Here is a 72,089-nt window from a genome sequence, read left to right on the forward strand (position 1 = left end):
CCTTTTGGAGCTGCGGGATGTAGTCTCTGACCTTTTCCAAATTTTAGTATCTTCCTATGAAAAGAAATTCTTTCATCTGTGTGTGTCCCAAGAATCATCTTTTCTACCCTTAATTTTAAATTTCAGCTTTAAAAATATTCTAAAATGTAGTCTAACACATACACTCCATCATATACTATAGGTTCCAGGTCAGTACTTTTCAAATTTTAATGGGCGCATGGATGCCTGATAAAAGACTGAGTTTCACTAGATCTGAAGTGAGGCTTCAGATTCTGTATTTTTTAAATTTTCTGGTGAAGTGGATGCTGCTGGTCTGTGTACCTTACCTACCGAAAGGTATTAAGTGACTGTGTGGATGAAATAGGCCAGACCCAGAGGCTGGAGCATGCCATGAAATTTTAGGGCCGAATTCTTATTCCTCTATTTTTCCTCCATTCAGCTTGATAAAGTCTGAAATCAAACAATTTTTGAAAATTCTTTTTGTTAAAGGTAGAGAGGGAGTTCTTCATTTTAGGATCTCTGCTGGTACTCCCATTTTCAGCTACCTGTGTGTTCTGGACACTTTTGTTAAAAGAAACAAAGTCTTGGGATGCCTGGGTGGTTCAGCAGTTGAGCTTCTTCCTTCAGCCCAGGACGTGATCCTGGAGACCTGGGATTGAGTCCCGCACTGGGCTCCCTGCGTGGAGCCTGCTTCTCCCTTTGCCTGTGTCTCTGCCTCTCTCTCTGTATCTCTCAGGAATAAATAAATAAAATCTTAAAAAAAAAAAGTTTTGTCATTTTCGTAGAGTTTTGGGGTCTCTTTAATTGATAGATTACCTCAGCAATCACAGGAACTGCTGTATGTATGTCTCACACACCTCAAAAATGGTCACTCCAGAAAAGACTTATATAAGAAAGAGAACTATTCCTTCTTTCACTGAAGAGTTTCCAACCCCAATACATTGTATAAGAGACTGTGGTATGTTAACAGAGATGGTGGGAAGACATTTTTATGAAAAAGAAGGGAAATCAGCTTATCCCTTTGACTACCATTAAATGGAAAAAAAAAATTTCCTGGAGTACCTTTTTCTGTATACTTGTTGGAACTTACCAAATTTTTATGTTTATTCTGTATGGGGGATATTCCTCTATGTTCAGCATCAAGTGGAATAATATTCACAATTATATGGATTCCCTATGCCACTTGTCCAGTCAGCCATCAGAGTATTTATTGGATCCCAATTATATTCCAGGCAGCATGATAAACAACTGATACATTGGTGGGCAAAACAGATTCTATTCACTGGGTACTTAACAGTCCAGTTAGTGAGACAAACCTTTAAAAATCTTAGCATAAATATTTAACCACAATTGTGGTCAGTGCTTTATTTTCTCTCCTCTTACATTTACCATGACAACCTGTTAGGTGGGTTCCTTGTTGATAGCAAGAGGAAGAGAAGTCTCTTTAGTAAACTAACACAACTACTAGTAACTCAGTCTGACTCACTACACCTTTTTGAAAATGAACTCTATAATCATTGAGCCCTGGGTCTTTCTTTCATGAAACAATGTCTCAAATAGAATAGGTGGGGCTTTGGAGATACACGGACTGAGACAATATTAGTAACTCTAAGGAGCATTCTGTATCTTTTATTTATAGCCCAATCCATTCTTTTGTCAACTTGTGCTTTGTGCACTTGACAAACCCTTTCCAAATGCCCCTTCCAAGCTTCCTCCCAAGTAGAGGTGGCTGGTCCACCTGTTATTCTGCCTTTAGTTACTACTGACTTCATTTGTATGTTGCATCTTCTTAATAAATACTGCAGAGGGGGCCCTGGACAGGAGTGGTGCCTCACAGTTCAGTCTTGGCTGGATCCTATGCTCCACGGACTGCTTATCCTTGACCAACTTCTCTTTTAAGGTTTTGAAAATGTAAAAGAGTTCATGTTAGCGTGTCTGTTTTTCTCAATGGCTACCCTAACTTCACTGAACTCATTCTTTTTTTTTTTTTTTTGGATTCACTAAACCTAATACACTTAAATGTCCCAATTAGAATTTCCCATAACATCTTCCTATTAATTTTATTACCCCACTTACCAAAAGTTCAGTGTTCTTTGAGAGTGACAGTTCAATGGAGACTTGATCAATGACATACTCTGGCCAAGGCAATGGTAGGAAGAGGAAGGTGATTGAGACATTTCTCTCAAGGTGAGAGGGAGATTCCACTGAAGAATTCAGAAAAGGTGGGTGTGACTGGAGCACAGAGAACCAGGGCATTTGGGTTGAGATGAGCTGGAAAGGTAAGTGAGATCATGAGGTGTTGTTCAGGATTTTAAATGTTGTACACAAACAAAGGGAAGACATTGAATGCCTTTAAGCAGTGATATGGGGGGATTGCATGGTATATTTTTATGTATATACATTGTTGTGCTGTGTAGTGACTAATTCAAAACAGGGAAAAGCTGAGGTATTCTGAAACAAAGGAAGAACAGATTAGGAACTGTGGCTGTTTTATCACCGCTGTGGTCTTTTTCACATTGTCTAATCCCAGACATGATTTTCTGTGGCATAATCTTAGAGGTCTCCCCACAAATATTCATCTGATCTTACTGAAGCCATTCTGAAGGGAATTTCACTAATATTCAAGACCCTTACATCACACATGCTTTACCAAGGGGAAGTTTTTTTTTTTTTTTTTTTTTTATGATAGTCAGAGAGAGAGAGAGAGAGAGGGGCAGAGACACAGGCAGAGGGAGAAGCAGGCTCCATGCACCGGGAGCCCGACGTGGGATTCGATCCCGGGTCTCCAGGATCGCGCCCTGGGCCAAAGGCAGGCGCCAAACCGCTGTGCCACCCAGGGATCCCCCAAGGGGAAGCTTTGATCAGACATGTTGAGAAGTCACTTAAGTTGATAGCAGGAACCAAGTCAGAGAAAAGAAAGGGGCTCCATCCACTTCACAAATATTAAGGAGAACTAGCTAATCTACCCACCTTATTTGAAAAATTACATGAAAGGAATATCATAATTGCCCAGAAGCACTCATTAAGTATCTACCATGTGCAAAGCACACACATTATATGGGTTGGCATCACAGAGCATTTACATTTAGTTCACTGTAGTTTGGTGGATGAGACACATAAAAAGAAGCCCATTACCCCCTGAGAATTTGCTGTTTGGTAATAGTGAAGGGAGTGTCCATTTGTGGTTCCATCTCATGATTTATGGCTATTGGGTCTTGGCGATGTCCCAGAATTGAGACTAAGTGGTTGGCCCTTGATGATGTCCTTCATTTTTCATTCAAGTCACCTTATCCATTGGATTGCTAACCATAAATCTACTCCCTACTGTAGGGATATATATATCAGCTATATATTATATTCATGGATTTTTTGGATTTGTTTCTTTTCTAAAATCGACCCTATACTTCTTGTATTTTGTAAAGCAAAAAGGGAGATTTGTTTTAGCCTGACATGCTTTATGTGCTTGTATCCTGAGGAATCAATTACTTTGTTACTAATACTCATTTATTAGATAACTGGGTATAGGTCATAAGGTCTCTTGAAGAGCTCTCCCTCATTACCAGTGCTCTGATTGGGTCAGCAAGTAAGAACCCTATAGATGTGGCTTATGCCCTTCAGATGCCCAAGGGATATACAGTTAGGAAAAAGATTCTAAATATCAAAGATAATCTTGAATGCTTTTAAACTACTTTCTAAATGATAGAATGCTAAGCAGCCAGTAAAATTGCCACATTAAAAACAAAAAGGAGAGAAAAATTTTTTTTTTCTGAGACCACTATGCAAATAGCCTTATTGATCTCTGATTTCAAGGAGGATAAGGCCTGGTTTATTTCTAAAGATGAAGACTATAAACTTCCAGTTAAGACTGTCAGAGGAATCTTCTCCAAGACTGCAGCTAAGGAACGAAGAATCTACAACCATAGTACTGTTCCATGAGTTCAGCATTACTGCAGTGGTTTGTGAAGTCAGGCAAATGAAACCTGAGAATGATCAAATCAACAAGACACACTCATGCACGTGTGTGTGCACTTGTGGCATTTGTCATACAGACTTTAAAATAGAGCAGCAAGGCTGCTTTTCATCCTAGAACCAGTGTGTCTTTGTAACCAGGAAAAATGCTTCCATTTCTTAGGCTAAAGAGAAATTGGACAGATGTCTCAGACAAAGAGGGGCAGAGTGTATTGCTCCCTTGAAATCTTTTGTTTTTGATGATACTGTAATCTTTGTCTTATGACTTATGTTTTACTACCACTTGTGAGAGTCATCACACTGCACTGGTTGGAATATCAGAACTTCCCTGTTTCCTAATGACTTACTGCACCTAATGACGTCCCTTCTTTTCTTACCGGTAATTGAATGAACAATTATGTTACTTGAGCAATGAATAATCAATAGATGTGAAAGTCCCCTGCACCCTCCCACCCCCCAAAACTGGTTGAAATTATTGTTGTCAGGGATTGGAGAACCGTGGCCTCTGAATTCCCATTTTTAGCTGTGCTCTAGGTAGATTGATTTTGAATTGTTGACAACTGTGCAGCATTGACAAAAAGGGGAGAGCTCAGTAAGACCTTGATAATCTGCTAAGCCTACCTAAACTGGGCTCTACTTTGCTAAGTATTTTAGTCCTTTTGTAGTCAGCACCTTTTTAGTTGCATGCAGTAACCCTATAATAAATGACATGTGGTCGGAATTAATTCCTTTGTGAAAAATCAATAAAGAGGAGAAGTTAACTTTGGGTGGGAGGGATAGATAATGGGGGAAAAATAAAGCCTAGAACACCAAAAGAAAGCAAGCCTGGGTTGCATTTAATATTTGTAAGTCATATTACATATGGAGACTGTTTATTATAGCTCTCTTTGATTCCTAGTGTTTATCACATCCATTTGTGTATGTCATGATTAATACATTAGTGTTCTGGCGGATGTTCATTTGAATAGCAGTGAACCTTGACTATAAAAAAAACAACTAAAAAATGCATAATGAGATCTAAAAAAATTGCATGAAAAGAAGACTATTACTAACAACTTCATTAACTTTGTTTTCTTTTTTAAACCTAAAGATGAAAATAAAAGCAATATGGAAATCATACAACATCTCTCAGGAATACTTTTTGTTCCCTAGAAAATTAATTTGCAACCGATTGAATTAAAATGGAGAGGCCCCATGCAAATAGGCTCTTGTGGCAAAATAAGATATGAAAAGCTTACAGGGAGAAAATAAATATCTATTAATGCCTTTTTATTCTTGATTTCCAAAGTGCACTGTAAGTGTCAGTTAATAACAAGCCCAAAATTGCTCTTATATTTTAAAAGAAAATCACTTAATTCTTTAGTTTATATTTTAGCTACTGACAAATAATATGTTGGTAGACAGTATTTATCTATTCGTCTTTTTATTCATCTATCAAATCAATGAATGGTATTTCCATAAATTTCCTTGAGCATCTCCTTATGGCTTTTTCTGTGGTTTATGCTTTTGTACCATACAGAATGTGAGGCTATTTTACATCATATTTCTCTCCCCTTCAACTTGCCAGCTAGAAAGTAAGATGAAAAATATAATATCAAATAATATAAATGAGTTAATGAAGTGAACTGAGTAAAAGAGAAGCAAAATTGATGATATTGAATTAACTAACTTCAAGTTTTGAAACTAGAATATTTTTATGAGTGAACCCCTTTAAATTCTGTTCATGACAGCGATGGTGGAACAGAAGACTAGCTGAGGACAAAGCACAAAGCCTGGGGCAGCATATTGACAAGTCCTTGAAGTAGGGAGAGGGACATTTCTCTACGGAGTCAGCTGCCTCTGTGTTAATACTTTGCTAAGGGCAAAAGACAATCTTAGCTCGACCATCAGGATCCTGTAAGTCTACTTTAACATATAGAAATTCCTTTAGAAATTTCCTTTATCTCTACTCCTTCAAGATATGTGTTGGCAATCATCCCCCAAGCACATGGCCCACCGATAAACATCTGAAGGGTCTCATGACTAAGATTTTAGTAGATGGTAATAAATGAGCTTTCCCCAATAATAGTTAGCCCCCTCAAGGTCCTGGAAACCTTGCTTCAAACATTCCTTGGAGAGTATGCTATCCCCAAACCCCTGCCAACTCCCAGGTATATAATCAGCCACTCCTTACAAGCCCAGGGCAGCAGCTCTTCCTGCCCATGGGTCCTGTCCGTGTGCTTTAGTAAAACCACCATTTTGCACCAAAGACGTCTGAAGAATTCTTTCTTGGTCATTGCCTCCAATCCTCACCCCACCACACCTCACCTATATTCCAAAACATCAATGGCTTTTCAAAGGCATGGATGGAGCTAAAGAGTATTATGCTAAGCAAAGTAAGTCAGTCAGTCAGTCAGAAAAAGACAAATACCATATGATTTTATTCATATGTAGAGTTTAAGAAATTAATAAACAAAAACATGTAAAGGGGAAAAAAGAGAGAGAGAGGCAAACCAAGAAACAGACTCCTAACTATAGAGAACAAACTGATGGTCACCAAGGGGGCAGTGGGTGGGGGGATGGGGAAAATAGGTAGTGGGAATGAAGGAGTGCACGTATTGTGATGAGCACTGGGTGTCCTGTGGAAGTGCTGAATCACTATATTGTACAGCTGAGACTAATATTGCATGGTATGTTAACTATACTGGAATCGAACAAGACTTTAAAAAATTCTATCATTCATAGTGAAAATACTATACTCCCTTAAGAAAATGGGCAGAATGAATTGGCAATTTGCAACAGAGGTTATATTATCGATTGAAAAAACACAAATTAATGTTAAGATTCACCGATAATCTATAGAAGGAAAATTTTGAAAAATCTATGTCGGCTTATTACTTTTAGATTAAAATATCCGAAGCTGAAAAACCTGGAACATGGGCACCTCTTGTATACTAGTAGCTTGAGTTCAAGTTGGAACAACTATTTGAGGGCAATTTATCATATGGTTAAAATATTTTAGCCCAGTAATTCTAGTTCAAAGAATATAAACTAAAGAAATAATCCTAAATACCTGTTTTAAGAATATGTGCAGAGTATTTTTAATAGAGGAAAATTGGTAAGAATATAAAAATGCAACAATGAAAAGTTACATTAAATGGAATATTGTGGTGGGCAGGGTGATACAATGTCCACATATCCCTGCAAGGAAGAACTTGTTGCCCTCGCTGCTGGGAGAGTTGTGAGCAGACAATGTCAAGTGGCAGTGCTTCTGTTAGGTGGACTCCAGATGGCTGCAGAAAGCTACCTTGCTGGATGTCATACACCCTTCTCAAGACAGCCCATGTACCATGATATAAAATTTGGGGGTATTAAAGTGAAACATGGGGCAAATTTTAGCACCAGAGCTCCCTGTGGGGTTGCCCAAGCTGGCTATGCGGCCAGCATTATAGCCTGACTTCTCTCTGCCCAGTCCTGCCTTTTTCACCCTCCCTACGATGTTTATTCCAAGGGCACTCATTCCTGAATCTTTGCACCCTAAGCTGAGTGGGAGTGTGCTTCCCAGGGAAGCCAACCTACCACAGATATGTATATAACCTGTGACAAATATATAATTAATGGACTTTAATGTAGAAATTAAAATGATTTTATGGGAAAGTTTATAAAGAGACACCTAACTCTGGGAAACAAACAAGGGGTAGTGGAAAGGGAGGAGGGCAGGGGGTTGGGGTGACTGAGTGATGGGCACTGAGGGGGGCACTTGGCGGAATGAGCACTGGGTGTTATGCTAAATGTTGGCAAATTGAACTCCAATAAAAAAAATTTAAAAAAAGAAAGTTTATAGTAAAATAGGAAATATCTGGCCTAGTCAAAAAAAAAAACAAACTATGCACATGTATAATTTCTCATCTATCCATCCATTTAAATTCTGTATATGAATATAAAAAAGAATATAAACAATAACATGAGCAACACAAAAATTGTACCAGTGGAAATATTTTGTCTTTCTCCCTTTCTCCTTCCCTAACTGCCTTTCCATCTCCCTTCTCCCTTCCTTTTCTCTTTTCTTTTTTTTTTTTTCTCACTGATTACTAATAAGCATGTATTGCTTTAGTCATGGGCAAAACAAAAGTTTCAATAAAAAATAATCATATTCAAGTTTTTAAAAAAGTGTTTTAAAAAACACTATTTCTGGTGAAGCAGAGAGGTCTTGTGTCTCTTACTCTTACTGTATTTATTTAAATACAGTCCTAACAACATTTTGTGTACTATCCTAGATGTTTTGTGATATATAATAATTTTATAAGTAAGTAGTGAAAATTATAATATATTAAAAAAAACTAGCAATCTTAGGAGAGAGATATAGCCATATGGTATAGCATATAGCATATTGAAGTAATGCCAGTGATATATAAGCTTAGAAAATTATTCGCCAAGGGCCCTTGAGATCTTGGATAGTGTTCCACCCTTTGAAACCTGAGATCTCTAGTAGCAAAATAATCTTCTCTGCCCTAGGTTAACACATTGGAAATATGTGCACATTGACCCCTAAAGACAACTGTGAGCATCTAGTATCCGGTAGTGTGCATAGAAAACACTGGAGAATCTTGTAGCCCGGTTCCATTTCCTATCAGCTCTTGATCTTATCTCTGTAGATTCTCTGATTTATAGTTTATCCCATGCCTCTTAGTCTTTGTATCAGGCTTGGTCTGTTTTTCAGTTCTGGCTTTACTAAACTTACCTGGCCTTGCTAGCTCTCTGCCTCTAGGCAACAGTCTTGCCGAAGTATTAATTCCACATTCTCTTACTGGCCCCAGGAAAATCTAACCCTGGCCATGTGGATGCCAGTGAGTGACATATAAAACTCTATAATTTTTTTCTCTTCCCCCAGTCTGAGCTGACCAAACGCCTGTCACTTCAGTCTTTACTAGCCTGAAGACAAATGGCCAGAAATTACTCTCTGAAATTAAAAAGTAAATTCACAATTTGTACATGCCCAAGTATCACAAATTAATTATTTTGGCAAATGTTCTTGAAAAGATAAAACTAAAAACACATTCTTTTTCAGGTGAATGAATGCCCAGAATGGTATAATTTCTTGAGAAACACTGAATATGATCAAGTCCCAATATTTTTTAAGTGCTTGGTTAAAAAAATTAAAATAGACTATAGATTCACATTTTAAAATTCAATAGGTATGAAAAGATATCCATGAAGTTTCCCTCCTGTACCTGTCCCTCCATCTACCTTATGTGCCTCCTAAGCAACAGTGTTACCAATTTTCGGTATATCCTTCTAGACATAGTCTACATATATAAAATCTGCTCCCTATTAATAATAAGATCTTGCTTCAGGAGTGCAAGGCCATGGTCTATTTTATTCAGTTTCTTCCCTAGTATCTAGCACAGTCCCAGGCATAGTATATGCTCAATAAATGTTTATAAAATGCAATAGTAATCAATACAGATATTATTTTTGTCTCTGTCATTTCTCTTTTCCTTGCCTTCAATCTACCCAGCAAGTTTGATTGATTCACCCACAGGAATATTTTTCACCTCATCCCTTTTATTTTATTATTTTTTAAAATTTTACTTATTTATTCATGGGAGAAACAGAGACAGAGGCAGAGACATAGGCAGAGGGAGAAGCAGGCTCCCTATGGGGAGCCTGATGTGGGACTCAATCCCAGGACCCTGGGATCATGACCTGAGCCAAAGGCAGATGCTCAATCACTGAGCCACCCAGGTGCCCCTCACCTCATCCTTTCTTCACAATTTCTGCAATCACAGTCCAAACTCAGAATCTCCCATGTATGTCTTAGAGAGTTAAATCCTCCTAAAAGTTATTCTTGCTTTTTTACATAAGATAACTAGCTATGCATAGAGAGAGGCAATGTAGTAGCATGACTAAGAATACCAGGTTGGTTAGTTGGCTTGAGTTCATACTCTAGCTCTGCTATTTATAAGCTAATTGATGGTCCTAATTGATTTCAAGTAGAGGATTATTTTTTTTTGATGCATTGGCTGTAGAGAGAAGGGAAAATCACATTTACCCAAATGTGAACTGATTCTAAATTTTCAAAATTGATCTCTATAACTAATGTTACAAAGTCTAAATTCGAGCCAAGGATTAGATAAAGCAAGATGACATTAGTCATCAACAGCTGGTTGATGTTCAATCTTTCAAAGAGCCAACAGAATGTTGGTTTATTAGCAGGGCTTAGGGATATGTGTCTTTTCCTTTAAGTGCTAACAACACCTGATTTTTCAAAGTATTAATTAGAGGGAATGGGATAAAAGGTTTCTGTTAGTTTCTTCAAGTCATTTGAATTCTCATTGGTGTATGAGGTGATAAAAGTAGCTTGATGCTTTTGGAGTTTGGACCTTAGCCATAACTTAGGCATGCCTACATAACCCTACTAGCTTCCCTAAATGTGGGAATGTTGATAAGACTTGAAGATATTTGCATGACTTACAAAATTAAAACTTGAACAACTACCAGAGTATGAGCTATTCTTTTTTTTTTTTTTTTTTAATTTATGATAGTCACAGAGAGAGAGAGAGAGGCAGAGACACAGGCAGAGGGAGAAGCAGGCTCCATGCACCGGGAGCCCGATGTGGGATTCGATCCCGGGTCTCCAGGATCGCGCCCTGGGCCAAAGGCAGGCGCCAAACTGCTGTGCCACCCAGGGATCCCCAGAGTATGAGCTATTCTTTCTGCAAATCCTGAGTATGTGAACCAAGATGGAATTTCGATTGGAACTCCGTAGTCTAAGTTTCTTATTAGTGCAACAAAGGTATTAGACAAGTGATAAATAGGTTTATTCATTTTGCAAGTGAATTATTATTATTCCTATTATTATTAATCCATGATTTGATGAGTAGGAGTTAACCAGGTAACCATTTAAGGAAATCATTTCCCAATAAGCATGGCATGGCTCATGATCTCTCAGCAAGGCTGGCAAGCTTATGAGCAAGATTCAGATGTTTTTACACTGACAAAAAATATGGACAAAGAGCCACTGAAAGTTACTTTTGCCATAATCAATATTGATTGCCGGTTGTACTAGGCTCTTCCTGAATTGACTGCTTTCTTTCTGAAGAAGGAAAAGTTAAAGTTTTAGTTTAGTGATGGGCAAGGTATAATGCACAAGCCAAACCTGGCCTGTTTGGTATAGTTTATAAACTAAGAATGGCTTAACATTTTTCAATGGTTGGAAAAAAAAAAAAGGAGAATAATGTTTTGTGACATGTGAAAATTATTTGAAATTTAAATTTTAGTGTCTATAAATAAAGTTTTATTGGAACACAGACATACTCATTTACATATTGTCGATGGATAGTTTTATGCCACAATGGCAAAACTGAGTAGATCCAACAGAGACCATATGGCCTGCAAAACTTAAAATATTTACTATCTGGTTCTGTACAAAAAAAAGGACACTCATCCTACTCTAATTTTTTTTTTTTTTTTTCTGTGAAGAGAGAAAAATAGTGTATCTTTTTAAGATAAAGAAGAATCAAACTAGGGGCACCTGGGTGGCTCAGTTAGTTAAACATCTGCCTTTGGCTCAGGTCATGATCTTAGGGTCCTTTGATCCAGCCCTACGTAGGACTCCCTGCTCAGCGTGGGGTCTGCTTCTCTCTCTCCTCTGCTCCTCCTCTCATCACCTGTGCATGTGCTCTCTTGCTCTTGCTCCCTCTCTCTCTCATGCTCCCTCTCTCAAGTAAATAAGTAAAATCTTTGAAAAAAAAAGAATAATCAAACTAATGCATATAGGGTCTATTGAGATTACGGTACTCTGTAGATGAAGGAGTTGATTGACTTAGTGAAATTGAAAATAAAAACTGTGGATAGATAAAAAGTATGAATCATCATTATGCCTCATATAGCAATTGATTCACTGATCATTCCTATTATTATTCTTAAAACAGTAGTGGAGTCAGAGGTAAGTAGAAATGGCTCAGTTATGAAGGAAGAAAGGTAGAACCTCCCCTACTCTCGAGTGTGAACCCTGCAAGCACCCACCTCTTTGTGACTTCGGCACTCAGGTGCTCAGTGCAGTGCCCCTTGACTGGATGTTCCACATGGACCTTTTGGGGAGTGACACTTGGTTGGCTGATGAAAGGAAGGTATCTCTGAACAGAGGTTACAAAAGAAACAAAATAGAGGCATTTTTCTCAGAAAAGAAAAGAAGCAGAAAAATCTCTTTTCTTCCCTATGTATTCAGCGGCCCTGCCCTTCACCTTGAAAATGTGTTTGTAATCAATCTGTTTCTACAGACTTGTGGATTTAATTCACTCACTGTGACTCTTCTTTATATCAGAGTCATTACCCTTGTTTATAATTTATAGACTTTAATTTTTGCTGCCTAGATAAATGGTAGGGTTTTTCTGGACCTTTATGTGTTACATAAATGCTTTTTGGAATCACTCAATCACATTATCTACAAGGGGTAGGGTAATTACCTAACAGTGGTAGCAGGAAGTTGTCTGAATGAAAATGCCATCTTTTCCCAGCCTATTGGTGCAGTGATAAGATCATCATACTCTTACCTGGGACAGTTGGCTTCCTTCTGTATCCTTCCATTGATGTGATATGTGTCCTGAGCATACTATTTTACTTCTCTAAGCTTAAATTTCTTTCTCTGTAAGATGAATAAGTAAGGCTAAATTGGTACTTTTGTGTATTTAAAAGCAACTCCTAAAATATTAAAAAAAAAAAAAAGAGTCTTATGCCAGTATGGATTTATACTTCAAGCCAAATATATGACATTTTCTCTCACAGTCAAAAATAAAAACATAAATATATTAGCTGTCCCTAAAGTGCTCAGATATGATTCTAGTTCACAGTTGACTGTGTATTTCAAGTACAGCTTTAAAAATACTTAACATATTTTTGACAAATTCTATTAGAATCAAGTCTTTGCAGAAGCCCAAGCTATCTCTGTTAAAATTTAAAGGGCTCTGTAGTACATCTTCTGAGAATTTTCTCTGACGGGTTTAGCATACTCTTAGGTACTTCTATAAAAAGTAATTTCAGAGGACCAGAGTATTATATTGTGCAGGACTCACTGTTTAATGCAATAATATACTAGGAAAGGACCTCGAATGTCACTTCATCCACTCTCCTGACTTTTCTAATGATCTCTCTGTTTAAAATATGCTTGGCACTATCCTAGGGGCTAGGGATAAAATGGTAAGCAAGACATTCTCTGGTCTTAACGGCCTAGTGAACTTCCTCTTTCAAAACTGTTACTCCTCTTATGTTTTAGAATTCACTTAATTCCAACATCTAGTCATACTAGCTGGAAAATTTGGGATCATTTTATACTCCTCTCTCCCTTACCCCTACACAGAATCAAGTCATATTTTAAAAATAATTTTTCCTATTTCTACTGCTGCTGGTTCTGTTTCAGAGCTTCATCTACTTTTATTCAAACTATTTCAAAAGCTATGGGTCATCTTGTTTCCTCCTGTTTTGTTCTCATCTATACTGTTGGCCAAGTGCTCAATCCAAAATCTAAAGTTGATCATAAGACTGCCTAAAACCCTTCAAGAGATTCCTAAGATGTGTAAAATATAGTCTCTACCCTTTACTATGGCTAAACACAGCTTACCAATGTCACTCATTATCACAGTTCCAGTATTACAGGGAATTGTCTTGTTTAGTTCAGGCTGCTATAACAAATACCCAAGACTGATGGCTTAAACAACAAATGTTCATTTTTTCATGGTTCTAGAGGGTGGAAACCAAGATCAGGGCCCCGACCAATTTTGTGTCCTGATGAGAACCTTCTTTCTGGCCTATAGATGAACACTTTGCTGTATCCAGAGAAAATCTCATGTCTCTTCCTCTTCTTTGAAGGACATTAATCCCATCATGAGGGTGTCATCCTCAAGGCATAATCTAACCCTAATTAGCATCCCAAAGGTCCCACCTCCAGATACCATAACACTGGGGATTAGGGTTTCAATATATGAATTATGAGAGAACATTTAGTCCATAGCATTCCATCCATGGCCCCCCAAAATTCATGGCCTTCCTACATGCAATGTACATTCAATACATCTAACAGCCTCAGAAGTCTTTTTTTTTTTTTAAGATTTTATTTATTTATTCATGAGAGACAGAGAGAGAGAGAGAGAGAGAGAGGCAGAGACACAGGCAGAGGGAGAAGCAGGCTCCGTGGAGAGAGCCTGACGAGGGACTCAATCCCGGGTCTCCAGGATCACGCCCTGGGCTGAAGGCGGTGCTAAACCACTGAGCCACCGGGGCTACCCCTCAGAAGTTTTAACTTACTTCAGCATCAACTTTAAAGTCCAAAGTCTTACCTAAATAGCATCTAAATCAGATATGGATGAGACTCAAGGTACAATTCATCATGAGGCAAAATTCTTCTCCAACTGTGAACCTATAAAGTTAGATAAATTATGCGCTTCCAAAATATAGTAGTGAGATAGGCATGGGTAGACCTTCTAAAAGAGAGAAATCAGAAAGTAGAAAGGAGTGATGAGTCCCAAGTATTGGTTTTAAACTTAGCAAGTCTCCATTAAACCTTAAGATTTGAGAACAATCCTCGTTGGCTTACTGCTATTCTCTGTAGGCCCACTGGAGTGGCCATCCAGCCTTCAGGAACCCCTAGGGGTAGGGATTATGTTCCCTCAGCTTGGCTGGGCAGTGATACTGCCCTTTGAAATTAAATTGAAGACAGCCTTACTCACCAGGCCCATGCCCTCTGGGCCTGTTTTAGGTATGACAGCCTAATAATCTCTACATTTTGTTTGGGGTCCTTCTCTTGTTTTGAAGGATAATGCATGTTTGCAGTTGAATAGAACTAAGTTCCAGTTCTGTAGCATCTAAGAAGTCTGACAGTCTTCCCTCATTTCATTTTGTCTCTTAACAGTTTCAGTTCAAACTGGCAGTGTTTATACTAGGGTCACTGATTAAGTTCACACCAATGCTAATTTCCTTATCAGAAGGTTTTGGGACCACACCCTTAGTGTTCTCAGCAATCTGAATAGGCTAAGAATTTTTACATTCTCATTCCTTTTTGCTTAACAATTCTGTCTTCAGTTTCTTTCTTTCTTCTTGCATTTCACTTAAGTAGTCAGGAGGAACCATTCTGCTTTTTCAACACTATTTTTTAGAAATCTTTTCAGTTAGATATTCAATTTCATAAGCCACAAGTTCTACCTTCCACAAAACAATAGAACACAAACATAATGAGGCCACGTTCTTTATAAGGTAGATCACCTTTTCTTTATTGTCTAATAAAATGTTCATTATTTCAATCTGAGATCTCATCAGAATGGTCTTTCAGAGCTTCATCTACTTTTATCCATATTTGCTCCAATACCTGCATGATTATGTATTTTCTAAGAAGATGGAAGCTCTCTCCAGCTCTCCTCTTTTCTTTCTGAGCTCTCACCAGAATTATCTAGCAGTTCCTTCTTCTTCTTCTTTTAAAGATTTGTTTGTTTATTTATTTATTTATTTTAAATTTTTATTTATTTATGCTAGTCACAGAGAGAGAGAGAGAGAGAGAGAGAGGCAGAGACACAGGTGGAGGGAGAAGCAGGCTCCATGCACCGGGAGCCTGACGTGGGATTCGATCCTGGGTCTCCAGGATTGCGCCCTGGGCCAAAGGCAGGCGCTAAACCTCTGTGCCACCCAGGGATCCCTGTTTATTTATTTGACAGAAAAAGAGTACAAGAGAGCACAAATAGGGGGAACAGCAGAGGTAGAGGGAGAGGCAGGCTCAGAACTGAACAGGAATCTTGACCTGAGCCCAAGGCAGAAGTTTAACTGACTGAGCCACTCAGGCTCCCCTGTCTAACAGTTCATTCACAGCAATATCAGCTTCATCTAGCATGTACCGCAAACATCTTCCAGCCTGGTAACCCTGTTTCAAAACCATGCCCATATTTTTAGGTATTTGCTGCCCTGCTTCTTGGTATCAAGTATTGTATTAGTTAGGATTCTCCAGAGAAACAAAACCAATAGACTATATATATATAGTCCTCTATTTTTTTGCTCTATTCAGGCCTTCAACAGATTGAATGATGTCCACCACCCACAAAGGGAAAGATAAACTGCCTTTCTTAATCCACCAATTCGAATGCTAGTCTCTTCCTCAAACACTCTCATAGACATACCCACAAATAGTGTTTAACCAGTTACCTTGTCATTCCATTGCCCAGTCAAGTTGACATATAACATTAACCATAACAGAATCTTATTTACTTCTTTTAGATTCATTTTTCAACACTCTTAGCTCTCTATCTTTTTTTTAAATTTTTATTTATTTATGATAGTCACACAGAGAGAGAGAAAGAGGCAGAGACACAGGCAGAGGGAGAAGCAGGCTCCATGCACCAGGAGCCCGATGTGGGATTCGATCTCGGGTCTCCAGGATCGCGCCCTGGGCCAAAGGCAGGCGCCAAACTGCTGCGTCACCCAGGGATCCCTCTTAGCTCTTTCTTTATACTCAAGTGAAAGTGAGTTTTATACTTACCAGACATGTTATTTTACTCATTCATCCAGCAAGTTTTCACTGAATCTCTGTCATGTACCAGAAAGTAAGCAGTAGGCTGGTGATAAAATGCTGATAAAGACACAGTTCCTCTTCTGTAGGAGTTCACATACTTATGGATGCTATCCAGATTCTTCTCCACTGCCACATCAGGAATAAAGCACTCAAGTACCCATGCCATAACTCCTGGGAATCTTGGTGACTGACAGTTCTTAGATGAGTCCCTCTCTGGGAATTGCTCTTAGCTAGAGAGACATAACCCACTTACACTGACTGGTTGATGCTGGGGTTTAATGGCCTCTCCCACTTTCTTCAGGGAGGGAAACGCTGAACAGCCATCCCAGCTGTAGAATATCTGTGAGATTGATTGAGGTCTGTGCTCTAACTGCATCACAACCAAACTTTTTCCTTTGCTTAAATCTTTCCACACCCCTGGTAGAAATTGTTCTCAAAGAGCATTCTCATAAACCTTGTCATGCAGATTCCCATCTCCCAGTGAAGCTGTTTCTGAGATCTGATCTGTGGCAAAAATCTAGAGAGAAAGAGAGGTAAGCTGCACCATTTCCCAGGAAAATAGGATATGGTTTTAAAGTTTATTTTAAATTACACAAGTGTAATATAAATAAGAGTCTCATTTTTAGAAAGACACATGATAGGGAAGGTTAAAGTCTTTTTTGATTTACACTTTAATCTCTTTTTTTAAAAAAATGCACAAGCATCCATATATGGTTATAGACATTAGCTATTATTTTCTTGGTTTTTCCTTTTTAACAGAGTAAACCTTATATGTAATGTTTAGCAATCTGATTTTACTCAATTTTAAGTGTGTGAGTTCTATACACCTACATATGTTTGCCACCTTCTTTTTAGCCATTGTATAAAGGCATCAGAAAGAACAAAATTTTAAGTGAATGACCAACAGCTCATATATACATAGACTTCATAATGTTAACAATTATTTATTGAATATCCTTTGCTTGTGAGGCATTAGTATCAGCACTGGGGATGCAGCAATGAATCAGGTGGACACTGATCTGCTTCATTCCTGGCAAACATATATATAGGCATATGTGTTGGCAAATTTTAACAGAATTTTCTGAGGCATTCAATATGAATGTGATAGTATAAAATCAGCATTTCCCTCTTTTTCTCCTTGGAAACTTATAAAAGATCAAAAATTAAAAACAAAAATCACAACTGTTTTTAGCTAAACTAAAACCGTAGACACCAAAATATGTGGATTGCAAATGCAGTGGAAATAAAGGAGATAGGCAGACAGGCAGGAGGATGCAAGAAAGGCATGGCATGGTGATGATTCAGCAGTCTTCAGAAAGAGCCAGAAGAAATCACAGTTTTCATAGTGTGTGGCACAACAAGATGTGCATATTTTAAATTCCATGTTTACTATAGAGAGGGTGAATGGTGTACCAGCTGGTGGCAGAAGCTGTCCTTTACACAGCATGGTTCCAAGAAGTATAGCCTCCAGATGATGGTGAAGATCTCTCCAAAATGATGCTATCCTTAGTTCGTAGGGGGAATTGCCTGGAGAGATAACCAACTATTCACATCCTGAATGTATGGAGTTTTTGTATGTGATTGAAAGTAAGTTGTTATCAGTTTAAAATACACTACTTTGACTATAAGGTATTTTACATAGGCTTCATGGTAAGTACAAGGAAAAGCATCTCATAGATACCTGAAAGAAAGAAAGAAATTTCAGCATATCATTATAAAAAGTAAATGACAAAGGAAGCCAGAAATAGAGGAAGACAGGAACAGAAACTACAAAATAGTTAGAAAACAATGAACAAAATGGCAATAGGAAGTCCTTATCTATCAATAATTATTTTAAGTGCATATGGGTTAAATTATTCAAACAAAGACACAGTGGCTTAATGAATATAAAACAAGATCCAACCATGTGCTGCAAAAATCTCACTTTAGCTTTAAGGACCTACATAGGCTGAAAGTGAAAGGATGGGGATAGATAGTCCATAAAAATGATGATCACAAGAGATCAGGGATGGCTACACTTATAGAAGATAAAATAGACTTTCAGCCAAAAAGGATGACAAAACACAAAGAAGGTCATTATCTAGTGATAAAAAGATCAATTAATTAAGAGGATATAAGAATCCTAAATACATACACACTCAACATTGGAATGCCTAAATAATTAAAGCAAACATTGTCATCTCTGAAGGGAGAAATAGAAAGCAGTGCACCAATAGTAGGACTTCAATACCCTACTTTCAACTTTGGATAGATCTTTAAGACAGAAAATCAATAAAGAAATGGTGGACTTGAATAACACCATAGACCAAATGGACATGACAGACATATACAGAATATTCTAACCAATAGCACCTTAAGCTCACACAAACATTCTCTAGGATAGATAATATGTTGCATTACCAAGCGAGTCTGAAATTTGAAAAGTTTGAAGTCATATTAAGCATTTTTTCCAATTAAAATGGTATGAATCTAGAAATTAATAATAGGAAGAAAATTAGAAAATTCACAAATATGCAAAAATTAAACAGCATTCCTCTGAACAAGCAATGAATCAAAGACAAAATCAAAAGATGAATCAAAGGGGTGCCTGGGTGGCTCAGTGGGTTACTTGGCTCGGGTCATGATCCCAGTGTCCTGGGATCAAGTCCTGTGTTGGGCTCCCTGCTGAGCAGGGAGCCTGCTTCTCCCTCTCCCTCTGCCCCCATTCGTGCTTACTCTGTCTCTCTAGTGCTCTCTCAAATAAATAAATAAAATTATTTTTAAAAAAAGATGAATCAAAATAGTATATTGGGACCAACGAAAATAATACCAAATTTATGGGATGCAGCAGAGGCAGGTCTAAGAGATAAGTTTATAGTATATATACTATGTAACTTATACTTTTACATTATATATATATATATAGCCAATATGCATGGAAAATGTAATCAGCATCACTAATCATCAGGGAAATCAAAGTGAATACCACAATGAGATATAAACTCATATCTGTTAGCATAGCTGTTACCAAAAAGATAAGAAATATTAAGTACTGACAAGGATGTAGAGAAAAGGGAACCCTGTACATTTTTGATAGAAATATAAGTTCTACAGCAATTATAAACAACAATATGAAGTTTCCTCAAAAAATTAAAAATACAACTACCATGTGATCCACAGTGCCACTTCTTAGTATTCATATGAAGGAAATAAATCAGTGTCTTGAGGAGATGTCTGCATTCCTTTTTTGTTGTAGCATTTTTCACAACAGCCAAAATATGGACATACATAATTGTTTGTAGACAGATAAATGGAAACACAAATATGGTTTATATTTACAATGGAATATTTTCCAACCATAAAAAGAAAGAAATCCTGCCATTTGCCACAACATGGATGAATCTTGAGGATATTATACTAAGTGAAATAAGCTAGATAGAGATGGACAAATACTCTGATCACATGTGTATGTGAACTTGATAAAAGACAAACTCATAGGCCAAAGAGTAAAATAGTGATACCCAGGGGCTAGGGTGTGTGGAAAATGGGAAGATGTTAAACAAAGGGTACAAGCTGTCAGTTATAAGATGAAAAAATTCTGGGTTCAAATGCACAACATGGTGACTGTCATTAATAATATGATGATATCTCTGAAATTTGCTAAGGGAGTTGATCTTAAGTGTATCACCACACACACATAAAATGGCAACTGCGTGACATGATAGAAATGTTAACCTACTTGATTATAGTAATCATTTCACAATGTATATGTATATCAAACCATCATATTGTACACATTAAATCTATATAACTGTGTTCAATTATATTTCAATAAATCTGGAAAAAAGGAAATACACTAATTTCATTGATCATGTAATGAAATTAATAAAAATGATCTAGAGACAAAGAAGATTAATATTATATCAATAACAATCATCCTTAAACTAAAAATATGTCAAAATATCAAGGGAAAAATGCAAAAACAGACCACAAAGTAAAACTATTTTTTAAGCTACAAATGAAAATAAAGATTATACATTTGTGCTATCTCTTGTCTGAAGTCCCTTTGCTATACTATATTTTGGGCTTTAGAATTTAGATATTAGAAAGGTAATATGGTGCATATATGACATGTTTTTCAACATCTGTGGTGAAATCTGGAGCAGCACTCTGTAATTGAACACATTAATACTTTTGTTGGCAAACTTATTATCTAGGAAACTGGGCTAAAAATATAACTAACCTATTATACTTTAGATTAGATGGCTTAAAATGAATCTAGAAGTATACATTTTTAGAGACTTCTGGACTTCAAAATTGTGGATTAGGAAACTTGGACTTCTGTAGCAGCATTATGACCAGTTGTATCTGTTATATCACAAATATGAAGTTTATTAAAATGATCTTCAGATTAAACCACAAAAAGCCCAATTCTATGCTTTATGATAAGACATAAAGTAATTCAAAGTAACTGAAACAAAGTAACAAAAGGATGGGCAAAGCTTACTAAATATAAACAAAAATAAAGCAGGGATTTTTATCTTAATGCTAGTTAAAGTGGATTTATGCCCGAAATATTTAAATTAGAGAAAAATGACACTGTATAATAACCAAAGGGTATAATGCATGATAAATTTATAACTTGTGAATATCAATGCACCATTTTACTTACGAAATAAAATGAAAAATGCAAAACACTATTAGTAGGATACTTTTCATTCATTCATCTCAGTCCATTAACAATGAAGATGATTAAAATATAAGGCTAGGGGCACCTGGGTGACTCTTTTGGTTAAGTGTCTGACTCTTCCTTTGGTATTGAGCCCTTGTGTTGGGCTCTGTGCTGAGCAGAGAGTCTGCCTGAGGATTCTCTCTCCCCTACCCTCTGCCCCCCACCCTGGCTCCCATGTCGCTTTCTGTCTCTCAAATAAACAAACCTTTTTTAAAAAAAGTAAGATGACAGAAGATCTAAATATTATTATGGGAGAATCTAATATCTAATTAATATATATAATTGACATGAGTTTATATAGCATATTTATGTCAAATTCTGTACCCTAAAGATATAATATGTCTTGTTTTCAAGTATTTTAGGAATAGTCACAAAAAAACATTTTTCATATATTAGACCATAAAGAAAACCTTAATGAACTCAAATATTAGAAGTATTAAAATACATTTTCTGATCATAATGCAATCGAGTAGGAAATAAACAGCAAGCAACAAACCAAAAATATTCCATTAGCTGGGAATAAAAACAGAACTAAGCAAATCTCCATATGAATAACTCTTGATTCAGAGGGGAAATCTAAGCACAAAGCACAGACAGGAAGAAATAGTGATGATGAAAATGCCGTCTATCAGAGATTTGCCAGTTATCTCAAGCATTGCTCAGAGAAAAGTTTCATCCCTCCAAACTTACAGTAAAAAAAAAAAAAAAAAAAAAAAAAAAAAAAAAAAAAAAAAAAAAAAAAAAAAAGAAAGAAAGAAAAGGAAAATGTTAGTAAATGGCTTAAACATTCAACATAAAAGGAAAAGAAACAATAAAATAAAACAAAAAAAGCATAGAGAATAAGTACAAAGCATAATCTATAAGTTAGAAAACAGAAAAATATAAAACAAATAAACCCAGAGCAATTTATTTGAAATTATATCATAAAATAAGCTATTAGTTGATATAATCAAGAGAATGGAAAAAGATAAAAGTAATAAATGCAACAACAAGCAATTAAAAATTATGAAGGAGACATAACTACATAATTCAGAGGAAATTAAAAGATTTACCGTGCTGCTAAACTCTATGCAAGTTCTAAATTTGAAACCTGAATAAACTGGATAATCTTCCAGGAAAATATAATCAATTGGAATTTGTCAATGAAATAAAAAAATATTGCATCCCTGAGAAAAGTATCCAGCTTCTTGAATATGTGCATTGATTGGGAGTTCATTGATATTATCATTTATTTTATTATTATTATTTTTTTTAAATTTTTATTTATTTATAATAGTTACACACAGAGAGAGAGAGAGAGGCGCAGAGACACAGGCAGAAGGAGAAGCAGGCTCCATGCACCGGGAGCCTGACGTGGGATTCGATCCCGGGTCTCCAGGATCGCGCCCTGGGCCAAAGGCAGGCGCTAAACCGCTGCGCCACCCAGGGATCCCGATATTATCATTTATTTTAAAATAACCATATAACTATAAAAACTGTTTTAAAAAGCACTCATTATCTCATTTATTCATTTTCCCAGTGAAATTTATCAAAGTATTTATTGAGTATTTATTACACATAACACTCAGAATTATTCTGCTTTATTTTCACGTGAACACTCCATTTTTAACACCTCAATTAGTCCTCCAGCAGATACTCAGGTTCAAATCACTAGCTTGGCTGCACTAGCTGAGTAAGTTGGAAGGATGGGATGGGATGCTCCCAATTCTAATGACAGGACTCTAAACCTGGAAGACCTTGAAGATCACTGGTCTAACCCCATCATTTCTCAGATGAAGAAATGAAGGTCCTGATAGCTAATACATTGTTCAGCTCACGGGAAATAATAAAATACTCTACACCTTCCCAAAAATGAAATAAGACCCAAGACGCTCTTCTTTTGTGAAGATAAAATGTTACAATGTAAGTGAAGTTCCTGCCACATTAGGTACTAGTTCTTTATGGACTTTTCTTGTTTTTTGACATAGAGCTGGGTTGGAGATATGCTTGAGGTTTCCATAATTTTACCAACAGAGAATGTCTACTTACACAAATTTGGCAGCTAACTGTGCAAAGGCTCAATTTTTTCTGCTTTCTGTAATTATAACTGCACCTTTATTTTTTCTTTATTTGGTGGCAAGAAATAGTTGAGTGTCACGTGAATTGCACAGACTTTGGAATTAAACAACCTGATTGCTAATCTGATTCCATGAAATTGGACATTTTATTTAACCTTTCAGAGTCTTAGTATCCGGCTTGTAAAATGTTGACTATCGTATTGATCTTATAGGATTTTTGTGAATATTAAATAGTATATTTTATGGAAAGTGCTTAAGAGAGTGTTTGGAATAATGTAAGCTATGATGCTTCTTAAATTAATGAGCAAAGTGTAACAAATTTGTATGTGTGCTTAGTTAGCCTACACATAGAGAGTAAAGCAAGTCTTATGGTTTGCACTCCTATAATTTATATGTAGGTGAAGAACACGGGTTTTACTGCTAGATGTCCTTGGGTTAAAATCTCCGCTTAGTCATTTACTAGCTGCATGACTGTGGACAAGACTCTTAGGTTGACATATTCTGTTTCCTTATCTGTAAAATGGGAAAAGTAATATAAAATTCCTGATATCTCTATGAGGATTGCATAGGATCATGTTTGCAGTGTACACTGTTAGTCACTAGTAGGACAAGAGGCTCAGTACAATGTACTGATCAACTTGATAAATAGTGCCAAGAGGAGAATTATGTAACATATCTTCAAACTTGCCCCAGAGAATTCAAATCCATAGAAAGCCAGACATCTGGGCATGGTTCCTTTAAAATAAAACAATAATTATGTTTAGAGTCAATTTTATAAAATCATGCCTTTGACAGTTTTCAAGAGTTGAATATGTGCATGCACTGCTTGCCTTAGCTCACTGTCTTGTCACTGTAAGTAATTGATTTTGCTGATGAACATTGATGCCAAATTTTTCTTGCAAAGATTTTGTCATATCTTCACTTGTCATCTTTTTAAGGCTTTATTTCAAGTGTCCTTGAAAAAATATTTTAAGCTAAGTGCCAAACTGTCACCTTAAATATTAATGATTATTATATTTTGTACTCTATTATTCTATAAGTGGTACAAGTCACATAAAAACTGCACCAAAAGAAATTTGTCCATTAAAACTATTCTCAAGGTGATAAATCCTCCAGTCCTTTTTGGAAAGTGAAGAAATCAGGACTTTCCAAAATTAGATCTATTCAGGAAACAATAATGAACTGGGTTGAAACCAGTTTTGATGTACTGTTTCTAAGTAGTAGTCTTCCATATAAGGGAGTGAGAGAGGAAGAAGAGAAGGCAGGGAAATGGTGAGAGTTTTGGGAAATGGGGTAGCATCCTACTCACCTTTGTGCTCCTAACACTTAATGCAGGAGCTGACATATATTCAGTACTCAAATATTTTTTTTAAATCAGTGAGTGAGTTTACAGTTTTGGTTTGAATAGCAAATGGTGGGTGGTTTGACTATTAAAACATCCCACGTAACAAAGAGGTTGTTTTTCTTCTAAAATATGCTTGCTTTTCCTTATGTAGTCACAGACTAGGATTAAGAACATTTTCCTTTTCTTTATTCTTTTTCTTTTTTAAAAGATTTTATTTATTTATTCATGAGACAGAGAGAGAGAGAGAGAGATAGGCAGAGGGAGAAGCAGGCTCCCTGCAGGAAGCCCGAGGTGGTGCCCGATGTGGTACTCGATCCTGGACCCTAGAATCAGGCCCTGAGCCTAAGGCAGAGACGCTCAACCACTGAGCCACCCAGGCGTCCCTCTATTCTTTTTCTTTGGGAGACATTTTGGTATTTTGGTATTTGCTTAGGAAGGAAAGAGTTTGAATGAGTAGAATCATGTAACTTTTTCTTCTTTTTAAAGGTCAGGGAAACTTTAGAATTTTAAGGGCTATGATTTTTCTCCATTTGTTTGATGGATGAATTGATTGATAATAAAGAGGGCATGCTGTTCTTAGACTCATAAGAGGAACAAAAAGGAACTTCATTTTTAAAGTCTTTTGATTCTCAGAGGATCTTCTCACTCCACCAATATTTTAACATTATTGAGAACTAGAAGGGTGGAAGGTGTCCTCAGGAAAATTGATTTTAATGAAGGCAAAGGTAAATTTCTTTACTTTTCTTATGACTTGAGATTGATTTAAGGCATTGAAATAGGATGAGTAAAATTAATGTCATTTGGTTTAAAGGATAGACACTGTCTCATCAACTTTACAGACTACATGGGTTTTTGGGAACCTAGGCTCAAAAGTGATGCTTCTCTTTTGCTCTGACAATAAGGTCACAGTAAGTGACCAAAAAGCTCGTTCAATTATATGATAATAAAGTTGTCTCAGTGTCCTTTCCCCTTCAATATAAGGAAATCATTAAAAATTTCTGAAAGGTTACTTTCTTTTAAGATAAAAATATGAAATGTTTAGCCTTAGAGAAGTTCCTCATCTCCCAGTCAGGACTATATAAAATTACTTGAATCTCTTTATTATAGTAGACAACAGATGCTATCCATTAGCTGGTTTAAAGACAAGCTAGTTGAAGACATAAAAAAAACAGAAGGGAACATTAACAGAGGTCCAGTTGTGTAAAACAATATAGTGTATCTGGAGAGTAAGCAATATTTTAATATGGAGTATAACACCTACCATTCACTGGCAAAAGGAAGAATCCAGTGCAAAAATGACAATGTGTTGTTTCCTCTTTACAAAGGAGAAGATCCAGATTTAGATGAAATCATCTGCCAAATATGTGAGATATACCTTATTCAGAAGATTTTTAAAAGGGGAAGTATTATCTCTGTAACTCATCATGCATTACAAATCCAACTAGCTCTCTAGTAACATAGTATGACAAGATGCAATGAGGTGAGGTGTCCTTATCAGTTCAAAGTTGTAAAATGTGAGGCCTGACATCAGAATTTTCAACCCAGTCTCTTTTTAATCAGCTTACTTATTTATACCATGCTTTCATGCTTTTACTTTTGTTATTATCCAAGGTATTATCTGAATTAGACTAACATTTTTTTTTTTTTATGACACCATAGCAACATAACATGAACAGTGCTGAGAAATAAGGAAAGGAGGATGATTGGAATAACTTTAGGAAGAAGGTTGATTAAAGTAAGAGAATGAAAAGGTAGGCTAGTCTTTAAAGTGAAAGATAACCAAAGAAAGCCAGGGAAAGTGAGCAAGGAGGATTTTGGAAGGTATCCTTGGAACTCTCCTTTAGGCCTTCTATTTAGTTCCATAAAAGCTGACATGTGCTTCTCATAAGTCCCAATCCTGTGCAGGGCACAGAGTGTGGTAGATACCACTAATGGCTGCTCCAATATCTATTTCTCCTTTCTGTCTTCATTAGAGACATTATGTTTTGTTTGAGGCAGCAATGTATCTGGCTAAAAGTCTTGCCTTATTAGAGTTTCTTTATAAATAGGAGTGGCCACTTGACACTATTCTGATCTTTGTAATGTGATGAAAAACCTGCTTAAAATTTCTGAGAAAGTTTTTCTTCCCTCATATAAGTGCTACCTTTTTCTCTCCCTCCTTTCTTTTCACTAGAAATGGAACAGCCATTGTGACAAAGAAGTGACAGCATGAGGACAGAAGTCCATGCTAACGTTGGCAGAGTAGAAAACAGACAAATGCCTAGAATATTGATCATATTGTGAACAGAGCCCCAAACCTTGACTATTTACCTATGGACTTTCTGTTACATAAACGAAAGTATTTTGAGGGGAAAATATACTTGGAAGGAAAATATATAAAATACATTCTTCTTGGTTAGATCAGAAAAATATATTTAGTTGGGATTTTGTTTTATGTAGTCCCCAAATAACTCTAATATATATAGGATTTGACTCTTGGATTTAGGGTTTTGAAAATAAAAAAAATGAAGGTAATGAAATGTGTGGATGAGCGGAATGGAGAAAAACAGCTAGAGTCTATTGGAGAAGTCTGATACTGCAAAGTGGATGGAGCTAGTGATCCTTATTAAATATTTGATCAAGCTACTGGCTGTTGTTTCTTAGGAAAATGACCATGTGTGGTAGTTTAAGGAGAAAAGATAGAAAAATTTATGTTGTTTCTGGATGCTGTTTCTTCTTGACACTCTTAGGAAAGACCAACAAAAAAGATAAACTTAAGCTAGAGCTAGCTCCTTGTCCAAGGATGTGGGAAGACCATAGATTTTAGACCGTGGCTTATAAAGAACTTTGTGGTTGTTGATGGTTTAACCAGGGAAAGCAATCCTCAAGTACCCAAGCAAACACTCAGAGAAAGGGTACTGTTAAACTTTTGGAACCTTAGATAGTAGTTCCTTTAAAATGCCCATATCAGATGTGGCCATGAAGGATGATGGAAGGAAGATCTTCCAGGATTGTAGATCTTGGGGCTGTGGAGGGTAATAGACAAAGGAAATCCACTTAGAGAGAGACTAGAAGCTTATAGATAGTGAAGAAATGTTCTCTATGGCCGTGGCAGGGAGTCCATGCTATTGTTGCCCGTTGATGTGCTTTCCAGTTACATCCCTATTCTGAATGGAAATTTTTATTAATTTGTCTGTATCTTTATAACTGGTTGTGTTTAGGGGCAGATTACTTTTTTTTTCTTTTTTTAAATGAATTCATGTTAAAGTACAAAGAGAGCCTGGAACTTGAAGTAGATATACCAACTATGTAAGACTTTGGGATTATCTCAGTTGGAAAAAATTAGAAAATGATATATCTATGTTGGATAGACAAAACTTTGAAATATATCAGATATTGTTAATTGATCTATACACATACTCATTCATTTCCTTTTTAAAAGAACCTCAGTTTTGAAGAGGAGATCAATAATGTGCAAAACCATAAAATTTTTCTTCCCAGACTGCCTGGAGATGGTGGGGGTACATAGTTATGGCAATGAAATTGCCAGGAATTTTGCTTCCTTGATGAAGCTATTTCTTCTTCCTCTTCTCTTATCTTTCTTATTTTTACAGTGACAAGTGTGAGGACAGAAGCTAGATGTGCAATAGCAAAGTGGGATGACAAAAGGTACCACACCACACCAGAGCCCTAGACTGTCATATCCCCATTTTTTTCTTATGTGAGGGGAAAGAAATCACTATTTGATTTAGCTCACTAGAATCAGATTTCTGTTACATACAATAGAACAGCAATCCAGCAATCTTAACTGATATGTAGAAATTGCAGTCTCTCCTTACCTCTTGGGATCTAAAGGTCCAGTGTGAGGACTTCCTTAAGGACTTGTTCCCATAAAAATTTCCCTTGTCTTAAGCATTTCAATATTTGCCTTTTCTTCATATGCTCTTTCCATTCTGCTCTCAAAATATTGTATAATTTTCCTATCCTTAAAACTCAAACCCAAAGTCATTCTATATGACCAATTTCCTTAACTGTGTATTTAATTTTTCTGTTTTTAAACACATAAAGAGTATACAAGTACATTCTCATTATAATATTCACACAATATAAAAGAGCCACTAACTTTATCTTTTCAGTCTTGTCTTTTCATTGACAAGATCCTGAAAAGGATCTTAAACTCACATTTTTCTCCCATTTTCTTAATTCCTTGAAATCTGTTGTCTGTCTTCAACATGACACTGAAAGAAGTGGTTGCCTGAGGACTTGGAAATTTCTGGATGATGTGTTTCAGAGATAATGGTGAATGGGTCATGAATGTGTAACTTTTAGAAGCCAGGTCAGAGTGCTGTGGGATTTAAGACAGGCCCAGTGGTGTTCAAGATAGATCCTTGAATAGACACGTATCTCCCTTCACACAGATCATGTCTGGGGGAGTAGGTCATAAACACATCCACAAACCATGCTTTAGTAAAATTGCTCTCATTTTGAAGAATAATTATCAAAGGCTAATACTAATGATTCCTACTTTTAAAAACCCCTAAGAAAATACAACAAATGTAATGTGTAAATACTCCTCTTATATAAAAATAGGTAACTGTAAAAGACTTCTTATAACTGCCAGGTTAAGTTAATTTAAAAATCAAATTTGTTGAGGAAAATATTTAATGCAGAGCCTTTTATTTTGTTGAGACCTCTAGAACTCTTTTCTAAAAAAAGAGTTAGAACTCTTTTCTAACTTACTGTAAGATCTATCAAACTAGCTAGAAACATGCTTTAGAAATTACTAAGACATATTCAAGAAAAAACTTTTTCAGGTATTTTCAAAAAGGACAATAATGAATGATGATTATATATCAAAAGTAAGCAAGATTTTCCATGAAAACAGATTTTCATTTTGTATGCCTGGTTTAATATTACTTTTTACAAATACTCTCCCTATTTCCTCTCAATATTCATTCAATAAATGTTAAGAAAACAACAGTATCTGACAACACAGATCTTCTTTTGTCAGATGATTCTGGTCTAGAATGGGTATCAATTTTGATTTACTGCTTTCAGAATAGCTAGAACAGAATGGATTAGATTAGCAGGCATAAATAAATCTTAATTTTGTTGAGATTTATACCTGTCGCATGATAAACACAGATAAATGCCTCTGTATCCTACAAGTTGCATTGATTTGGTTCTTACAGAAGTTAAATGTTAGCCTGAAATTAAATTTAAGATAACACAGGAAATATAACCTGAGATACTGATGGTATAGGTCAGCACATGGCTAGTGGAGACAGCAAGAGAATTCTGTTAGCCAATAGATTGTTTGGTAGCATATATCATTCAAAATGTACATGCATTCATGGAGTTGGAAAAGCAGGAACTCTTTTTAGACTTAGAAAAAAGATTGTAGCCTTAAGAATTAAAATATTAACTAGCACCTCCAGTTCATCATGCAACATTGGCCCTTGGAATCAGGAGGATGATTTCTCATTCATCACAAAATTGGAACTAAACTTTAAAGCTCTGTTCCTAAGATATTTTGATTGCATCTGTGGGAAAAATAATAAGAGAATAGGAAGTAGGTTTGGGTGAGAGACTTTTTTTCCTTATCATATACCTTTTTTGTACATTTTGAAATTTATATCATATGAATAAAACACTCATCCAAATTATTGAATAATAGAAAAGAGAAATAAAATAAGCAGCTCTTTCAGTTTAGAAGGAAACTCTAACAATTTCATTGGTTATAAAGAATTTACGTGAGGGAACCTCCTGCCTTATAAGAATGCCTATTGTACTCAGTGTGTATTCCTTGTTCTCATTGCATATTGTATTATATCTGTGGTCCCCTCTGTCTCTGTGCACACATTTGTGCACTCAGCATTAGTTTGAGTGCATAGACATTTACCTTCATCTTTCTTTTATTTCTCAAGGATATTTCACAATGCTTTGCCTATGGATATTCATTGAAGAGTTGAAAAATTACTGAGAAACAAAATAAAACAGCCCAATTCCTCATCACTAGCATCTTATTATGGAGCCAAAGTTGATAGCAATGTAGTGGGGATGGTAGATGGGTGTCTAGTGAAAATCAACAGATATGTTATGAACACTGAATATTGAACAGAAAGGACTCCAGATATTGCATCAAGAAGGGCATGCTTTATGTTGATTAAGAAAAGTTAGAAAATCTGCAAGTCAGATGGTCATCAAGGGGGAAAAGGTAAAATAAGGGCTGAAAATGTGTACCAATCAAAAGATTGAGAGGGTTGTATGTGAAAGGCACAGCATTACAGGCAGAGAAATGAATTTGGATCTCAGGGGAGAGGCTCTCCTGAGATTTAACTGCATCTTATCGATTAAATTACATTTAGCTTTTCATTGGTAGAGGAATGCATTAAATATGGTTGAAGAAATTGTGGAATGAAAGAGTTATAGAATTATAAAATCAAACAATATCCAAGCAGTAAGAGGCCTTAAAATCTAAATTTTATCATTTTGTAGATGAGGAAACAAGCCAAGGGAATTTTAATGACTCAAGAATTTAGGCTAAGTGAAGACAGGATTTTCAAATGCCAAGTAGTTCACATTTTTCAGTATCCTGTATTATATAGTGTTCTATAGATAATTTATAACACATGACTCCACTATAGTAATCCATTTTCTGAGAATTAGAGTCATATTTCCACTTGCTCAGGGAGAATTTTCAACAGATTCACTGAGGTGTACAAGCAGCAATATCAGGAGTCTGATGATAGGTATGTTGGGCTACCTCTTCTGGAATGAGTATCCTCAAATGCTTAAAGGTGTCTCTGGTTTTCACATGGTGAAAGTGAGTTGACATCAAAGAAAAACTGGGAAGCTGTAATGCCAAAAAGATTGGGGTAATAAGTCTTCAGGCTTTTAAGAGCAATCTCTGAAATGAGAACATCTCACAAAGTCCTTTGCTATCTATCTATTGGTTTGTGCTGCAGTACATTAATGCAGAAGATAAAACAGCTAGGAAAATTTCTTCACAGAATTGAATATTGGGTATGCATTCAAAATAACTGGTTGCAGCCTTAGTTATTGATTTCATTTCTCTGCTTTTATTCTTCCTCACTCAACTGATTGGTTATTTGAATTTGAAGAGTTGAAATATCATATTGTTTATTATTGTGGGCAATGGCTTTCCACAAAATTGTTATGTAGAGTATTTATGAACACATGACTCCACAATCTCAATCTAATTTTGTGTGAATTCATATTTAGCCTCTCAAGGAAATCTGTAATCGCTTTGCATAAAATGTGACTTGAATTACTACACTCTCCCTAATAGGTCCCACTTTGGGAATCCCACCAGTCCACTCTAGCCTTAAAGTTTACCTCTGCAAGCTCAGTCTGTTTGACTGTCAGAGGCCAATTCACTTATAGATTAGCTGTCTACAAATACCTTCAGGAAATGACTATCAAGAATGAAGCAAGAGCTAGAAGCAGATAGGTGTTACTGAAAGGTTGGATAATAAAAGTGAAGCATTGGATATTTTCAAGACAAGTGTGGAGAGTGTGTAAGCAAGAAAGATCAAGAACTCTTGCTGCTGTTTCCTTCCTTCAGTTTCCTGGAGGGAGGTTTGGACTGAGTGGAAACTAAAAATCTATCAAGAACCAAAGATCAGGGATCCCTGGGTGGCGCAGCGGTTTGGCGCCTGCCTTTGGCCCAGGGCGCGATCCTGGAGACCCGGGATCGAATCCCACATCAGGCTCCCGGTGCATGGAGCCTGCTTCTCCCTCTGCCTATGTCTCTGCCTCTCTCTCTCTCTCTGTGACTATCATAAATAAATAAAAAATTAAAAAAAAAAAAAAAAAAAGAACCAAAGATCATTAGTCAGTTGAAGGCTAATGTCTATAGAAGTGCTGATCTTTAACTTTAGGCCATCCATAGTAATAGAAAAACCAGACAGAATTATGCAAGACAACACTGCAATCACATAGCTGACTTCTCAAGATTTCCAACCTGGGGTTGACATCACTGAAATGTTTGAAAAGGGCTGCAAGGGAAAATTAATCTATCCAAAGTCAATTATGCTTATATTGCTACTATTGCAAGATGTTAAAACTCTGACATGTCTTTTTTTAAGTTGATTTACAGATGTAGTATTGATGATAAATAATAATTGCAGAAAGTTATTTCATTGGCTCCACTGCAGTAAAACAGCCTAAGGTAGTGCCATACCCTGGCTTTTCAGGAGAAGATGAATAACTCCTGCCTTGAGTAGAGAAAAAAGCCATCACTTTGTTCTACATTGCTTAGAAGTTGGGAAGAGTTGGCATTTTAAGTTATCCTTCTGTGTTTGTTTAACTCCCTTTATTACTAAAGAAGACCGAAAAAGGATATTTTAACCACTCAGAAGCTGTTTTCATTTAATTTAAGCATGTTCTGTGAGAGGCAAATGTTTTTTGTTCAGAGGGTATTACTTGGCCCCTCAACATTTTCTTTCTCTCCCATAGTGTTTATCATATTATCAATTTGGTAGCTGGGCAACTGCTTTGAGTTTAATAAAATAATGGGTGTTATTTTGGGGTATTCCCAGATGAAAAATTATTATGAGCTAGAAAAGACTTCAATTATTAAAAATTCCATTTTAAGATTCTCCTTCTCTCGATTTGTAGTCATCCCTATCAAATACAGTTTTCAATTTGTATGCTGGGATAGTGGCATTAGGATGTGGGGGGAGAATTTGTCTATTAGTAGGAACATTGGCATCTCAGGAAACAGTCGTTCTGACTCTGAGATAATAAGAGTAAGCCTCTGTTATGTCCCAACAGCAGGCTGGAGAATTTAATTATATGATTTCTATTTCATAAAATGACTTTCTGTGGTAGGTTTTTAAAATGCCTTTTTAAAGATGAGCAGAACAAGGCTTGGTAGCACAGCTTATAAGTGACCGAGTTGGAATTGAAAATCAAGAATGTCTGACTTCAAAGCTATTCCTATTATGTTACATTGTGCTTTTTATGCCAAAATTAAATTTATAGATGTGTTAAAAGTTTATAAATCTTATGAAAAATGTCATCCATTTCTTCTTTCCTCTTTTCTCTAGTCCAACCTGACTTAAATAAAATGAAAAAAAAAAAGATTTTATTGTTGACATAGAATGCAGTAGATGTTCAGTAGATATTTGTTGTTGTTGTTTTGAATGCCTTATAAGAAGATTGGATAAATAAATATGACCTCAACTACCAAATCACTAACAACATTAAGTGTGATTAGTACAGCTAGAGATATGTATTTTAGAGGTACATCTGGATGGAAAAACTAAAAGGTTCAGAACAATTGTCTAAATTTTTCAGTACTATGTTTCATAGCCACAGCTGACTAGCTGTGAAATGCTGCCATTTCCACTTAATTTTGTTCACTAGTTAATTCAATCCTCCACTTTATTTGATCAGATCTAGAGCCAAATCATTTGTATTCATTTTGCATTGTGTTTTTGCAGTGTCTCTTGATCGCTTTCACATGCTAATACTGGCTAATTCAATTGGGATTTATTGAAGCAGCCCTTGAAAATTAACCACCTAATTTCTCATGCATAACATAAAAATAGACCTATTTCTCTTCACTTGTCTCTTTGAAGAGTATATATTAACATAAAATAAGAGGTTGTCTTTTTGGTGCAAAACAGAATGCTCATGATATTAGAGGACACATCTTGGAGAATGAATTTTGTGTGAGGTGATGGACGCTTTTTTTCTTTAAGAGGAGCTCTGGATGGAATAAATTGTTCAGGAAAGAGATATGCTCACTTGGCTGATGTTTACATACTAATATTTTAAATGTATTATTTTGGTCATATTGGTAATTATGATGAGAACAGAAGAAATTATTAGTGACTTTATAAAGATTAAAGCATGCTGTTTTTGCTTGTTTGATAAGCAACTTCTCTGGTTAAAAATAATCTGGTCAATCAATTTCAATCCATTGGTTATCATTTTTTGCCTAACTGTACTGGGACCTAGTTGTCCTGAAAAGAACTAAAAATATAAGCTTCCCCTGTTCCCCATTAATCTGATTGTACATGGAATTTTGGTTAATTGGAAACCTGTTATGCCTCTCTACATGGAACATAGGCAGTAGTTTCCCATCAGAACCAGTCAATTCTCTTCAGCCCCATCTACACAGTCCATTCAGATAGCTTCTGATTAGAGCATGATTACATGCTTCCTGCCTCCTAGGAAAAGTCACAGAATCTCCAAAATTCAATTTTATTTCATCAGATATTGAGAAGTAAAATAGAACGATCCTCAAAAATGAGGACTTCAAGGTTTAACTCTTTAGTTTGTACTCTGAATTTGTCACCTCCTCACTGTATGACTTCATATAAATTACCTAATCTCCTGGATGTTTCTGTGTTCTTATCTGTAAGATGGGCTAATAATGGCTGATATTTCATAAATCTGCTGTTCAGGTGAATGTATAGATGTGAAGTGCTTAGGACGGTTCTTGGCATATCATAAATGCTCAATAAATATTAGGTATTATAGATATAACTATTACTACCACTTCTATTATTATTTACTTGGCCACATTAAAGACTCCTTTTCCTAAATTTTTGTTAACTCTTCATTTTCTCTCTGGGAAATTAAGACAGTATTTTTCTATTTCTTTTTAGAAATTGATTGGGGAAAAAAAAAGAACCCAAAGCCTAGAAATGTGCATTCCTAGAATTTAACTAAGAAACATCTAAAATTCCAATTCACCGAATAAATAGATGAATTGTCAAAAGCAAAGCAAAGAGAGATTGAGGAGGAAATGGAAAGGGGAGTCAGACTTCAGAGAAATCAGAAGTATAGTCTTCTTCAAGATTAGTTACAGCCACATTCTAAAGTACATCAGTTTGCAAGTGTAGAATTTGATTTCATGGACTGGTAGAGTCAGTTTGTGTTCCAATAAAGAGGTGAAGGAGCTAAGTTAATATATACAAAGATAGCTAGCATGAGTGATCTATCAATAAAGGAAGCTATAGAAAGGGTGACTATGTTAAGAGAAGTATTGAAGCTTTTTATTTATTATATATGGGAAATAGAATATATATAAATATGTAGAAGAGACAGAGAAAGAGAAAGGGAGGATGGACCAATGGACAGATGGACACAGAAAATAAATGGCAGAATAATTACACCTATAGGAAACACCATTCCATAGAGCAGATAATGTATGTTATCTGTGAATATTCACAGACTAAATATTTTCTGTGAATTATTAAAAAAATCTGTAATACAATCACCATTTTGTAAGAAGAACACAGAAAAGGTATACAAGAACTTTGAGTAAGAGAGCAAGACAAGAAAAAGGTGAACTGTCTATGACAGTTTCTCCCTAGGTTAATTTGTTATCAGTTGTTTCCTGCTTATATTATTCATATCAAGCACCCACATGAGAAAACCAACCAACCAACCAACCAACAAGAAGTGGATTTTTATCTTAACAGGCTTTTAAAAAATTCCCTGTATGCTGTATTGAAAGCAATAAATTTTCCTATTTTATGCAAAAAGGCAAAATAAAGAATATTCTTAAAAAGACGAGAGAAAATTAAAGCTGGCAGAACTTAGGAAATTAGTAAAAAAAATTAATCAGAAATGAAGGCAAAATTGGAAAGTATGCAAGAATGAGTGGGTGATACTCAAAACATATAAAGAGGATAAAATAAAAAATGAATTAATAGCTAAATGGATCAGAAAAAAAGATAAAATTATGCAGGGGATATCCAATATACCAAAAATTAAAGTCTAATAAGGAAAAAATGGTAAAGAGGAAGAAAAAGTGTATTTACAGAAAACTTTCTGGAAATTAAAGTAGATTATATAGATTTAAATGGTATACCATGTCCAATGAAGAACTAAAAAGGATTGTTAAAAGTGAGGCAATATCTACAAAGCTCTCAAAGAAGGAAGTCTAATCTAATAATATCAAACCCAGATGAATTGTCTTACAAAGATAAAGGCACTGTATATGTTAACATGCAAAATCCAGCGTATGATGTTTCTATGAACAATTAATGAAGAAACCATAGAGGATAAAGAATATTCAGGAATGTATTAATGGAAAAAGTATAGCAAATTTTTTTAGAAAGAGAGAGTAATGGTTTTAATGAATCTGAAACATAAGTGGATTATAAACCCTGACATATATAATCACATAACTAATAGAAATTTAAAGAGGAAAGGCAAGAGGACTTAGCAAGTAGTTAAAGTACACTGATTTCCATATCCTCTCTATATATCCTTTACCAAAATAGAACATTTAAAGCTGATAAGTTAAATAATGGTGGCATAAGCTTATTTAAGTTACTGTTAATGAAAATGGTATGCAGATGATCCCTGATTTGTGATGATAAGCCTTACGATTTTTAGACTTTATGATGGTACAAAATTGATATGTATTCAGTAGAAACTTTACTTCAAATTTTGATCTTTTCCTGGTTAGTGATATGTGGTACAATATTCTCTTGTGATCCTGGGGATGCTGGGCAGAGGCAGTGAGCTGCAGCTCCCTGTCAGCCACATGATCATGAGGGTAAACAACCACTATACCCATACAACCATTTTGTTTTTCACTTTCAGCACAGTATTCAATAAATTACATGAGATATTAAACACTTTATAATACAAAATAGGTCATGTGTTAGATGATTTTGCCCAACCATAGGCTAATTAAGTGTTCTGAGCATGTGTAAGATAGGCTAGGCTAGCTATGTTTGGTAGGTTAAGTGCATTATGCACTTTTGACTTATGATATTTTCCACATACAGTGGATTTCTGGGGATATAATCTCACCATAAATTGAGGAATATCTGTAGTACATATAAACTCAGACTCTATATATATAAACTCAATGTTTGGGGAGAAAAGAAAAAAAGGCAGGGAATATGGATTTCCTCATCTTTTATAGTCAAAAATCAAAAGAAATAATTTAAAAATAACTCAAATAATAGAGAGATGAGGATAGTGAATAGTAAATTGGAAAACACCAAAACTAGTAGAATAAATAAATCTGGTTGAGGGGCTGAAGGCATTCTAATTTCATTACTGCTTATAATAGAGAATTAATAGGCATAAAATAGAGAATTCAGAGCATTGTATAAATTTATACTTATGGACTTAAAGAATATAATAAAAAATGCAACCTTTCAGTTCAGCAGAAAAAAATACAAATCAAAGCAGAGAAAATAATCCAACATAAAACTATGAAAATAGCATGATAGCATTAAGAGCATAATGTCTGTCTTATCAAATCATTTAAGTGACTAATTTCATCAGTAAAAAAAAACCATTCATTTTTATCAAAATGCAAAACCTAAGTAATTGCTGTATACAAGAGATACACATCAAAAAATTTGATGCAGAAAAGTTAAAAGAAGTGTGACCAAAATAAACAAGACAGATGCAAACAACTAAAACAGGGATAACTATCTCAATATCAGACAAGATAGATGCTGGTACAAAAATATAAAATGAGATGAATATATATATTCATTGAAATTATAATGAATATTGATTTTATAATTTATAAAATGTGTGATTCAAAAGGCAGATTAGGGAGTTGCAAATATCTATGCATCAAATAACATGATAGAGTGGTTCTCAAATTGTACAACGTGTTAGAATCTTCAAGGGATCCTAAAAAAATATTGATGCTTGGTTTCCACTCCCACATATTTTGATTTAATTGGTATGGAGTATGATCTGGGCGTCAGATTTTTGAAAACTCCCCAGGATTCCAATGGGCAGCTAAGTTTGAAAACCAGTGATTTAGCATAAAAAATAATTAGAAAAAAACACTACAGGAGATAAGCGAAGAAACAGGTTAAAAAAAAAAAAAACTTTTTTAAAAGGAACTTATTCTTCATGGTCCTTGGTTCATGACAGGTTACAGAACACAAGAAAGTCTAAACAAGTAAGATGACCCAAATAATATAGTAAGGTAAACTGTACATTTTTTTTCACAAGTGGAGTTGGTATATATTTGTATAAATGAAGTTTTTACCTTGACAACAATAGATATCTCTTCTATCTTTTTTTTATGTCCACAAAATAGCTTTTACAAAATTTTATTAAAGTATATTACATATACCTCAATAAATTCCAAAATACCAGAATATAAATAAGAATACAAGAATAATATAAATAATAAAAGAATAATACAATAAATGCAATACAATAATATAAATAAATACAAGAATATAAATAAATGTTTTAAGACTGATGCAATACACTTTAAAATTAAAAACAAGCATACTGGGGGATCCCTGGGTGGCTCAGCAGTTTGGTGCCTGCCTTCAGCCCAGGGCATGATCCTGGAGACCCGGGATCGAGTCCATGTCGGGCTCCCTGCATGGAGCCTGCTTCTCCCTCTGCCTGTCTCTGCCTCTCTCTCTGTGACTCTCATGAATAAATGAATAAAATCTTAAAAAAAGAACAACAACAAGCATACTAACAATATTTTTACCACCTACAAAAAATATTTTTTTTAAGTAGTTTGTCTTTGATCAAAGAGAAAGTCATTTTTCTCTCCAGTTCTTAGCTTCTCCCCACTCCTCCCTGACCCTACCATCCTTCCAATTATATCCTTAATTTGCTCTAGACTGTTTTCATCCAAATCTTGGGAACTTTACTTAGGGACAAAGTAGAGTCATTTCCCTTCCCATTTTCTAGATTTCATTGTCTACAGAAACGTTTCCACATAAAAAAACAGAAATGATAGGGTTCTTTGGTCTCTGCAGTTAGAAGGAGGTTGAAGGGAGTGGGAAGCAGGGAAGTGGGAAGCAGGGAAGGCACTTTTTTCTCCATGGCCCACAATAGCACATGGAAGTTGCATCTGAGCAGAAAGTCATCCCAGTTATGTGGTAGGTGTGATTTGACAAAATCCAAGAATGATGAGGCCACTGAAGAACAGTTTGAAACTTTTGAACCCCTGCAAGTCAAAGTGGCTACTGCTCCGACTAGCTGATTAGCTCTAATCATAGACATTGAGTCTTGGCTTCCTCTGTGGATCTGACTTTATTTAATCTTTGGACTTTGTTTATCCTGGCTTTGTTCTTACTTTCACTGAATGAACGTAGTCTAGTCAAGCCTATATTCTATTCTCAGAGTTCTCAGCCACCAGCATAGAGGCCCAAGTGGGGACTTCAAGTGGAGACCAGGTCCGATGGGGGTGGGAGGTAGATTTTCCCTTCCTCTGATTTTCTATTGCTTTCTTATCAACTGGTGGTGTCTTACCCTCTCCTATTATATTGAAATATCACTTATCTGTGATACTTTCAAAAATAAATATTTAACTCTAGCAGTTACCTATTTATTTAAGGCTGGTCAAATGCAAAATCAGAATAAAGGGAAATTTCCCTTTGTTTCATATGTCATTCTTTCCAGACATCTTTCCTTGTCCCTGTTCCTCACTACTTTTCACTCCAAGTAGATATTTAATCTTCTTCTTCTTCTTTTTTTTAAGATTTAATTTTTTTATTTGACAGAGATAGCACAAGCAGAAGGAGCAGCAGGCAGAAGGAGAGGGAGAAGCAGGCTTCCCACTGAGCAGGGAGGCAGATGCAGGGCAATCCCAGGACCCCGGGTCATGACCTGAGCCAAAGGCAGGCATTGCACCCAGGCACTCTAATATTTAATCTCCTAACACTAAAATTAAGCACTTAAAATACAAGAAAGAAACATGGCAAATACCTGACAAGGGAATACATTGGTTTCTTTCTTTCAGTCTTGGACTTAACTAAAGCCAATCAAAATCCGTTGCAAGCTTCTATCAAACTTGAGAGGAGGTTGGCACATGTGCACAGGTACTGCGGCTAACAGAAGCTGCATTCACTCTTCTTACGTTCCTGCTCCCCCTCTTTTAATTTTTAATTTTAATTTTTTTAGTTTGGAACATTGCCTAAATTAAGTGGAATGGAGTTTCTGGCTCTGTAGTTGGGTAAACAAGAGGGAAATTAGGCAGGAAGTGAGCCTAATATCCGTCAAATCTGTGACGCTTCTGTTCTCCACCTCTCAGCTCTTGCTTGTTGGAAGAAGCTACTGGTCTTCTTTGTTCTATTTCAGTTTCTAAGTCAAGGCTCTCCATTTCTGTAATTATTAGGTATAAATTTTATTTCTGAAAGTCCCTTGGAGTTGCTGATAGTAAATTATATATTACTGAAGTTTTCCTTTAACTTGATAATTTATTCTTTTTAGTCAATGGTTGTTCAGATGGCTGGAAACAGATTGATCCATTAGAGATGGATTGGTGTTTTGATCCCTGCAATCTAAGTCTTCATGAGAGATCTGACAAACAAATTGATTTCAAATAATGCCACTCAAGGAGGAAGAGAAGCTGACAAGTGTCTCTCTCTTTTGATTGAACAGTGTTCATGCTATTAAGTAGGTGACATTGTGGGCAAGCAGGTAAAAACTAGAATGAGGTTACCCCTTCTGACTTCTCTCAGGTAACACATTCTCAGTGCCCCCAGAATCAGCAGTGAAGGCAAATTTCAGCTAGTCTTGTCTGAACTTCAAATTGGTTTCCTTGTTTAATGGTTGCTCTTTTACTTATTGGAGATCTACAATTGTCGGTTTGCTCTGTCATGGAAATTGCTGACTTAGGCAATAGATAGAAATATAAATTCCATTCTGTGTTAATGAATTCATTAGCAGAAAAGCTAGTTCAAAGGACATATGGAAAAAAAAAGGAGTACTAAACATTTAAATGTTAAAGCAGTATTTTCTACACCGAGTTTGAGGAACACCAGAGTTAGTAACTGTTCTGTTGAAAAATGGTTTCTGTGGTTAAATGCTTTAGGGAAACAAAGTTAAACAGGTTTCTTTCCTTTAGGGCTTCTCTGAGATCATAATATGTTAATGTGCACTATGCCTTCTCCAGAAGAACGTTATTATACAGCAATTCCTCTAATGTTTAGCTGCAGAACTTTTGTGGGTTTTTTTTTTTTTTTTTTAAAGAGCACCTTCCATCTCATCTGGGAACTAAAAATTAAAAGAGGGGGAGTAGGAACGTAAGAAGAGTGAATGCAGCTTCTGTTAGCCGCAGTACCTGTGCACATGTGCCAACCTCCTCTCAAGTTTGATAGAAGCTTGCAACGGATTTTGATTGGCTTTAGTTAAGTCCAAGACTGAAAGAAAGAAACCAATGTATTCCCTTGTCAGGTATTTGCCATGTTTCTTTCTTGTATTTTAAGTGCTGGGAACTAGTCCAGAGATCTCTGGACTGGCAAATGTTTTGTGAAGGCCAGCTTTGCCTCTAAAAATGTAAATGCCCCTTAACCTCTATGAGGGATTTGAACCATTATGTCCAGGGCTTGATATCAGTACTTCTCTGAGGCTGGAGTTAGAGGGGCTTCTGCTCTGTTATTTATCTGAATTTTATAGGGTCTCATGATAACAAACACAAGCAAAGTGAATTTATTTAAGGACATAGGGATGCCTCTGACACTCAGGGTCAGTCAACAGGTAACCTTAAGTGTTTGTTCTCCTGAGTCAGGTGAGATGTCCCAAGGAAATGCACTGCATTCCTTGCCTTGTGTTTGCAAAACACAGCACTCCTGTATTGAAATTTTATGATGGTTTCTGGGTTGTCCTTTTGCTGAAGTCGGTGAGGGACAGTATTTTGGAACACAGGAACAATTTGAGGAGTATAAATTCAAGATAAAAGAAAAGTTAATCTGTCAATTTCTCTCTCAGAAGGCAAGACTGTAATACATTCTTGCAAAGATTTAATACCATTGTTTTAGTACCAAATATCTTCTTATTCTTTATGTGTTTGCACAGTTGCTCATTTTGTCTGATGGCAACGTTTTGCAAGATTATGCAATTCCTATTATTCTTAAATTTATACATTGGTAGGCTGAGACATCACTTAAGAAAATGTAGTTCTGATTCTTTACATTATCAACTAGATGGGATTTCAATGCCAGATTTGAGAACAATTTTGTTTTTATGATTAGTACTTAACATGATTTAATTAAATTTTCAAAAAATAAAATGCAAATATTGGATTTTATTTAAGTAATTTTGAGTTAAAATTTTAATATGCATTGATTATAACTTGTATTTTGCCTTATAATGTTAATATATAATTTAAAATCTTTTAGGAAAAACATTTTAAGAAACAGAAATAATTTCATTCTATTTTTCTAATTACTTTATAGTTTTTATAAAATACATTCAAATTTTGTACACTTTGGATATAGTTACATTTTATAATTCTTTAGATAATTATTGTCAATAATACCTAAATTATGTGAAAGTTTAATTATGGTGATTTTGTTAACATGAAAGAAAAATAAATTGTCAATGTATAATAATATCAGCTCATCAAAGGAACACTCAGACATGCACAATAATAATTAAATTCAGTTGTCTTTGACAGTTTATTTTCCATTAATATAACGAGCATTGTTTAATATATGACTTTATGTATTATTATTAATATATAAATATATATACAATTACACATGCATTTACATATACATATTTCTATGTAACATCCTTATATATTATCACTAATCTATATTAGTTACATATAAGATTTTTATAAAATTATATGTTTATAAATTTATATATCTCTTTCAGTTCTATCATTATGAATATGTATTCGTCCAAGCAGAAAGATAAAAGGCATTTTACTCAAAAATTTTAAAGCTTGATTTATCACATTTAAGTATGTAGGCATGTAGGACATGGGCTGGCCTGCAAATATCAGAAGTGGTCCTGGACGCTGTGACTCTTGGATGTTTGCTGACATTAGAAGGCACATCTTAAAATGAAATGGTAGCTTTGTCTGCCAAGCAGGAAGCATCCTTTCCCACCAAGGACTTTTCACTTCTTCTAATTGTTTCCTACCATCCATGTACAGAGTGGATAGATAACCTGTGGTTCAAATAACCACTCACATAAACCACTGTTATAAAGGTTTGTTGCTCTGAGTTCATTTCTAAGAGCCGCAGGTCATGCAGTCGTTTCCAGAGATAATAAGAAAAGATAAGTAGCTAAAGGCATTCAGTAGTCAGGACCTTGGAGCATAAAACAGAAGTTCAGTCCAGATCAGAAGAGAATAAGCAATATGCACACACAGCAGAGGATTCAGACAGAGTGAGAACTTGTACCTTAGTCTCCTTTGCAAGTTAGAATCGGAGACTTGTTTCTGAATTTACTGCTTAATATTTGTAGTTCTCTGAAAGTAAGGATGTGTTCTGCATCTTATGACAATATAGAATGAATGTTCAGTATTTGATTATTATAATTATATCAGATCATTATAATTAAGTTTCTGGTGCTCAGAATGAGGAAGCTAAAGTAAAGAGTCCCTATAATGAAATGTTGTCTTAACATGGATTTTATTTTCATTTTTCTCTTTTGTGAATTGAAAGAATTTGATTCAATAGTCTCTTCTCAATTTATTTGTTCTGCTTTAAGTGAAGGGTTAGAGATTCTATTCTCTTTTTAAAGTAAAATTTACATGCATGAAATTTAGAGATTTTTAAATGTTGAGAAATGATGAGTTTGAATGAATGTATCCACTAATTTCCTATTACCAAGATATATATCATGTACATTATTCCAAAAGTTTAAGTTTCTTTGTCCCCACCACCCACTGGCAATCACTCTTTGGATATCTATAATTGTATATACTTTTAGTAGTTCTTGAATTTCTTGTCAGAATCATGCAGTATTTTGTATCTTTTTCTTTCTTTCTTTCTTTCTTTCTTTCTTTCTTTCTTTCTTTCTCTCTCTCTTTCTTTTCTTTTCTTCTTTCTTTCTTTTCTTTTCTTCTTTCTTTCTTTCTTTCTTTCTTTCTTTCTTTCTTTCTTTCTTTCTTTCTTTCTTTCTTTCTTTCTTTCTCTTCTTTATTTTGGTTCAATACAGTGTTTTTGAGATTTCTTACGTTGTGTGTATTAGTAGTTCAGTCCTTTTTTATTGTTAAGATGAATTCCATGAATATATCACAAGTCATCTTTTCCTCTGTTGTTCATTTGGGTAGTTGCCAGTACAAGTGTTATTTAATATATATTTCTGTTGGGTAAATACTAAGGAGTGGAATTTCTAGATCACATGTAGTATAACTTACCTTTATAAGAAACTGTGTTTTCCAAAGCGATCTTACAATTTTATAATCACAAAAGGGATGTATCAGAATTCCAGTTGTTTCATATCCTTCCTTAATGATATTTATTATTGCCATTATTTCTAAATTTAGCCTTTGTGAATTCTAATTTGAAAAGCTTCCTAATAATTTTGATTCATATGAGCTTAATATTTTCATGAGGTATAAGTTCTTGGGAAAAGATATGTGTTCTATGATAATAATGGTTTTTCTGAAATTAGAATCATATCATTTATTTTTCTTGCTTATTAAAGTTCTTTAATTCTTTCCATTTGGTTTCAGTAGAAGGTCAAGCATCCCATGACACATATTTCCTCCTTATTTGGTCCCTGAGTCTATCTGCACCTTTCTCTGCCACCTAGCTCCTACCCGACTAGGCTTTAAGGACAGGGCAGTGTCTATCTAGTTGATTATTAAATTTCACTACTTAGCACTCTCACTAAGTATTTGTTGAATGGCTGATTGAGAGGAAGATGAGGTAGATTGTCCAAGTTCATAGAGAAAATGTAGGAACTTTGGGGATCCCTGGGTGGCTCAGTGGTTTAGTGCCTGCCATCAGCCCAGGGCATTATCCTGGAGACCTGGGATGGAGTCCCAAATCAGGCTCCCTGCATGGAGCCTGCTTCTCCCTCTGTCTGCATCTCTGCCTCTCTCTCTCTCTCTCTCTCTCTCTCTCTGTGTCTCTCATGAATAAATAAATAAAATCTTAAAAAAAAAAAAAGAAAATGTAGGAACTTAGATGTATAACTCAGGTGTCTCTGATTCCAAAGCCTGGCTCATTAATTTTTGACAGAATGGATGCTTACTTAAGGTATATTTCAGACCTTTGACCTGGAATCATTACCAAGTTTGTTAGGAAGCTCTTGGATACTGCCATCGCTGTAGAGCTTTATTATTCAGTATAGTTAAAAATCTACTTTATTTAATGATCTTTTGAAAAGTATACAAAAAAGTATTTTATTCACATCTAAAACTTACATAATGGGGCTGTAATTTCATAGTGTTTATAGGTTGATAAGATAAAAAAAAAAGGGGGCTACACTAAACTACTTTCTCTTTTTTTGTAAAGACTGTAACCTCATCTGAGCTTCCTTATGTGTCCCTCTAGGGCATTTTTAAAACTACACAATGTACATTATATATGTATAAGATTATTTAGCCTTTATAGGAAAAAAAGAAAGTTATTTTCAGAGAGAATTCAACAAACACACTAAATTCTACTGAGACCAATTATTACAGCTCCATAGGGTAATCATGTAATTTAATAAGACATAGTTATCCACATTTGTTAGCCATAGCTCCAGAAATATCTATTGAATAGCCATTTGCTTTTTTATTCGCCTTTCCTATCCATTTAAACTATCTCTGTTCACATGCAAAATTAGGGAATGGTCAGTTCTTTGGGAGAGGAAGAAGGAGGGAACATAATGACTAGAGATAAATTATTTTTCTACATGTACAATTGCTTCTCTTTCCAAGATCTTGTTTACTTGTTCATCTTGGGAAAACAGTCAGTTGGTGCTCGGGTTTTTATTTCCAACGAAAACAACAGCAATCCAACTAAAACAAGACCTTGCTGTTGGAAGAAGCGTCAAGTTTACCCAGTCCACTGGGGTCTACCTGGGATGCTGATTAGAAGTACTGGGGAGCCTCAAGGTTTACAGAATTAGAATCACCGGGGTCTGGGTTATATGATTTGAAAGAAAAGCTCTTCGGGTAATTCTGATTTAGATCCTTGGTTACAAACCATTAATAATAATAATCCTATCTGACATTTAAATCATCCAAGTGATTGTCCAGTCATGGGGAGATCTTCATCTCCAGAGCATGTCTTTTCATCTTTGGACAGGTATAATTGCTAGAAAGTAATTCCTTACATCCAGCTGAAATCTGCCTTTTTTTTTTTTTTAGCTTAATGCCAGTCATCCTAGCTCTGCCAAGGATGCCTCAGAAAAGAAAAATTCTTTTTAAGTTTTATAGTTGATCTCCAGATATGCATTTCATGATCCCAGCTATGAACTGAGTTTTTAGCAGAACCATTATTTCTCTCGTTCTCAAAATGATATTTTATTGTTTTAGATTAAACAATGAACAAAGGCAAATAAGCATCTTATAAGAATGAGATACTATAGTTAGAAAGTCTTTAAACCCAGGGTCCTCCTATGGTATTGACGTCTCTGTGGTGAGAAAAGATGTGTGAGGTTTATGACAAGCTCCTTTCAATAGGATAATCACAGTATAAACCCTCAGGTTCTAAAGCATGGTCTTGTCATTGGAAATCAGTCCCCATTTCAATAACAGTTCCTAGCATGGTACTAGGAACTGGTAGACTTGGAGAGTTTGACTGTGAGACACCAGGGAAATATGGTCAGAAGTATCCATCATGAAGTGAATTTTGTCAGATTTGCTGTTTGAAAAGGTCTACTGGACCCAGGATCAATTTATAGTAACATGGAATTGGTCATATACAGTATTAAGACGAAGAAGGTTTGATGGCTTAAGTAAGCTATACAAACTGTTGCAACTGATGCCTTTCTCTCTGCTCACACCTATACCCGAATTAATTATTGCTATGATGATTATACAAGGGTGATTTTTATTTTCACTGTTTTTATTATTATTTTTCCAGTTTTATTGAGGTATATTTGACATATAACATTGTATTAAAGTATACAACAGAATGAGTTGGTATATGTATATATTGAAGAATGACTACAACAATAAGTTTAGTTAACATCCATCACCGAGATACAAATTTTAAGATGTGCTCTTTTAGCAACTTTCAAATATACAATACACTTGCTAACTATAGTCACCGTCTGTACATTACATCTCTAGGACTTATCTCATAACTGGGAAATTTGTACCTTTTGTCTACTCTTTCCCATTTCTCTCACCTACCACCCCCAGTTGCTGGCAACTACCTATTATCAACTATTTTTAAAACATTTATTAGTTATCATTCCATTATTCTACTGTAATGAAGAGCTTTCTTTTCTCTCCTACTAATTTTTTTATTTACCTATTTATAGTAGTATAAAATATGGATTCCTATTTTTTTTCAGTGGGGTGTTATTAGTTACTGTCATCATTTTAATGTTCAGATTGCCCCAGATTAGGCCACAGGAGCATCTTCAGGTCACCTCTATATCTCCTGATATGTTCTAGTCATTCTTTATGTAAGAAAATAATGACCTGGCACCATAAGATGCCTGGGGCTCATTTTATGCTGTCTTTCTTCCTGCCTTGGAATCAGCCATTTCTCCAAATTCTGGCTTCTTTAGGGGAGGATGACAGTTAGAAACCAACTTGTGGGTATGTGGTAAGTGTATATGATCCAATATTTTCAAAAACTATGAATTCATACTAAAACCTTCAATTTCATTACGAAACTTCAGAGGTTTTGCTGGTTTTCCCCTTCCCATGTTTTAAATGCATTATACAATAGTAAAAAGAAATCTAGATCTCTCTATTCCCAATATTTGCAAATTTGTTCAATCAGATTACCAATTTGCTCAGTGTTACGAATATCTCAACCTAGAAGCGGACTCCTGCTTGCCATCTCATTCCTCTTGGAATTGGATAGCACTCAGGTACTTCATATCCTTAATTACCAGTAGACATGCCATTGACACTTCTCCAGAGGGAATCATGCCCCTTTCTCCTTTGTGTCATCAAGCATGCTGCTGGTGGAACCCTCTGTCCCTACTATAACCCCATGCCAGGAGAAGGAAGAGGTCACCTCTGTCTTTCTATTCTGCTTTCTGGGAATTTTATCAATATTGTCTTCTAAACTGTCTATTGAAGTTTTCAAATATAAATATATATATTTCAAACATAAATATATACATTTTTATTTTTTATTTTTTTATTTTTAAAGATGTTATTTATTTATTCAGGAGAAACACAGAGAGGAGAGAGAGAGAGGCAGAGACACAGGCAGAGGGAGAAGCAGGCTCCATGCAGGGAGCCCAATGTGGGACTCCATCCCAGGTGTTCAGGATCATGCCCTGGGCTGAAGGCGGTGCTAAACGGCTGAGCCACCTGGGCTGCCCAAATATATACATTTTGAAAGGAATGAAAAAAGCCTTAAAAGTTTTGATGTATATGAGTATACATATACACTCATATTTGAAGAAGAAAGTAGTTGAAAGAATATACATACATAATTTTCACATTCTTTCATTTCTTTAATTTTATAATAAAGAAACTAAATTTTAGAACAGTTACAAAGATAGTACAGTGAGTTCCTGTCTATCTTCTCCATCTTATCCTAAGGTTAAAATCTTATATAACCACGGTAAAATGATCAAAACTAAGGAATTAACCTTCTTTCATTCTTTTAAAAGTAGCATTTTATTCTTGTTTTATAGGTTCAGCCGCATATCTTTGATCTCAGAGGATAATAATTCTAGCTATGTTCGAGTTTTTTCTGTCCCCCATTTTTTTCTATTTTGATCTATTTCTTTTCCTTTCTTTAAATGTTATTTAAATTCTATCTAGTTAACATATAGTGTAATATTAGTTTTAGGATTAGAATTTAGTGATTTGTCACATATAGCATCCGATGGTCACCACAACAAGTGCCCTCCTTATCCATCACTCATTTAACCCATCCTCCCCACCACCTCCCTCCAGCAACCCTCAGTTTGTTCTTTGTAGTTAAGAGTCTCTTATGGCTTTCCTCCCTCTCTCTTTTTTCTCCCCTTCCCATGTGTTCATCTGTTTTGTTTCTTAAATTCCACATACGAGTGAAATCATATGGTGTTTGTCTTTCTGACTGACCTATTTCACTTAGCATAACTCACTCCAGCTCCAACCACATCATTACAGATGATAATATTTCATTCTTTTTTGATGGCTGAGTAATATTTCATTACATATATATTAAGTACCACATCTTCTTTATCTATTCATCGGTCGATGGACTTTCAGTCTCTTTCCATAATTTGGCTATTTTAATAATGCTGCTACAAACATTGGGGTAATCTATTTCCTTTCCTTTCCTTCCCTCCTTCTTCCTTCTTTCCTTATATTTAATTAATAAGGATGTACATAACATTTATTATATTCTAGGCACTGTTCTAAACACTTTACAATAGTAGCTTATTTATATCTCTCAACATCTCATGTGGTATATATTGTTCTCTCCCTTTAGCAGTGAAGGGATTGAGACGTGAAGTTAAGTAGCCCAAGATCCCATAGATCGTTAGTAAAAGAGCCACGGTTTGAATCTACGTGCTCTGCTTCCAGATTCTGTGCTCTTTACCATTATATCATGCTGATTCCTGATTAGAAGCTTCAGCTAAGGGCCCAAGCACCTTGTGAGGCCCATAGATTGATGATCAGGGTTTTGGCCTATTTGTTAGACTACACCTAACTGAAATACTATAGATCTTTTTTGTGGGACTATCTTATGTTTTCTGGAGATGGACTCTCCAGTCTCCGGCCTGGGCACAGCTGTTAATGTACTTTTTCCTAAGATCCTAGGAGGTGTTTAAGTCAGAGATATTGAAAGGATCATACATTTAGGAGTGTACTCTGGTACTTTTATTAAATGTAATTTGTGCATTTATTGCCATGACAGAATAACCTATTTGATCTAGTATTAAGTTTTTTTTGAAATATTATCATTAACTCCTTTACTGGAAAATATACCCTATGCAATTATGGAGAATGGTTCTTTTATGTTACTCATTATATTGATGTGTCACTATTTAATTCATATATATATATATATATATATATATACACATACTATATATACTATATATACTATATATATATAGTAAGTGAGATTGCCTACAGGGGTCAGCAAACTATGGCCTCAAACAAAATCTAGCACACAGCATATTTTGTATGGCCCACAAACTAAGAATCAGTTTTACATATTTAGAGGGTTGTAAAAATAAAAGAATTTGCAGTTGCATGTGACCTACAAAGCCTAAAATGAAAGGTGCTAAATAAATACAGGTCATTCATCCATAATCATACCAATTTAACACATTGACTGAGTAGTTATTTTGAGAAGCTACTGTAAGTAGGTCAGTCCCTTTCCTCAAGTAATTTATAGTCCAAACCACACCACATCTCTATCTACTGCCTCCCCCAAATGCATCCTCCCAGTTCTATCAACTGTCAAGTAGTGTTGGGTGAGTGTTAGCTCATCTCCAAATTATGAGGTACTTGCTACCTTCCAGTAAAGGTGCATACTTGTGACTGTCCTGCCTTTATGTTCTGACTCATGTTTCTTCTATGTGCTGTTTCCCCTTAGATATTTTCAATGCAATTAATAATTTGCAAAGTCCCATTTCCTCCATTATGCTGTTTGTAATGTTCCAGCTTAAGAGTGATCACTTTCTCCACTCTTCTGAATCCTATAACATCACTGTAACTTCCTATCCTGCTTATTCTACACATTTGTTCCCTCATAGGATATAAATTCCTAGAATGTAAGATCTAATTAATCTTTAAATTGTCATACAGTGCCTGAAATAGATTAATGCATATGGTATTATTGGCCTGACTCTCATTTTTCCCTATATGGTTTAATTTGGGCCTTTGTAATCTGGAAGTAAATTAGTATACCTACTCCGTAGGAAATGTGCTTTAGTTATATTTATTTATTTTCAGAATTTTACTTCCTTTCTAGCACTTGTATCATTGAAACCCAATAACATACTGGGATTGTTCTCCTCTTTTTAGTATTTTACTATCGCTGAAGCATTTTGTATGACCAGAAGATTTCTTAGTGGTAGTAAATTTCCTTATGGTAACCTTGGCAATACATAATTTGAATACGCTTCTAATCGGAACTTTTTTATGAGCTGTAAACATTCCAAGGATAAAACTAATAAACCAGTGAGTTTGTATCAGGGATAATAATACTTTATTTGTATTCTTCTATATATTCTTTTCCCTTTTTTTTTTTTTTTTTTTTTTTTTTTTTTTTTTCCCTTTTTTTTTTTTCTTTAAGGAGTTTCTTTTCTAGAACACTGAAACTGTTATTATGATATATTTTAATCCTATGCTCTTTTCTACTCTTTCCATTAAGTCTTTTTAAATTCAGATCTGGTAAAGGAGGGGAACCATTTGCTTCTACATTTTTACATTCTCCTGGGGTAATAATTTTATTTGAAGTTTAGAGAGTCTATGAGTTATTAGCCTTAAAAATCTACCTTATTTTATGAAGCTCTTTTATTTTTTTCTCTAGCTGACTAACAACAGCCATCAGTGGAACTCTTCAGAGTAATAAATAATTATATTATTCCAGATTGACACTATTTTTCTGATTTATGTTGTTAGTGTCTACTAATGCTAGGAGGAAAGAAACTTAGCAAATGTTAGGAAATTACTATAGAAGTGTCTAAATGTTACAAAATAATGATATCAGTTCTGAAAAAAAAATCAAATGAAAATGTATTTTATTGCTTTCTCATTCCTTGCATACTTCTTTGCCACCTCTCTTGCCACTTACATGTCCGCCACTCTGTGGAATGTTGGCCATAGAAGAAATGTGGCATACTGGAAATGTTTAATTCACATTGTAATATAAAAATACCTGAATGTCTAGAGGTCTCATTTTAATTGTTGTGTTGTAGAAGTGTTGACAATCAACTTAAAGTCTTTTCCTCTGATTTTTAAGGAAAAAGAACTAAATATCCAACTTGTTTTAAATTTAGTATTATTGGATAATTTATTTTTTAGCTTTATTGATATATAATTACTATATAACATTATGTAAGTATAAATAGTAAACAGTGGTGACCTGATATATATATATATATATGTATATATATATAGCAAATGATTATAAGATTAGCTAAAAAAATATATAATACTATATTTATCAATATATATATAGTACTATATATATAAAATATATATATTGCAAATATATATATATATTACAAAATTATTATAAGGCTAGTTAAAATCTCTATTGGCTCACATAGTTTCCTTTTGCATGTGTGTGGTGAGAACTTTTAAGATCTTCTCTTGGTAACTTTAAAGTATATAATATAGTATTGTTTAATTATAACTGCCATCCTGTACATTAAGATCCCTAGAACTTAGTCATCTTATAACTTTGTACCCTTTAACCACATTTACCCACTTCCCCCAAAACCTCTCCACGGCTGGCAATGACCATCCTATTCTCTGTTTCTGAGTTTGTTTTTTACATTCCACGTATGTGAGAGTACCTCCTTCTTATGAGGGGTACTGACATTGGGATGATTATGTCAGCATATTGATTATATCACTGCCCTTTTATTAGATAATTTAAATAGCCCCTTCAAGTAATTCTCAGGTTTTCAAGGAAAAAGAAAATCAAATCATAGTGTTCCAGATTTGTCTTCTACCTCTCCTCCTAGGTATTCCACAAGAAAGTGTGTGCATGTCTGTGTGGGAGCGTGGGGGTGGTAAGGTAAAGATTTATGCAAGCTCATGATAAAAAGGGAAAGTCAGGTCTTCAACCTTTGCTTTTCTGACTGGCTTAGGGACAGTGCCTTTTGTCCCTTTGGTTACTACTTGCTTTGTTGGCCTATCAGTTTTGGTGATCTGGATTCTGTTTACTTGGCCAAGGCCTGGTGGTAGTCCCTGTGTGTCTTGGCCTTTTCTATTCCCCCAAAGCACTATTGACTTCTCTGAGATCTGGTGTAACATTCAACCTCATCTAAGTGGTTTGCTATGCTCCCTTCATCAGAGAGTTATCTCTATGAAAACTTCTCAGCATTGGCTCTGAGCTAATCCCAGGACTGACCACAAGTACAATTGAAGTTACTCTAGAGTAGCAGTAGCCCAAATATGTACTGGTTAGCCAGCAAGTCAGCTTCTTTCCAGAGACACAAAAATCTCTCTCTACCTCTCTCTCTGACATATATCACATAGCTCCTCTCTAGGTGGAGCCTCCATGAGAGAAAATAGGAGAAATAATTACTCTCTTCTTCCTATCTTCTCTTCTTTTGCCCTCTGTTGAACTATAGTTCTAGAAAAACAGTGGGCTTTTTATTCATTTATTTATTTTTGTTCACCTGACACACACCATCCTTCTTCAAACATGGAGCACTAGAAAAGGACTATGCTCTATATGATAAGAGCACTTTATGATTTGAGTCACCTGTGCTTACTTGCTGTTATGATACATTGGGATGGTTAGTGGAAAGATAAAGAAATTTAGAAAATTCTTTTTAAAACAGAAATTTTACTTGCCAAAGACTAAGTATTATCTTATCCTTTTATTTTGCATTTCTTCTATGATAGGATCTAGTCTTCCCTCAAGCAGATGGAGGTCTCCAATGGTCTAGAAAAAGCAAAAGAGAAAAATCAACTTAAAACTTTCTATAATGGTAATGGAAGAAATGGATATGATCATTGTTCAGGGAGTTCAACATATACTCCTACATTTGTTTGATTGACTGAATTTTTCACTTTAAACCAGCTGGAAACTTTGAGTAAACAATATAGAAATTTTGAATATTTTTTCCCTCAAGGAAAATGTTTTAATCCTTAAATTTCTATATTTAATAAGGGAAAAAGAAAAATTCCATTATAATTTTACAATTGTACTCAAGATTGGTTTCTTCTCTTGTTTATTCGTTACAAAATAGACCTGACTATATAAATGTGTTTACATAAAATATGTGATAATTACTGATTTTTCTTTGGCTTGCTTAGCTCCAAATAAGTGGTTTGACTGTGATTTTCACTTTATAAGCTTTCTAGAACATGATCCCTTCTATTCTTCATTGTCTTCATAATAAATTCCTCCATTCCACAATAGTGACTGGAAGCATGGGAATGCTTACAGTAGTGGAAAGAGCCTCTGAAAGTCATTGTAAAACTGATCCTGTAGGAGATGGATACTCTTTATGTGCTACGATAAATCCCAGTACCTAGAACTAATCTGTATTAAGAATGAATATTAAAAGTACCATTTGATCTTTGTAATTCATGTAGAAAAATAATTTAGCTTATATTTTACACCTAGGATAGTGATTGACACATAATAGATATTCAATAAACACCTGCTATTGCCCTTTTCACTCATTTTCTACTTGATAATATATCATTTCACATTAGAATAAAATTAAATGCTGAGTAGTTGCTGGAGATCTGAAATATCTAGTGAATTTTCCATGTTGTACTTTGTATTGTTTTTCAAAAGTGGTAGGAAAAGCCCTTAGTAACAATCTATCTCTCTTTTTTTAAAGTGTTTTAATAGAGCCAATAGGGATTTACTGAGTGATTTGAACCTTATATCAAGATTATTAATCAGAGCTTTAGATTTTTATTTCTTTTATCTTTACAATAAAATAAAGTATGATTACTTCCTCTTTCATTCCCTACACACAAACTTTTATTATTTGACTTCACAAGTATTAATCATCACTTTACACAAGTACCTTTCTTTAAAGTTAACCAAGACATCTTTATTAACAAATTCAATTGTCTCTTTCAAAGTCTCCATCCTTCTCTGTGCCTAGGCTCTTCTTCAGCCTTGATGATATGGACTCTACATAATTTTTTTTATGATTTTATTTTATGGCTTTTTGCAGAGTAGGCTTTATATGCTTCTGACTGGATTGTCACTATATCCTTTAACAATGTAGGCATTTTCAAAGCTTTCATCTGTAATATATATATATATATATTTTAGGTAACATTGTGTTTTTTAAAAGTTTTTATTTAAATTCTAGTTAGTTAATATGCAGTGTAATAATAGTTTGAGGTGTACAATATAGTGATTCAGCACTTCTATACATCACTCTGTGCTTATCACAACAAATTCACTCCTTAATCTCTGTCTCTTATTTCACTCATCTCCCACCCACCTCCTTTTGGGTAACTATCAGATTTTTGTTCTCTATAGTTAAGAGTCTGTTTCTTGGTTTGCCTCTCTCTTTTTGTCCCCCTTTGCTGATTTGTTTTGTTTCTTAAATTCCACACATTAGTGAAATCATATGGTACTGACTGACTTATCTCGCTTAGCATAATACTCTCTAGCTCCACTCATGTTGTAAATGCAAGATTTCACTTCTTTTTTATGGATAAGTAATATTTCATTATGTATGTATGTATGTATATATATACCCACTCTTTACTCATTCATCAGTCAATGGACACTTGGGCTTCTATAATTGGCAATTGTAGATAATGCTGCTATAAATATAGGGGTGCATGTATCCCTTTGAATTAGTGTTTTTGTATTCTTTGGGTAAATACCAAGTAGTGCAATTGTTGGATCATAGGTAGTTCTATTTTTAACCTTTTGAAAAACCTACATACTGTTTTCCAGAGTGGTTGCATCAGTTTGCATTCCCACCAATTAGTGCAAGAGGATTTCCCTTTCTCTACATCCTTGCCAACACCTGTTGTTTCTTGTGTTGTTGATTTTAGCCATTCTGATAGGTGTGGGATGATAGCTTATTGTGGTTTTGATTTGTATTTCTCTAATGACCAGTGATGTTGAGTATCTTTTCATGTATCTGTTGGCTATGTCTTCTTTGAAAAAATGTTTAATCATCTCTTCTGCCCATTTTTTAACTGGATAATTCAGTTTTTGAGTGTTGTTTTATATGTTCTTTATATATTTTGGATACTAACCCTTTACTAGATGTATCATTTGCAAATATCTTTTCCCATTGTGCCTTTTAGTTGTATTGATTATTTCCATCACTCTGTAATGTATTTTTTAAATTCCTTTTTTATTTTGTGGTAGCCAGTTTCCCAGGATATACTTCTGCTCCAATGAACCACACCTCCTGGTATTCATGTATTCCTCTTGAATCTGTGCTGGACCTTTGACTTGCTGGTGACCAATAGAATGTAGCCGAAGAGACACTGGGTAAACTCTGTGGCTAGGTCAGACATAATCTCACAGCGTTTGTCTTGGGCTATTTGACAAGGCTCAAGGCTCTTTCTTAAAGCCTTAAGCCACCATCTAAGGTACTCACTACCATAAAGTGTTTATGATTGAGAGGCTACTTATAGGTGCTCTAGATGACAGTCTTTGCTGCGCCCAGGCTTCCAGATATCCCCATTAATGTGGGTGAGTGAAGCCATAGGTTATACACATTAGTTCATTTGTCAATTGAGTATTGTTCTATGAATGCCATGTTGAGCAAGCAGAAGCATGGCTGAACTAAGCCTTGCTTGAATTTTTTTATCATAACATCATGAGAGATAATAAAATGGTTGTTATCTGAAGCCAGTAAACTTGAGCATATTTGGTTATGCAATAGTTTCAAACAATTCCATTGTTTCACGGTCACCTCTATAAGTTTAGAACTCAGAACTGGATGTGTCCTTTTTTCTTGACCTCTATTGTAGTTTTACTTAAATCCTCTTCCATTGGTTTATTTCTCTATTTCTGTACCAGTGCCACGCTACTTTAATTATAAAAGCTTTATAATATGTTTTATTCTAAACCCTCATTTTTTTTTCTTCAGTTTTCTAAGGATTATTGAAAATTCACATGAAAAGCTAACGTATGATAAGGGTATCCTATCAAATCAATGGAGAAATTACTTTAAAAAACTAGATAGTCATTTGAGAAAAGATAGCTTACATCATACTAAATAAAATCCTGATGCCTCAGAAATATAAAAGATAAAACTATCCAAGTACTAGAGGAATCATGGATGAATTTCTAGGTAAAGGGGAGGTTTTCCTATCCATGACTTAAAATCAAGATATAATTAGACAAAAAGTTGACAGGTTGACTAAAAAATGGCAAAAAAAAAAAAAAAACCCACCCCCACAATTCTATGGTAAATAAAGTAAAATAATAAATGATAAAGTTAGAGAAAATATTGTATACACAGATGAAGGGTAATTATAATATATAATTATATAATCTAATTATATATAGGACTTTTAAAAATCATTTACGAAACTGAAAAACTTGATAGAAAAATAGAGGACATGAAAATACATTTCACATAAAAATATATAAAATGGCATTTAGATACACAGAAGATGTTCAACTCTACTCATAAGATAAAAAGAATATACTGCAATACCATTTCTCATGAATAAGGTTCACAAACATCCAAAAGGTTACGTCTTATTGGCAGAGCTTTGAGGAAAAAGGCATTTTATGTATGTTTGTTTGTTTGTTTATTCATTCACTTACATTTTGTATAGGAGTGGAAATCTCAGAAATTTTTCTTCCTTCTGTACTTTGCTTCAGCTTCAGGGATAGTAGTTTTTTTTCCTGTATATGGCTTTTCCATAGTCTTTAGACTTTTCTTTACTCCTTAGTAGCCAGTCACCTGTCACTCTAATCATCTACTGCTAGTAAATAATTCTTTATATTAAAATTTCTTTCTTTTCAGATTAGTATGTGGTTTCTGTCTCCTGACTGGACTATGACTAACACAACCTCTAATAAGGACAGTTGAGGAATATCTAGCAAAACTACATATTTAGTTACCATTTGACTTTGCAGCTCTGCTTTTATAAATGCACTCGACAACATATTCATGAAGTTGTTATAGCTCTGTTTTTTTAATAGGTGAAATTAAAAAAAATAAAACATTATCCATGCTTGTCTACAGGAAACTGGTAAGATAATAATATACTGAAGGACTTGACAGGGCTTCCACTCTCAAATTGGGACATTATGAACACCTCCCACCAAAATAATTGTATTAGTGCATTAAAGCCCATTAACATACAAAATAAATACGAGTTCATAGTTAAAATAATAAAATATAAATGGAAAGAGCATTCTTTATTAAAGAATGCAGTTAATAAGCATAGAATTCACTACAGAATTTTAAAAGTCACTATTTTTAAACAACTAATGAGTGTAAACATTAATTCAGGCAAGGACAATTAATCGTGGCTAAAGCCACTTTGTAAAAGGTTGTTAGGGAAAGGATATTTATGTATTTTCAAAGTATCATCCCAGGGGATCCCTGAGTGGCTCAGTGGTTTAGTGCCTGTCTTTGGCCCAGGACCTGATCCTGGAGACCTGATATTGAGTCCCACGTCGGGTTCCCTGCATGGAGCCTGCTTCTCCCTCTGCCTTCGTCTCTGCTGATCTCTCTCTCTCTCTGTGTCTCTCATGAATAAATAAATAAAATTAAAAAGAAAAAACAAACAAAAAAACCTCACAAAGTATCCCATAGATTATCTATTAAACACGAAGGGAAAGAAATGCTACTATAATGCAGAAATGATAAAAACATTTCCTAAACCAAGTAACTACACTTTACATTATTAGAAATTGAGCAAACTGATCTTACGTGACTTACTATGTGATATTATGCAATACTGAGGGAAATATACAATCTCATTAATGCAGTATTCTTGCCAAAAACAATAAACCTGAAGAAACAATCAGATATATCCAGATTGTGGACTATCCTGCATCATAACTGGCATGGACTCTTCAGAAAATATCAATGACCTGAAAGAAAAAAAAAAGCAGGGTAGTATATGGTGAGGAAAGGGGTGGGAAGAGAACTCTTTAAAATTAAAGACCTCCAAAAGACATAGTTAAGTAAATGTATGTGGATATTTTACTGTTGTATAGCTTACCTTTTGTGGCATAACAATCAAGTACTAAATCTCAGTGGCATACAATGATAAACATATTTTGCATATGGGTTTATGGGTCACCTGGGTAACACTGCTCTGTGTATGGTTACTTCACAGCACCCGCTAAAGGTCCAGTTCCTACATTAGGGAAGTTCTTTTCATGGTGATGATGGAAACACACAGACAAGTACATTTCAAGGCCCTGTTGACTTCAAATATTCTAAATTTAAATAGTTGTAGAAAGTCACACAGCTAGAGCTAAATGCAAGGAAAGGAAAGTGAATAGTTTTGAATACTTATCTAAAATACCAAAATTGGATTCTGGATCCAAATTAAAAATAGTTAATTGGCCTCATGGAGTAATTAGTGAATTTAAATAAGGATCGCATGCAAGATAATATCTTGTATAAAAGTTATATTTTCTGCGTGTGATCCAGATGCCATGGTTATTTTGAATAATGTCCTAATTCTCAGGAGATAACATGTTAAAGTTTTGAGGAGTGAATTGTAATGGTGAAAACTTAATTTCAAATAATCCAGCAGCAGTAACAAAACATGTATCCATTTGTCTACTTGTTTCCCAACATCTTCAATATATGGATCTCAGTTTGACAAACTACTTGCTACTAATTCAGTAGATAATTTTAGCCCAACTACTTCACTCTTTTTTCTATCACTGTAACAGTTTAATGTATAGAGTCCAAAAAAAAAAAAAAAAAGTATCACAACCAACTTGAGGATGCTCAGTAATTTGAGGAGGGAACACAAAGTGGACAATCAGAAGTGTTGGCTAATACTGATAAAAATTCATCAATGTATATAAGACCTCTATGCAAACATGGCAAATATTAGCAACTGGCAAATCTAAGTGAAGGATATAGTAGTACACGTTGTTCCATTCTTTCACACATTTTCTGTATGGTTGAAGTTTTTTAAAATAATAAAAAAGTCAACATGAAATCAATAAAATAAATATCTGGATAGAAACTATGACGTACCAGAACTATGGGAAATTAGGTAAAAAGTGAATGTCCAGATAATTGACTTCTCTTTTCCTCTTAACTCCTTGCTGATGTGATTCAACAACTATAATAATCCAACAGTGGATTTGAAGAATAGGGAGAGTCGACTATACAACAAGTTATGCTGAGACGATTGGGCATTTACATGGGGTTATCTAAAGGGGTTCCTTACTGCACACCACATAGAAAAATAAGTTTTAAGTGTTAAAGCCATAAATATAAAAAAAGCAAAATTTAAAACTCTCAGAAGAAAATACAAGAACACATCTTTATGGCTTTGAATTAGGGAGAGATTTCTTAAATAATACTTAAAATGCACAAGTGAAAAATGGTAAGATTAACAAATTCAATTACAGTTAAATTTTTTTTGCCTGAAGTGAAACCATTAAAAAGAAACAAGCCACACTCTGGGAGAAGATATTTTCAAAGTTTAACTTACAAATAATTAGTATCCAGAGCATTGAAAGAATGCTACGGTTCAATGTGAGAAAGAGAAATAAGGGAATCCCTGGGTGGCTCAGCGGTTTAGTGCCTGCCTTCTGCCCAGGGCAGGATCCTGGAGTCCCAGGATCAAGTCCCACGTCCGGCTCCCTGCATGGAGCCTGCTTCTCCCTCTGCCTGTGACTCTGCCTCTCTCTCTCTCTCTCTCTCTCTCTCATGAATATATAAATAAAATTTTTAAAGAGAGAGAGAGAGAGAGAGAGAGAGAGATAAAGAGAAATAAGAAAAAATAAGACTCCATATCGGGAATCTTACTTGACAGTCTGGACCAACTCAATGAGTAACTCCAGAGCAAAGATTACTCCTGAGAGGAGTTCAGCTTTGGGCAGAAATGTTCAGGGCCCAGAAACACCACCCTGCTTAGTCGTTTTCTGGAGACTTCCCAGGAAGAATAGGACCTCAGCTCAAAAGCTGAGTGTCACCAGCTGGCTGCCCTAGTTAACTGTACTCCTTATAGCTGAATGGCCATTTCTTTCTTGAATGGATCTGAGTAGTAAAGCTTCATGGTTGCTACAATAATGAAGTTAAATGAATGCCTTTGTATCCATCACAAGATATATATTAGCTATCATAAATTTCAGATATTCAACCATTTTTTGACCTTAAAACTCCAATTTTTATGGTTTATCCATCTAATACTAGATTCTCATTCAATCTTACACATAATAGTTCCAAACTGGAACCAGTCTAAATGTCCATCAGTAGTGGAATGGCTATGCGGTCTATAGTAGATTATTACAATTCATACTACGCTGTGCTGATGAGATATGTAGTTTATGTAGCTACTACTACATAAACATAGATGAATCTCATATGACAACACAATGATGAGGAAAAAAGCAGACACAAAAGAGTACACACTATGTGACTCCATTTATATGAATTTAAAGGTATACAAAACTAAATGTGATTATTTTTGAGAGATTGTCAAGGTGCCTACAGAGGTGCCAGAAATTTTTCATATCTTGTACTGGATAGTGAATATACAAGTAAAAATTACTGCACTGAATACTTAATATTTGTGTACTCTCTAGTATGTATACTCCATACAAAGGAAACAAAGTATCCCTGGAGAATCTTTGTAGAAAAAATAGAAACCATATGATGTATTCATATGACACAATGTTAAATAGTAGATAAATATATGGAATAGAACCAGCTATGGATCTTAAACACAACGCTTATGGATCTTTCACTAAGTTGTGAAATAATATGTTTGACATATTACCATTCAGATAAAATTTCAAAAAAATCCACATCATATAGGTTATCTGTGAATAGTAAAAGCATAACGTAAATGGACTGAGAAATAGATATCAAAATAATAGCTGTTTCTGGGGAAGGAAGAAATAAAATGAGATTGGGAAGGACAATAAAGGTTACTTCAATTGTATTTATAATTCTTTCTTTCTTTTATAAAATTTGGGGCATATTGACACGTACTTTAACTTTTGATAGTTTCACTATCCAATTTCAGTTCAGAAAAAAGCAGAATCACCATTCCTTATGTGAAATGAAGACTTTGTTATGGGGATGAGTGAAGGGAGCTGGTAAAAATAAGTCCATGGAGACTACTCTTTGGTGAACTGAAGTCACCAGACATATTCTGGGGTGACCATTGGAGGCAGTTGGAAGAGGAGCTGGACACAAAGATGGAGGGTGTTCAAGCATGCGCAGACTGGACCCTCCCTCTGACATTTATTGATTTTGAAGTTGAGAGGGATCCATGGAAGGAGCTGCCATTCTCACTGTGAAGCCACGTGCTTGTAGGCTCTGGACTTGGAGAAGCAGGAGGAGGAGATCTAGTAACAGCCTGAGGCTTTGAGAACCCAGCTGCTGTGAAAGATGAGCCAGATCACTGGTGTGGATGTAAAGGAGGTCATGGGTCCTGCACTCCTGCACTTACCTTCAGAATGGAACTGTTGCAGCTTCACTCCTGCTTTCTGCTTCCACATGTACTCTCTTGTGCCAGCCATCACCTGGAATCGGTCAGGGAAAGTAATGCTGGGAACTGTTTCCAGCTTAGCTAAGTTGACAGAAGCCAGGTATATGTGTTTCCTTCTTTTTACTTATTTCATTTTCTTATTACAAAATACATTTCTCTGTAGATTAGAAGCTCCTTGGAAATAGCATTTTAAAAAAATGCCTTATTGTACCTTTAGTATCTTAAAACAGGTATGTATTTGTTGAATGAATAATCAAAAGAGAAAATAAGTCATCAAATATCCATTGTTTGCTTAGTCCTTGTTCCCAAGAAAGAGCCTTGCCTATTTTCAGAGAACCTTCTAGTTCATACAAAAGTAACATTAGTACTACTTGAAAAGAATTCAATTAATACTACAAATTCCACAGTATTTTTCTCTGTCTTGGGATAAGCTAATTATAACTACAAATCTATAGTTCTCTAGCTTTCCAATATCTGTGTGATTAATCTTTGCAAAATTCTCATGTGGGCATACCCGATAGCACTGTCAAATTGCCTGCTTTCTTTTATAGCTTTCATGAACAGTATTTTGGAGCATTATCTTGTCATTTAGTTTGTTTAACATTAATGAATTCCCTGAGCCTGTAGAGGCTACTGTAGACCATTCAAAGACAGACATAGGTTCAGAAGATGAGTAGTACGACACTATGTGCTAGGCCTCCTGTCAAATAGTTCAGTCACTTTTGCACATGTGAGAATGTACTACATATGCCATGAGCAGCTGGAGTCAAGTTCTGTGATTGTTTGGGAGCTGCCTGAGCAAAATGGTCCCTTGCAGTCAGGTTTCTTAGCATATTTCACCTCTATTGATGTACGTTTTGCAATACATTTTGTTAGGTGTAAGTTAGAGGAACTCTGAATATATTGGGTTTTTCTACACAGAGATGAACATGTATTGATTTTCATTAGCTTGCAGGTTTTTCATCATATTATTTAGTCTTCAGGCCAGGAGATGTCTTTATCTTATTGATTCGATTCTATAGTCCTCACGATGGGTCTGCAGTTGATTTTTTTTAGGCCCTTTAATGGTTCTGTAGTGTCCTTGCTTCCACTAAGGTGAGCTGTCTTTTTTTTTTTTTTTTTAACTTCAAACATGGGAAATCCACTAAGTTTGTACTCTTTCTTTGTGGAGAATAAAAAGGTATTTGGGACTTTAGCCATAAATAAAAGGTCATTGTACAAGTGCTGTAAGAAGAAAGGATGAAATCCAAACAGACAAATTATTTAAGAGTAGAACCTGATATTCATTTGAGAGAATTTTAGAGAGAGATTTAGACTTTTCCATCAATCATATATGTGGTAGATAATATCTTGAGAAGTGATATATATTTTTCCTGCTTACATGTTTCATTTATAACTACTTTAAGGAACTTGCCCATTGTCTAGGCACCACAGAAATAGAGAACCAATATATCAGAGTCCTGATTTTTGAGGTTTAAAAGGCACAACTGCAAGGTAAGTCAGAAAAAATATTTTGAATAGGCTATAGTTAGGCAGAACAGTTTTTAACCTGTCCCTTTCTATATACAAGATAAGAGACCATCAGTGCTAGAGTGGAGAGGAGAGTTTGGAAGGAAATATGAGATGGTGAGGGAACTCTGTGCCCTGACTCCTCGCTCCAGCCTAAACTGGATCTTGATAATAGACATGTGAGATATTGGGGAGCTCTGAGATAGGAAAGGCCTAGGAAAAAGTGAACCTCACAGAGGAGTTCTCCTAGCCATCGTGGTGAAACAGAGCACAGAAATATCAAGGTGGTATGTCCAGATACCTGGAGGTTAGAGATTGTCTATAACTTTTCCAGAGTGTAGAAGCATCAAAAAGTGTCTGTGGCTCTTTGAGCTCATATGGATGGATCATTGGCTGGGAGAGACAGTGCTCTTGATTTTGCAAAGAGCTGATGGTCAGGACATGATAATAAAGGTAGCTTGGTCAGTACCATGGGGGATGAGATGATGACCTATCTATATCCCAGTAGACTGACAGTATGATGTGGGATAAACTTAAGTGTCAGATGAAAAAAAAAAATCATCTGAATGTAGAGACCAGCTAGAATCAAGACAAAGATGGATGAGGATATGACTCCTCCCTATTGGGGAAACATAATTAAAAACAAGATCTTCTCTCAGGCCAGAAAACTTCTATACAAAAGTAGCAGAGAAATAAAATGATTTTTGAAAAAACATTAAACTAGCAGCTGCTAGCTTCACAGGCAATCTCTTAAGATTGTAAAAATAGAAATCTTACTCCATAAAATAAATAGAAAATCCAAAAATAGAAATCTTACTGACATAAATGTAGGCAAGCAGGTACAACCCATTGCATTTATGTTCTCAAGGTGAACTTGTCATACAGTTAATCCTAAATTCACCCGGTAATTGGAATTATCATCTCTGTTCGTTTTTAGCCTTATACAAAGGAAGATTTACACTCTTCATATTTTTAAAGAATTATTTATTTATTTTTTTTATTGTGAGAGAGAGCAGAAGGAGAGGCCAAAAGGGAGGGAGACAGAGAGGGAAAGAATCTCAAGCTGAGCATGAAGTCTGACACAGAACTTGATCTCATGACCCCTCAAATCATGACCTGAGCAGGAACCAAGAGTCAGTTGCTTAACTGACTGAGCCTCCCAGGTGCCCCTCACTTTTCATATTTTATGACAGAAGATAGTTCTGCAACTTGGAGCTAGATGCCTGTGGAAACTAGGCCCCTTCCCTCCCACACAGACTGAGAGAAACATCCACTATTCCACTTGATATTTTATAATTTAAAGGGATGGTTCCCACGTCCTCAAGAAAGACATTCCTGGCATGAAGTTTTTTGTTTTGTTTTTAAAGATTACATGCATTTGTAAGTATATAAAAGAAAGTATTCTAAAAAAGAGTCTTTATTTTTAGCAGGGAGACTTAAGCTTCTTGTTTTTAATTTTTGTTTCTCATTACATACCCACAGATGTCTTAGCAACATTTAAGCCCCCTGAGCATCAACCTCAGGGTGAAATAGGGGAAGAGAAAAATCACAAATAGGACTGTGCTTTGTTCCTCATTGAGGTATCACTGAATTTGACTAGGTTTACCTGGAAACTAGACAGATGGGACCTTGCCGTAGACATTAAGCTCAATCTAATATTGTGTCCTGTGAAGTTGCACCTGCCTTATAATGCAGTGACACAGGTGCACCTCATTCCTTTGACCTAGGAACAGCCGGGCATAGGTGGCCAGTAGCAGCAGCCTCATTTGCCTCTTGACATTCCTGTACCTTCTATGTACATTATGGTGTGCAAAATCTTGGGAAATATTGGCTTATTACTTTTGGCTCTTGGTTCTGCAATGTCATTTGGAAAGCTTAGAAATGACATAAATCAGTGGTTACCAGAGTGCTGAGCAGCAGGTGCTCAGTTACAATCTGCACCATGTACAAACACAAGCATGAGCAACCATTATGTTTATATTGGATGTGGAGGGTATATATTTGGAGGTAAATAGCTAAATGTGTATGCAGCAGTAGACTGGACTTGTCAAAAAGTTTGAGGGAATTAATCTATACCCTGCTCTGGATGACCACATAGGGAATCCAGTTTGCAGAGAGACAGATTAGTTGGTATGTTTCAGACGTCACATCATATGAGCAAACAACAGACAAGGTCTCTTGCTTCTCTCTCATAGTAGTAACCTAAAGTAATGGCTGGGGATTTGAGTGTACTATGGCTACTTTATGTATCTGGATCTGATATTTATTGTTAGATCTTGATCCCCAAAGCTGTCCTCTTTCATGTATCATAATCAATTGACTGTGACAGAGTAAAGGAATTTTATAGAGCTATAATCAGTGTCGGGGATATAACCTGAAATGGTCAAGGCTAGGTTTTGATTTTAGAACACATGACTAAAGGTACAGACTGTTTCTTTTTAAATTAGAAACAATAACTAAAATGAAAGCTTCTATTATTGGCATTTTAATGCCTTCCTAGTCCTTATTTATGCCTATGCCTTGCACCTTCTCTGACTATCTCTCATGTAGCAGGGACTATTACAGAAATTACAAATAAGATGATGAAGCACACATAGTCCTGACTAGCAAAGCTCATGGCTTTGTAGGAAAAAATGACCAAAAGATATACATTGTAATACACCAGGCAAATAAGTATAGAAATATCAAGTAGGAAGGCTATACTTAGTTTTGCTGAAAGTTTCAAAAACATGAGATGTTGCTGCACTATTTCACTATTATTTTCCCTGGTGAGTAAAAGATCCCAGTAGAAACAAGGGGTTAAGATCTTTGAAATATGAAGAATTCAGAACTGTTTTTATTTTCTGACTCCCCTCATTAGCCATGTAGTCTTCAACAATTCATTCAATTAGTCCTTTTTGAGTGAAGGCATGTCAGTTATTTGCATGAACAGACAATCCCTCTAAGCAATATATAGAATGCCACTCTCAGATTTTATAATCTCTGTGATGTCTTGAGCAGTATTGTAATTAAATCTAATTAAGTAGATTTATGGCTTGGAACACTAACGGTCATGAATAAATACATGTCCCCTGAAGCTATTTGCTCAATTTGCACTTTATGTTTTTTAACTTGCTTCAATTATACATATTCAGCTTACTGCTCCATTTATTTGTTTGTTTATTTGTGTGGGGGGACGGCATTACACTTGGAATTATATGCTCCTCCTGTAAAATATTTCATTTCCTTACAATTGCCCTTCAATGCTTTTTTTGCACCACTTGTTCTGAATGGGGACTTACTGTATGTAGCTTATTACTAAAGAAAATAACAATTTATTTTCTAAGATAGAAAAATTTTTGCAAAGTGGAAAGTGGGAAAAATCTGTACAGAGAAAAACAAATAATTAAATTAGCATTAGACTTATACTTAGAAAAGCAGTGAAGCAAAGAAAAAGAAATATAAATGACCAATAAACATAAAAAACACTTTAACTTTGCTAGTAATCAAAGAAATGCAGAGTCAAACAATAATCAAATGATATGTTTGACTATTAACAAGAAAAAAAAAATAGATTTCTAAGGCTTGGCAATGATGAGGGGAAACAGTACATTGTTGGTAGCAGTTAAATCAGTACAACTCTTCCAGAAAACAATTTGGTGATATTTTGGGGGATGCTTATGATATTCATCCTCTTTGAGCTAATAGTTTCCTTTTGGGCACCTAGTTTAACTTATATGTCAGAAATTCAGAAAGCTTGTATATAAAGATGGGCATCATAGTGTTGTTTTTTAGTGCCTTAGAACTGTGCAACAGTAGGACAAGCATTTGAACTAATGATGATGCATAAATAATTTTAGAATATTAAGGCACCACATGACATCTGTTTATTCCATCAATAGTTTTTGAATGTTCATGTGCCATGTAAGACCATAGAATCCTGTTTTCAAGGACATATTAAGGAGACAACATGTTTAGGAGTACAGATTATGGAACTTACCCAGATCCTGGTCCAGTTCAGAAAAAAAGAAAGTGTCTGCCTTCGGCTTACATCATGATCTCAGATTCCTGGGATCAAGCTCCACCCGAAGCTCCACATTGGGCTCCCTACTCAGGGGGGAGGCTGCTTCTCCCTCTCCCTCTGCCTACTGTGCCCCTCTGCTTCTGTTCTCTCTGTCAAATAAATAAATAAAATCTTTACAAAAAAGAAAAAGAAAAAAAAAAAAAGAATGAGATGTGCATCAATTTAAAGAAAAAAATCCCCCATATTTCTGACCTCTCTGAAAAACTCCTACAGTTTAGTAACTTAGGCCCATAGTCCTCCACTGAAGCACTGGTCCAGAACTGAGAAAGGACATCTCCTTTTAGGAGAATTTCTACTATTTTTACCAATTCCTGTTTCCTCCCTTTGACCTGCTTCATTCTCCCAGAGGACTTCTGAAGGCATTTTAGGTTGGAATCACTGATTTTAATGGGAGAGTTAACACATATTTGGCACTATTGTTTCCTTCACAGCTCAAGAATCGTCACTAAGAAAATACCTTCTTACAATACAACCGAAAGATAAGAATTGAATGAACTTGGATTTTCAAAATCTCCTCTCCAGGATGGCACTGAGCATTTAAAAAAAATTTTTTTTTAAGAATTTATTTATGTATTCGAGAAACAGATAGAGAGGCAAAGACACAGGCAGAGGGAGAAGCAGGCTCCATGCAGGAAGCCTGACAGGAGACTCGATCCCGGGTCTCCAGCATCACACCCTGGGCTGAAGGCAGCGCTAAACTGCTGAGCCACCCGGGCTGCCCAGCACTGAGCATTTAGTGAGAAACTGAAGTATTCTATAAAATGTTCAGATGGTTTCATACCGCAAAAATTAACTCATGCGAACACTGAATATGGCACTATTTTCTGTATAAACTCGAATAATCATACAGCAAAAATTAACTAATACAACCACTGCGAGTGTGTCAGTGTTCTCCACATGCACTCAAATTCTCACCATAGCCCAGAGGTAGTTATGATGGCTATTTTATGAATAAGGCTCAGAGAAGTTAAGGCCAAAGTTATAATTCATATAGGTGGTAGGGCTTGTTCTTAAGCCTAGATTGATCTAGCTGCAAAGACTGGATGCTGGTGTCATGTTTATGTAGGCAAACACTGATGTTATTAAAAGACTTATTTATGTCCTTGACCTAGAGGTCAAATATTCTATAGGGAAGAATGTGAACACTGAATTTGAATGCAAATTGTATATGCGTGTCTGAATCAGTATGTGCATTTTTCTGAGAAGAGCTATAGTTTTCATTAGATTCTCAAAAGGAAGCAGTGATCCAGAGAAAGGCTAAGAAATATGAATAATTGCATAATGTAGACACTTTTTAGAATTAGAAAGATTTACTAAATTGGCTACAGGCACAAAAGATCTTTCTCTGATATAATCTGCTTGCCTTGCATAGATAAATCCTTCAGAGTTCTTTTTTACCCCTCCCATTGAATATAAGGTTTGATCTTTTTCAGTATTTAACTACCTCATTTTTAAAAAAGGAAAAATAAATATTACTTTTTCTTGATTAAAGACATTAAGATCATTTCACTGTGTAAGGGAAGGTCCATTTATAACTGATAAGACATCAAGGTAATAATTCTATAAATTCATTTTTATCAAAACACGGTTATTCCTCTTCTTTTTCTTCTCTTTTCCTTTCTCTTTCTTTTCTCCTTGAGTAGTTCAGTCCAAAAGTAATTAGAAGCTGTCAAGAATGATGAGTGTCCATACCTACAGGGGTTGGGAGGGACAAAACCCATGTAAGGAGATGTCCATGCTGGGAGGTGGTGGCCCAGCATAGCATGTTAAACAATGTGCAAAGAAAAGTGAGATGTCTCTATTAGAGGGCAGCCTAGGGATGATGTCAGTCTCACGTAGGATGTCAAGGTGTGAGTGTGAGTGAGGTAAGATGTCCATGTGAGAGGCAGCCTGTCCAGGATGTTGGAGTTCAAGCTGGGTGAGCAGTTCTTTGTGGAAGGTGATCTGGCTTAGAGTGTTGGCACCTTAATTAGGTGAGTAATGAATCTTTACATGGGATCAAACCACAAATAGGGCAATGAGGGCACCTGAAGGAAGGGTGACTGGCATGCTATATTAAAACTTGAAAAGGCCAGAAAGGATATCCATGGTGTAGAAAGGCCTGGAGTGAGCTGTCAGAGGGTGTGCAGGTTGAGGAAGGTGGCATCCTTGTATGAGGTGTTGGAGACTGAGTTGGGTAATAGCTCAAGTTGGGTGATGAGCACAACCATGTGAGGAAGAAGTGGCAGCAATTATGGGAGGTGAATTATATAAAGAAGGTTGATAAAACCAGTAAATATAAGGATAATAGAAGCAAGTTTCTTATTGTTGAAAAAGAGAGTGCAAATATGGAAAGGGATAAAACTAGAATAAATTCTGTGGTGTTGGGTTGGAATTGAGGGTGTCAGTGTGAACATGGGGTTTTCAACCTATATACATTGATACAGAAATACATATACATGTAAATGCTTGTAGTTGTGTGTTGTACATATATTCACCTAGGGTTGGTCCACTGAGAGGGGCTAGTAAAAACACCCTAATAGCAATGAGTACACTTAGCCTCCAGATACTGTCTTCTAAAGACCCTTCACCACCAAAGGAATCAAGGCTCTTTGAGGAATGGTTCATTCCAGGCTAGGGCAAGAAAGTACAAGATGAGCCTGGAAATGTTGTCAAATACGGAAGTACGCTGGGGACATAGCAGCCAAATTTAAGGAATTCTGAGATGTTGGTTAAAAGCAGGACAGTTTGAGAATTAAATAAATAATAATAATAATAATAATAATAATAATAGTGGTAGTAATAATGAATAATACACCTTGAATAAATTAGGGATCCAGGAATCCATATGGTCCCCCCAAATTCAATAAAATAATAAAGTTTGATTAAGGACATAATATTTACATAGTCTCAAAGTACCTTATCACCAAATACTTATTAGTTACAAAGGAGTAATTTCCAGTGGAGAAATCTGGCAGACACTGCCTTAATCAAGTTACTTACATTATCAGCAGTGAGACAAATCAAACCCGTGTGCCACCTGATAAGATGCAAGAAAAACATAGTGTCACTTCTGTGATATTGCTGCCGAAATTGCAGAACTTCAGTCTAACTGTGAGGAAAAGCCAGATAGATCCAAACTGATGACATTTTACAGAATAATTGGTCCTTAAGTTACAAAGTTTTCAAGATCATGAATGTCAAAGAATATAAAAAAATACAGAAAAAAATCTTCATTTTCTCTTCTTACCTCCCAGTGGCAGCTCAGGAAGCAACGAGAAAAAGCATGATTCAAAAAGACCCAGTTAATATTTTATCTAAAATAATACATCCTTGAACATTATTATTTAACCACCCCTTTGGTATGACATTTTATTGCTGAAACTTATAAAGCACATAACTCCTTTAAAAGTATATAATTTTACATAAGATATTTCCAAAGAACATAAATAGATAACCCACAAAGGAAAAAATACAATAAACTGAAAAAAAAGCAAAAGCAAAAAACAAAACCCATTCAACTTTATTAGTGATCAAAGAAATGCAAATTAAATAATAAGGTTACTGCCAATCAGATTGGCAAATTTAGAACAAAAACAATTCATATCAGTGATGGCAAAAGTAAAAAGTGGTACTATTATATTCTTTTAATGGGTATTTATACTGATAGAACTTTTCTGAAGAAAAGGTCTAAAAATTCTTATAAATGCATATATCTTTTGAATAAACAATTCTACTAGGAGTTTGTCAGTTATGCAATGAGTTTATATGCAAAGGTGTTTCCATAATAACATCCGTT

This window comes from Canis lupus, chromosome 4, assembly GCF_011100685.1.
Source record: "Canis lupus familiaris isolate Mischka breed German Shepherd chromosome 4, alternate assembly UU_Cfam_GSD_1.0, whole genome shotgun sequence".
Taxonomy (NCBI): domain Eukaryota; kingdom Metazoa; phylum Chordata; class Mammalia; order Carnivora; family Canidae; genus Canis; species Canis lupus.